Source organism: Prosopis cineraria, unplaced genomic scaffold, assembly GCF_029017545.1.
Source record: "Prosopis cineraria cultivar Desert tree isolate PC_DT_omini unplaced genomic scaffold, ASM2901754v1 PC2, whole genome shotgun sequence".
NCBI lineage: Eukaryota > Viridiplantae > Streptophyta > Magnoliopsida > Fabales > Fabaceae > Prosopis > Prosopis cineraria.
Genome location: NW_026555333.1, coordinates 11,823,739 through 11,890,109, shown reverse-complemented (window position 1 = coordinate 11,890,109; position 66,371 = coordinate 11,823,739). Strand labels below are relative to the sequence as shown.

General features: G+C 32.1%; 3 protein-coding genes and 1 long non-coding RNA gene across 22 annotated transcripts; all 4 read left to right on the top strand.

Annotated features, from left to right (window-relative positions):
* The first annotated feature begins 12,202 nt into the window (after positions 1–12,202).
* Positions 12,203–44,650, top strand: LOC129302946 (uncharacterized). 19 transcript variants are annotated; one of them, XR_008591361.1, is made up of 7 exons: positions 12,203–12,511; positions 14,055–24,866; positions 25,177–25,278; positions 26,291–27,751; positions 40,292–40,374; positions 41,631–41,696; positions 42,246–44,650. It is a non-coding gene; the product is annotated as an uncharacterized LOC129302946 (long non-coding RNA). The 19 variants fall into 19 exon arrangements; XR_008591359.1 differs by lacking the exons at positions 40,292–40,374; positions 41,631–41,696; positions 42,246–44,650 and adding exons at positions 24,959–25,026; positions 28,910–29,389 and having other exon boundaries at positions 14,055–21,694; positions 24,789–24,866; XR_008591349.1 differs by lacking the exons at positions 40,292–40,374; positions 41,631–41,696; positions 42,246–44,650 and adding an exon at positions 28,910–29,389 and having other exon boundaries at positions 14,055–14,613; positions 14,989–24,866.
* A 1,338-nt stretch (positions 44,651–45,988) lies between these two features.
* Positions 45,989–47,539, top strand: LOC129302926 (probable 6-phosphogluconolactonase 2). Its single transcript, XM_054941844.1, has 3 exons — positions 45,989–46,391; positions 46,492–46,666; positions 46,743–47,539. Exons 1-3 carry the CDS (start codon positions 46,033–46,035, stop codon positions 47,256–47,258), a joined length of 1,050 nt encoding a protein of 349 aa, XP_054797819.1. The 5' UTR covers positions 45,989–46,032; the 3' UTR covers positions 47,259–47,539.
* A 4,963-nt stretch (positions 47,540–52,502) lies between these two features.
* On the top strand, positions 52,503–53,901 carry LOC129302928 (probable 6-phosphogluconolactonase 2). The gene is made up of 3 exons (XM_054941846.1): positions 52,503–52,907; positions 53,028–53,190; positions 53,268–53,901. Exons 1-3 carry the CDS (start codon positions 52,540–52,542, stop codon positions 53,772–53,774), a joined length of 1,038 nt encoding a protein of 345 aa, XP_054797821.1. The 5' UTR covers positions 52,503–52,539; the 3' UTR covers positions 53,775–53,901.
* Positions 53,902–57,794: 3,893 nt separating this feature from the next.
* On the top strand, positions 57,795–59,293 carry LOC129302927 (probable 6-phosphogluconolactonase 1). The gene is made up of 3 exons (XM_054941845.1): positions 57,795–58,209; positions 58,329–58,491; positions 58,569–59,293. Exons 1-3 carry the CDS (start codon positions 57,842–57,844, stop codon positions 59,073–59,075), a joined length of 1,038 nt encoding a protein of 345 aa, XP_054797820.1. The 5' UTR covers positions 57,795–57,841; the 3' UTR covers positions 59,076–59,293.
* Positions 59,294–66,371: the final 7,078 nt, after the last annotated feature.

Here is a 66,371-nt window from a genome sequence, read left to right as displayed (position 1 = left end):
ATAAATAATTTTTATGAATTTTTTAACGAATGTTGAAATTTAAAAATAAGTAATTTTTAAATAATTTAAAAATTAATATCATTTTATAAAAAATTAAGAAAAATATTTGAACAAATAAAAAAATTTAGAAATTGAAAATTATAATAAAAAAACATGAAACACATCATAAAATAATAAAAGAAAAAGAACCAATAATAGAATCAAATAAGGAAGAAAAAATAAATCAAAAAGAAAACAATAGATTAGCAAAATTAATGTTAGAAGATTATAGTATAATAAATAAAATAAAACAAAATCAACAAAGAGTTAATATAAATATGGCAAATATAATAGATGATGATGTAAATGAAATATATTAACAAGAAATAAAAGAATTAATGGAAATAAAAGAAAAGAAAAAATAAAAAATTAAAGAAAGAATATGATCATTAATTAAATAAAAATTATGATGAAAAAATAATAAACATGCAAAATGTTCAGATAAAACATTTTAACCCTCCAAATATAAATAGCGAAGGATATGCAAATATGGATACAGAAAATAATAAAGTAATAATATAAAAAACAAAAGTGAAAGATGATGGAGAAGAAGAATTAGAAAGTACGTTTAGAATTCATAAAGAATTTTATTATAATATACTTTTTGAAGTGACCTTTAATATATTAAAAAATAATAAATTTATACCTATACCTTTAACACAATACAAAACTAGAAATATATCAAATATAAGAATATGATTAGACGTAAACTGTAATTTAGATAATAAAAAAAATATTAGAAGAATGGGGTAAATTAACATTAATTGCATTAATAGAAAAAAGTATAGATACACAAACAGCAAGTTTATTAGTAGAAGCAACATTTATACAAAATATACAAAATTGATAGAGAAGTAAATTTCAAGAATTTAGAAATAAAGCAAGACAACCAAACAAAAGTTATAGCAATAAAAAAGAATATTATGCAATATTAGTAAGAAATTATCAAATATTAATAAGAAATGAATTTATAGGAAAAAGTTCAGAACTAAATGAAAAAACTAAAAAAGGTATAGCATTAAAAAAATTATATAAAATAGAAATATGTTCATTAGAACTAAAATATTTAAATACCTATATTTGTAAATATAAATAATATTATTATGAGGCAAGATTAGAAGATTTGAAAAAATTTTATTTAGATTTGTTTTATATAAAATTACCTCTTTTAATATCAGATACAATAATAGAATATTATTATAAAACTTATAGAGCACTAAAAGAAGGAACTGAAAGAATAAAAACTAATTGAGGAGATATAAATATGATAGATGCTATAGACACTGTGGGAAGAGGAGTAGAATTTTTTAAGAGAATATTTATCTGAAAAATGTAAACAAACATTAAGAAATATAAAATATTATAAGACTAAAATAAAATAATTTTAAGATGTGAAAAATATCAAACACCTCACAATTGGGGATGCAAACCAAAAAAATATAAAAAACATATAGAAAGAAAAGGAGGTCTAAATATAAATTCAAAAAAATATCCAAAACATAAATTTTATAAAAAATACAAACCATGAAAATTCTTTAAAAAGAATGGAAAAAAATAAATTATAATAAAAAACTCAAAAATGTAAATGTTATAATTGTGGAGCAGTATGACTTAGATCAACTAATTGTCCAAAATATAAAGATAAAAGAACTATAAAAATATTATAGGAAGCATATGAATATGATTTAGAACCATTAAAATTTGATGAAAAATTATCAAAAATAAAAAGTGAAATAGAAAATTTAGATATAGGAATTTATAAATAAAAAATTAAAAGTAATATTGTAACATCCCAAAATTGTAACACACCAAAATTTTTTTTTAAAATAATTTAACTCAACTATAGTTAGGTTACAGCCACCCAACACATTTTTATATCAATAATTTCAATATAAAATATTTTATATTTGGCTTCAACTCACATACTATAACATTTCAGATAAATTTTTACCTTCCACATGCCATTAGGCTAAATCACATTTGTCCATCCTTATACTCCCAACAAGTAAAATAAGCAATTTAATAAATTTTCAACACAAGCCAGTTATTTGGCCTTATAATCATGCCATTTTAACCAATACAAAGTAAATCAAATATTAAAATTACAGTCATCCAAATTGTACCAAAAATAGAAATAGTTTGAAAGGCATGATTACATTTATATATTCATATAATTGACAATAAACAAAAAGCCCTAATATTGGCAATATAACACATTATAAATCATAAATTAAATATCCAAAAGAGACAGTGGATTTATACCACTAAGCCTCTGGGACTCCTCCACGTGTCACTCGTGGCTCTTCTCCTGAAAATTGTTAACCACATAATGAGACTCAAAAGTCCCAGTAACCAAAGCCAATTTATGATAGTGTATACAAACAGTTAAGTGTGTGCTTACTAAGTGAGAATTAAAAATAATATAATTCCAACAAATATAAGAAATATTACAATAAACACAAACAACCATCCTTATATCCCTCCATTAACCTCGAGCCGTAGCCCTCACTCGGTGCTAAATTATCCGGCCAAAGGTAGATTAGCCCGAGCCCTTACAAGCCACCTATTGAGCTCTAATAGGGGCGTACCACGTGGCACATAAATACAACAATAATAGCAAGTCTCCCAACACCTTCCACAATAATTAAACAAATTCATAATAATATTGCACAATTATACAATATTACAAAATTCATAATTTTCTCAATAATCACCCAATTAACATGAAGTAACACTAATCACAAATTAAAAGCATGGTTACCTCGTGGCTTTTTCAATAAATTATTCCTTAAAATTTCTCTCTCACCACAATCTTCACCAGTAATACAATCTACAAATAACATATTATTTATAAATATTAGTTTCAATTTTTGAAACTAATAAAATAATTCTAATAATAGAATTAAAAATATAACATAATTTCTAATCTCAATCTTAATACAAATCTAGAGTCAATACTATTAAGTAAAATTTTTAACTCCTCTTTTAATTATCAATAAACATTAATAATCTAAAAATCAACTTCTAAACTAATTTTTATTATCAAAATTTTCTTTTTATTTCATAAACTCGTACCTAAAATACCCAAAAATTAAAAATTAAGTCTCTAGCTTAGAATCATAATCCTATAGCCATAATAATTCATTTATCATCCTAAATAATCATCTAAACCTCAATAAATCAACATATATTTTCAGATCTAGTCTAGAATTTGATCCATAAGCCACAGATTCAAAGATCATCAATAAATTTATACTCTAGAACATTTATTATACTACTGACAACCTCAAAAACCATATTTATTCAACATAAATTCATCCCTCTTCCAGATCTTAAATTTTCTACCACTACAAACTCAGAAACTAAAGAAGAAGGATGACTAAGAAAAAATTTTAGAACACTTACTTAGTCTTGAAAAGCTTAAAATCACACCCTAAATATCCTATTAAAAATTCTTACCTTAAAACCAGCACCGGTGAACTTGGCTCACAGATGCTCTCTCTGCCTCAGCTCATGCACGAAAGAAGGAATGAAGAAATGAAGGAACAGGTGAGTTTTTATAAAAATTCAGTGGGTCCCACACATTTTTTTAATTCTTTTCTCTCTCTTCTTTCTTTTTTTTATTATTATTTTATTTTACTGTTGAGGCGGCCGAAAGCATTCACGTTTTCTTCCTTCTTCTTTCTCTTTTTTTTTTTGCATACCTTTTCCCTTTTTTTATTATAATAATAATTTAATAATATTTTTTATTATTTTTTAATTAATTTTTTTTAATAAATTTTTTTTAAAATTTTTTTTAGAATTATATCCTAAATTAGATTTAATAATCATTTTCTACTAATTTTCTTACCTCTAAATATTATTATTATTATTTTTTTAAAATTTCTATTAACCCAAATTAACTATTAAAATTTAAATTGGGATGTTACAAATATAGATGATAGTGAAGAAGATATAGAAGAAGAATACACTTATATGATAAACAAAATAGAATAAAAAGTTAAAAGTAGTAACCAAAATAATAATTAGGATGAAAGCAATGAATATGATGAATATGAATAAGTTATAAAAATAGAAGAAGGAATAGTACAAAAAAGAATAACATTTGATCAGAAACAATACGATAAAATAAAGATACTACGCTAAATCTTAAACCAAAAGAATTAAAAAATAAAAATTTTATGAGTAAAATAAATATGTTAGTAGAATTTAAAAAATAAAAAAAATATGCTTGTGTAGTATTAGAAAAAAACATCCCATAAAATCAACTTTAACAAAAGGAGTATTAAGGATACCCTTGATTACCAAACAATTAATAGATACAGAGATTAATAAATTATCTTTTAAATATGTAGTAACAAAAATATATATATCTAGAATACAATTATTACTAAAAGTCTATTTTCAAGAAGAAGAAAAATACATCAATAAAAATATTAATAAAAGATGGAAGAATTATAAGTAGTATAGAAGATAATATTTTAAGAATATTAACAAGAAATCCAATTTACCAAAAGTTAAAATTTACAATAAATACTAATTTTTGTATTTCTAAAGCAGACAAACATATAAACAAAACACTATCAGTATATCATAAATTAGGAGAAATAAAATTATTATCAAGATTAAGAACAATAAGTATAACAGCAATGATTGGATTAATATTTACAAATAAACATAAAATTTATAAAAGAAATAAAGAAAAATTAACAATAAATAAATATTTTATACCTGTATTACAAGAAATTTTTTTAGATCCTACAAATATTATAATACCAAAACAATTACAATTAGACTTAGATAATATTATACAATATTATGAAAAAATCAACAAAGTATGTTAACTAATGATAATTTAGGATAAAGATCTTTAAGAATAAATACCCCAACATTAAAAATAAATATTAATCATCCTAGAAGAAGTTTAACTTTAGAAGAAAGATCCAGAACTAGTAGGGGAATATCAAAAAAAGAAATATCTAGATCTCAAAGTATGAGAATACCACAAAACTATTTAGCAGAAATACCAATAACTTCAAATTTAGCATCATTAAGATCATAAACACCTAGAATAGATGTAACCAATAATAATAATAATAATTATATATTAATAGAAGTTAAAAAAAAAGAAGCAATATGGAGAGAAATTATAGCTTTAGTTGATCCATAAATAAAAAAGAACAATTTAATTAGAATTAATAGAAAATAATCTAGAAATAACTGATAAAAGAAATAAAACATCTACTATGATTAGAATAAATAAAAGAAATATAATAAATATAATATTATGGGTAGAAGAAAATAATAATAATAATCAATGTAAAATAATATTAGGAAAATATTTTTTAAACTAAGTAAAACCATATAGGATGCAACCTAAAAGAATTATGACCAACATAAATTATTAAACTATAATAATTCAAAAAATAAAATTGATATAAATGATAAAATTATATTATATTTTGATAAAATTTAATATATCATGCCTTAATAGATACAATAGCTAATATTTCAATAACAAAATCCAATGTATTACTAGATGAATTATGAAAGAAGAAGAATAAAATATTAAGAATACAAGAAGCAGGAAAAGAAATAAATATAATAGAATTAAAAGCTAAAGATATCCCAATACAAATAGGAGAATATGAATTAAAAATTAAAAAAATAAATCAATATAATGAAACTTCATGTGATGTAATTTTAGGAATAAATTTTGTAGAACAATATTACCCTCTACATATGTTCTAAAAAATATTAGTATTCACAACACCATGCAATCATGAAGCATGGAGAATTAGAATAACAAGACCTTATGGTAGAAAAGATGAGAATTTTTTTTTTAAAAGAAGAACATGAAATTCAATTCTTAACTAACAAAAAACCTTTATATTTAAACTAGGTAATAACTACAATAAATATGTTAGGTGCTGCTAAAATTATAGAAAACAAAACTATTGAATAAAGATTATTAAAAAATTATAGTGAAATTTTTTTAATTCATTGAAAAAAATCAAAACCTTTAGCAGAAATAGAATTAAAAGATTATAGTAAAAAAATAAATTGTAAATCTTATCCATGGACAAAAAATGATAAAAAAATAATTCATAATACATATACATAATAAAATAATATAATTTAATAAGATAAAGTATATCAGAATATTCATCAATAGTAGTGATAGTAGTAAAACATAGTAAAGAAAGGAAAGGAAAATCTATGATGGTAATAAATTATAAAAAATTAAATAATTTAGCAATAAGAAATAGATATTCAGTTCTAAAAATAGAATTATTGTTTAATCTAATAAGAGAAAAAATATATTTAGTAAATTTGATTGTAAATCAGGATTTTTTTCAAATAAAATTAGTATAAGAAATGAAAAATATACTACATTTAGCACTTTTGAAGGATTGTATGAATGAAATATACTATCCATGAGATTTCATAATAATTCAAGTATATTTTAAGAATATGTAACAAGATTGTTATTACCCATAAAATATTTTGCTCTAATTTATATAGACGATATTTTAAGATTCTCAAAAAAATGAAAAAGAGCATGAAGAACATTTAGAAAAATTTATAACATTAATAGAAGAAAAAAGATTAAATATATCACCTAAAAAAGTTGAATTAAGAAAATATAAGATAGGATTTTTAGGATAGTATATAGCAAGTAATGGTATTGAACTACGAGAACATATTAGTAAAAAAATTTTAAAATTTCTCAAAATAAATAATAAAAAAGAATTACAATCATTTTTATGATTAGTAAATCAAGCTAGCAAATTTATCAAAATTAACTGCTAAAATTAGTAAACTAGCAAGAGAAAAAACATTATGAAAATGGCATAAAGATCTAGAAAAAATAATAGATCAAATAAAATATTTATGCCAAAATTTACCTAAATTAACTATTCCAATTGATAATGATGTAATATGAATTATATATACTGATGTATCTAAAAAATATTGGGGTGCAGCATTATATCATGTAAATGAAAAAGGATACAAATTAATAACTAGATATGTGAGTGAAAAATTTAATAAATTCCAAATTAAATATCATTCTAATTGAAAAGAATTTCTAGCGATAGCGACAGCTGTAAAAAAATTGAATTATTTATAGTTAATATTAGATTTACTTTAAGAACTGATAATATCCAAGTAAAATATTGGCTTATTATAATTATGAAATTGAATATGTTAAAGGTAAAAATAATTTGATTGCTAATTATTTAAGCGGATGGAACTAAATTGTGGACAGTTTAGTATGAAGACAAGTAATAGTAAAAGTTCACCTAAAGAATTAACCCCACTAGATTGAGTAATTATGAAGGTAAATATTCTTAAAATAAATATAACCCTTCTGGCAAGCCAAGTAAATTACAGTATCCAGAATTTATCTGGTTCAATATCTCAGCTCTCAAGCCAAATAATTTAACAAGTAAGGTGGATTCAATAATGAAAGAACCACTAATACCGGTAAAAAGATCAGTAACTGATGTTTCCACCTAGACATTAGAAGTCCAAAAATATCAACCTCACAGTCCAATTTCTAGACAGTCTCCAATAAGTATCTTTCACAGAAATAGTAAAACAAGCTCAAAAAGCCCAAGTCCAAGAAAATCCAACACCCCCAAAATAGTCCTTATACTTCTACCTCTTATAAGAGAAGCTTACCATTATCATCATTTAAGACCCTTGATCAATATAATTTTCTTAAACCTCTTATATATAAAACCAACTATTTCCTACTTCCTAAATCCAATAATATCAAATATGTTTTCCATTATTCCTTCAATAAAGTTATCATATACCCGAGAACCTCTCTAGAACTTGTAAAAACCTTATTCAGTTATGGATTTGTGCATTTAATATACCCATCTAGTGATATGTTAGAAATATCTCAACTACCAAAATCAATCAAGAAGCTGCAAAACATTATTTTGGAATAGTGACCCAATACCGAGTTTATATTAGATGTTATTCAACAATAGCTGAAATAACTCTAGAAAAATTTTATCCTCCAATTAACCTTATCAAGTTTGGAACTACAAAGAAACATTTTGAATATGAAGAAGAAGAGAAAGAAGATATAGAAGATGATGAAGATTTTCAATGCAAAGTTTCTACAATCAAAGCTCAAGAATTTAATATTATATTCTAAGAAATGAATAGGACAATGACAACAGACGAAGCCTAATGGACAGACTTTATAGGCCCAACTACATATATATACTTAGTAGGAAAAAATAGCAGAATGGCTAGAAATTTTAATCAATGGTATGAAGAAATAAAAAGTAATTACATGGAGAATCAGAAAACACCAAGAAGAAGATCTGTTAAGTATTATCCGAATATGTAAATCATAAGTGTAAGTATTGTGATGAAAGAAGAATCTCAGAAAAAGACTGTGAAGACTCTACTATTAATCTAAACATTTTGGAATAATCTGCCGATAGAAGATAAGAGTAAATCTGCTGACAAAACAAAGCAAAAAAATAGATAGCTGAAGCATGAAGACAAAAGAAGAAAGTAGCACACAAGATAAAAAGGAGCCGAAAGTACCAGACAAGATAAAAAGAGCCTATAAGATAAAAAGAAATGAGGAAAACAAAGAGAAAAGTAGCCAAAAAGTATTTTGTGTTGGCGACACCGGCGGCAGACGTGTACAGCGAACTCCTGATTGGTTGCTTGAGTCGTGCCCAGAAGGACACTGTCCTTAAGAATTATTCCGGCACACCCTCCGACGTCCGGCAGTTCCTTAGGATTAAACAAGCACCTCCTCGCTGGAATGAGGGAACAGAACAATGGAGACCAAACGTAGGCACAGACGAACACGGACAGATTTACAGAGGGAGGAAGAGAGAACCCCGAAAACTCAAGAGGCTTGTGTTTCGCTCTGTCTGCACCCATGGCTATATATAGCCCGAAGGTGGACATGAACGTTGAGGGGGTTACCACCGGATTAAAAGCTCGGTTACACTCTCATAAAAATTGTTTAAAAACTTGTCTGGAAACGTTGGGGTTACACAAATGTATGTAAAACGCATTCAACCTCCTGTCTGGAAACGTTAGGAAGACAAACGTTTAGAAAAATTAATTTGTTTAATGATCAAAAAAACGTTCTTGGTTTGATTTCAAATTCCAGACAGCCAAAATTTGAGTTTCTCCAGCAAGCCAAAATAATTATTTATTTGTAAAAATAATTCGGTAAAAGGAACCCACTACCTCTTGAACTCGCGCGCAGGGGGGTGAATCGGCTGATTTCAACTGCGATTGCCCTGAGTTGGCCTGTCTCATGTGCGCGAAGCCACTTCTCTTCCAAGCCCATTTTACGAGCTCTCTTCATTCCTTAGTATATATACACTAGGAGAGTCTTTCTTTTAATCAATGTGAGACTTTGACACACACACACTTTTGACACACATACAACATTTTGTCTATTGTAATTATTTTTGAAGATCATAGTTAGGTTAATGTAACTAGGGTTAAAATGTCAACTCTATATAAAATTATGTAATCTTAGTTATAGAGCAAGCTTTCTTGTATTGAGTTCAAAGTTTTCTGAACACTGTTTTCTCACTATCAATAAAATATCTTCTTTCAATTACTTTCATATCCAACAATTCAACTATTTGAGCAAGTAATTCGGGCATGATTTATGAGTAATTTTTTATTTAGATATTAAGGAGGGATTATTGTCTGATCCTTAATACAATGATAGTTTTGTAATGATTCTTTAAGGGGATTATTAGTTGTATGCTACCATAGTTATGCCTCTTGTAGAAAATGAATGAAGGCTGTACTGAAATGATTTGAAGAGGGAAAGGTATGCGCCGGATTGAAGTTCTAGCCTAGTAATTCTCTATATGAAAGAAGACAGAGACCCTTTCATAACTCGAGTCATTATTGGTCAAACCCTATGGTAGGATATAGCTAGTCTGTTTATATTTTTAATAATTAATATAGCATATAAATTAATTTTATTTTTGATTCAGTCCTTAAATATATTAGTATTAAATTATTATACTATATTATTTTAATTTTAGTTTAAAATTTTAAATAAGGTGAATTTACGTGTCAAGTGAAAAGAGATAATCAAGTTCGGGTTCTAAATAGAGAATTATTTCCTATGAATTGTTTTAACAAAATGTTGAAATTTAAAAATAAATAATTTTTAAATAATTTAAAAGGCTGTATTATTTTATAAAGATTTTATAAAAAAATAGATATTATTTATTTTGTTGCAATATTTAAAAATAATTATTATTTAGTTGTTTTAAATTGGATTAAGGTGCATTTTTGTTTCTGCATTTTCTTTCCAAGAGTGCCAAGCATCTTTTACTAATAAGTAAGACATTTTCTTCCTAAATCATTTTTTAGAGGAATTGAAATCTTTTTCATTAGTGATCCATTAATAGAGGGAGATTTTATTTCTCTATAGAATGATTTAGAGAAAAATGCCCACTTATAGTATAAAGTGCCTAACTTTCTTCAAAGAAAGGTACATAGAGAAAAATGCACTTTAACCTTTTAAAATATACAAAAAAAATATTATGATTTTTCTCAAGTTCCTAAAAATTTTTCAAACATTAATGATTTTTTTATGAAATAACTAAAATACCTTCAATTTAAAATAAACATATTAGTGATTAACTTTAGTTTAAATAATGATTATTTTTCTTCCAGTAATGACCAGAATGAAACAATAAATTACAACTTTGCTTATGCAAATTTTTGATTCACTAAAATCTAAGTGTTATAAATATCCTTTACATTCCATTCTGGCTATTACTTAAAAAAAAAAAAGAGAGCAATTATTACTTAAACTAAATTAGTCTCTAATATTTACTTTTAGATTAAAGTGCATTTTTAACCATGTACTTTCCTTTCATAAGCACTGAACACTTTATATTAATAAGTAATGCATTTTTTTTAAATTAGTTTTTAGAAGAGCAAAACTCGCTTCCATCAGTGAAGGAAAATTTTTGCTCATCTAAAAAATGATATATGAAAAAAATGCCTTACATTTTAGTATAGGATGCCCAACATTTCTCAAAAGAAAGAATAGGGGCAAAAATGCATTTTAATCTTTTTAAATTTTATGATATCTTTTTTTATATTTATTTATGAAAAATAGTTTATTATTTAATTATTTTACAATTTTATTATATATTTATTATTTTTATGACATTTCCTCTTATTTACCATATTATGTTATCTCCAGAAATTTTTAAAATAATCAGAAATTTATTTATTTTTATATTTTGATAGAAACTTATTTTCTTTTAAATTTTGATCACTTTAAAATTTTAAAATTTTTTATAAAATATAATTCTTCTGAAATGTTTAAATAAATGAACCCTAAATATTGTATAAACAAGATTTAAGAATAAAAAAATATTGCATTAATAAACTTTTTTAAAAATACCTTTGCTAGAAAAATTTTATAAACAAAAAGATTTAAGAATAAAAAAGTTATGGGAGAGAAAAACATCTGTTTATAAAAAAAGGCATCTTTTTTTTTTGGCCATCGTTTATTAAAAAAAGGCATCACCTCTCGAATAATATTTAAGCAACGCTTTTTATTTTTTTTTAAAAAAAGCAACACTACCTTTATATGGTAATGTTTTAAAGAAATTTAATATTTCAGATATTGTTTTAAATTTTTTAAAAAGATGCAATTTTTTTCTTAGGGAAGAATGCTCCCTTTGATTTTTTTTTTTGACGAAACTTCCTCTTTTAAATGAGAATTTCTGTTTAGGCCAGATTTTGATTCCGAACAAAATTGAGTTGCAAAACATATTTTTGAGGCTTGTAAAGAGAAAAAAAAATAGCTGCCCAGGTCATTATAAAAAAAGAAAAATATAATTTTTATTCTTATAATTTTATTAAATTTTATTTTTAATTCCTGTAAATTTTTTAGTGTTTGCAGTCAGAATAAAAATATTAAAAATTAAAATTATCGATATTTAAAAAAATAAAAATTACCAAATCGTTCTGAATTTTTAAAAACTGAAAATATGAAAAAAAATTACAGAAACTAGCAAAATTTAATAAAAATGCTACCACCGACATTATGATATTCGCTTGCCACGCACGCTCCTTTGTACAATCCCTAATCCCTAATTAAACCCGCCCCCGTTGTACAAACCCTAACATCCAACGGTCAAGTGACTGGCGGTTCTTGCGCACAGCCATTGACAATAGGGCTCCTCGCACACTGCTCCCCAGGCGAGACACAAGATCTAGTACGGAGCGGGTCTACTGAGGATAAAGATGGGTTTTTACGCGAGCAAGAAGGATGCAGTGCCCAAGGAGGCTGCCACCTCATAAATAGCAGCGGCATCGGAAAGCTCAAAAGGCTGCCAATTATCTTGCGAATGGAGTCGGTGAAAACCTGATACTTGACCGTATGTGCACCGGTGTCCTCTGTTCACATGCTCTTTCGAGGGATGTTCGGGTGAGTTCTTTATTTGTTACCCTCGAGAATGATTTAATAGAAGATACTGCCCTTGTTGTGCCCTTCTGGATGATTTCTTTAGTTATAAAGAGAAGGTCTTTCGATGCTGGGTGGTTGGTTAGCATGTGTGTCGCCCTAAGTTCAAGGTTATGAACCTTTATTTATTCCTTGAGGAAAAGAGAAGTCCGTTTTTGTTTGCTAGTAACACGAGCGAGATTCTTCTGAAGTAATCAATTATGAGGATCATATACCTGTTGAAAGAGCAAAGCGTGGAGATTTGATCTTGTTGCGTTAATTAGCTGCAACCGTAGGGTTCTTGAGACTGAATGATAGCCACGGTGACCGTTATTGTGTGTGCATGACCATTTTAACCAATATGTTTCAAGTGAATTCTTCTGGTTATATATGATTGAAAAGGCCAAGAGGGCTGTTGCAATGAAATTATCATTTCTTGTAAATGATTATCCAATGTGAGCCCTTGGAGAGGTAGAGCATGACATTGGTTTGTGTTATTTTTGCTAAGGTGGCATGTCCTTTAGGACATTCGATGAAACATTTGATTTAACCTGTGCTTAAATTTATAACATTATTTAAGTGTAATTAATCATCTCGAATAGTTATTTAATGTGACAGCAGTGAAACAGAGATACGTTTTGCATATTCTATATATTTTGTAGTATCTAAAAATTGTATTGTATTTAACTCCAATAATGTGTGAGATTTGACAGGATTTCGTTTTCTTTGGCCTTGACTTACAAAGTAGTCGTAATGTTCATTAAATGCAGGACTTGAGTTCTATCAAAATGGGATATGTGTACCCTTGGAGAAACAACTGTACTTTAATTTGAAATTAATTGTTTTGCCTTGGGATACTTAATGCACCCGTACAGGGATCAATGACGTTTAAATGTTTTGATTCCTAATCTAGATGTGCATAAATATATATTTAGGGGATTACTTTTTCCTTTCAGTTTAGACTACTGTGCATATGTTGTTGCTTGTAGTCCCCTAAAATATGTGTACTTATATCATTCATTGCTTCATCTAAATGCTTGTATAGAAATGTGCGTAAATTGAGACAAATTATGGAGGCTTGAAATTGACATGCAGAGTTGCAATGATATTCCTTGCATTTTTGTCTTGTGCCTTATCTATGAAAATCTAAATGTCCAGAAATATTTTTTTACAGTGACTACTTTTTCCTTCCAGCTTAGACTATCTGTGCCTATGCTGCTTCTTGTAGGCCCCCAAAATGTATGCTGCATGTGTCATTCATGGCTTCTTTGCTTGTATTGAAATGCGGGTAAATTGTGGCCTATGTGGGAGGCTTGACATTACATTGACATGCAGAGGTGCAATAATATTCCTTGCATGCATGTCTTGTGCAATATTTTTCAAAATCAGATATGTGGCTCGTGAGACAATTGATGGTACATGATTTTATATATAGACAGCTTTGCTGGGCGTTTTATCATGCTTCTTAATGCACTGGGACATGGCTCAATGACAATTATGTGATCTGATGCCTAATCTAAATGTGCAGAAATACACTTATATGGGGGACTACTTTTTCCTTTCAGCTTAGACCATCCGTGCCTATGGTACTTCTTGTAGTCCCCAAAATATGCGCCACATGTACCATGCATGACTTCATCTAAAAGCTTGTATCGAAATGCGGGTAAATTGTGGCCTATGTGGGAGGCTTGACATTACATTGACATGCAGAGGTGCAATAATATTCCTTGCATGCATGTCTTGTGCAATATTTTTCAAAATCAGATATGTGGCTCGTGAGACAATTGATGGTACATGATTTTATATATGGACAGCTTTGCTTGGCGTTTTATCATGCTTCTTAATGCATTGGGACATGGCTCAATGACAATTATGTGATTTGATGCCTAATCTAAATGTGCAGAGATACACTTTTATGGGGGACTACTTTTTCCTTTCAGCTTAGACCATTCGTGCCTATGGTACTTCCTGTAGTCCCCAAAATATGCGCCACATGTACCATGCATGACTTCATCTAAAAGCTTGTATCGAAATGCGGGTAAATTGTGGCCTATGTGGGAGGCTTGACATTACATTGACATGCAGAGGTGGAATAATATTCCTTGCATGCATGTCTTGTGCAATATTTTTCAAAATCAGATATGTGGCTCGTGAGACAATTGACAGTACATGATTTTATATATAGACAGCTTTGCTGGGCGTTTTATCATGCTTCTTAATGCACTGGGACATGGCTCAATGACAATTATGTGATCTGATGCCTAATCTAAATGTGCAGAAATACACTTATATGGGGGACTACTTTTTCCTTTCAGCTTAGACCATCCGTGCCTATGGTACTTCTTGTAGTCCCCAAAATATGCGCCACATGTAGGATGCATGACTTCATCTAAAAGCTTGTATCGAAATGCGGGTAACTTGTGGCCTATGTGGGAGGCTTGACATTACATTGACATGCAGAGGTGCAATAATATTCCTTGCATGCATGTCTTGTGCAATATTTTTCAAAATCAGATATGTGGCTCGTGAGACAATTGAGGGTACATGATTTTATATATGGACAGCTTTGCTTGGCGTTTTATCATGCTTCTTAATGCACTGGGACATGGCTCAATGACAATTATGTGATTTGATGCCTAATCTAAATGTGCAGAGATACACTTTTATGGGGGACTACTTTTTCCTTTCAGCTGAGACCATCCGTGCCTATGGTACTTCCTGAAGTCCCCAAAATATGCGCCACATGTACCATGCATGACTTCATCTAAAAGCTTGTATCGAAATGCGGGTAAATTGTGGCCTATGTGGGAGGCTTGACATTACATTGACATGCAGAGGTGGAATAATATTCCTTGCATGCTTGTCTTGTGCAATATTTTTCAAAATCAGATATGTGGCTCGTAAGACAATTGACAGTACATGATTTTATATATAGACAGCTTTGCTGGGCGTTTTATCATGCTTTTTAATGCACTGGGACATGGCTCAATGACAATTATGTGATTTGGTGCCTAATCTAAATGTGCAGAAATACACTTATATGGGGGACTACGTTTTCCTTTCAGCTTAGACCAGCCGTGCCTATGGTACTTCTTGTAGTCCCCAAAATATGCGCCACATGTAGGATGCATGACTTCATCTAAAAGCTTGTATCGAAATGCGGGCAACTTGTGGCCTATGTGGGAGGCTTGACATTACATTGACATGCAGAGGTGCAATAATATTCCTTGCATGCATGTCTTGTGCAATATTTTTCAAAATCAGATATGTGGCTCGTGAGACAATTGATGGTACATGATTTTATATATGGACAGCTTTGCTTGGCATTTTATCATGCTTCTTAATGCACTGGGACATGGCTCAATGACAATTATGTGATCTGATGCCTAATCTAAATGTGCAGAAATACACTTATATGGGGGACTATTTTTTCCTTTCAGCTTAGACCATCCGTGCCTATGGTACTTCTTGTAGTCCCCAAAATATGCGCCACATGTAGGATGCATGACTTCATCTAAAAGCTTCTATTGAAATGCGGGTAACTTGTGGCCTATGTGGGAGGCTTTACATTACATTGACATGCAGAGGTGCAATAATATTCCTTGCATGCATGTCTTGTGCAATATTTTTCAAAATCAGATATGTGGCTCGTGAGACAATTGAGGGTACATGATTTTATATATGGACAACTTTGCTTGGCGTTTTATCATGCTTCTTAATGCACTGGGACATGGCTCAATGACAATTATGTGATTTGATGCCTAATCTAAATGTGCAGAGATACACTTTTATGGGGGACTACTTTTTCCTTTCAGCTGAGACCATCCGTGCCTATGGTACTTCCTGTAGTCCCCAAAATATGCGCCACATGTACCATGCATGACTTCATCTAAAAGCTTGTATCGAAATGCGGGTAAATTGTGGCCTATGTGGGAGGCTTGACATTACATTGACATGCAGAGGTGGAATAATATTCCTTGCATGCATGTCTTGTGCAATATTTTTCAAAATCAGATATGTGGCTCGTGAGACAATTGACAGTACATGATTTTATATATAGACAGCTTTGCTGGGCGTTTTATCATGCTTCTTAATGCACTGGGACATGGCTCAATGACAATTATGTGACCTGATGCCTAATCTAAATGTGCAGAAATACACTTATATGGGGGACTACTTTTTCCTTTCAGCTTAGACCATCCGTGCCTATGGTACTTCTTGTAGTTCCCAAAATATGCGCCACATGTAGGATGCATGACTTCATCTAAAAGCTTGTATCGAAATGCGGGTAACTTGTGGCCTATGTGGGAGGCTTGACATTACATTGACATGCAGAGGTGCAATAATATTCCTTGCATGCATGTCTTGTGCAATATTTTTCAAAATCAGATATGTGGCTCGTGAGACAATTGATGGTACATGATTTTATATATGGACAGCTTTGCTTGGCGTTTTATCATGCTTCTTAATGCACTGGGACATGGCTCAATGACAATTATGTGATTTGATGCCTAATCTAAATGTGCAGAGATACACTTTTATGGGGGACTACTTTTTCCTTTCAGCTGAGACCATCCGTGCCTATGGTACTTCCTGTAGTCCCCAAAATATGCGCCACATGTACCATGCATGACTTCATCTAAAAGCTTGTATCGAAATGCGGGTAAATTGTGGCCTATGTGGGAGGCTTGACATTACATTGACATGCAGAGGTGGAATAATATTCCTTGCATGCATGTCTTGTGCAATATTTTTCAAAATCAGATATGTGGCTCGTGAGACAATTGACAGTACATGATTTTATATATAGACAGCTTTGCTGGGCGTTTTATCATGCTTCTTAATGCACTGGGACATGGCTCAATGACAATTATGTGACCTGATGCCTAATCTAAATGTGCAGAAATACACTTATATGGGGGACTACTTTTTCCTTTCAGCTTAGACCATCCGTGCCTATGGTACTTCTTGTAGTCCCCAAAATATGCGCCACATGTAGGATGCATGACTTCATCTAAAAGCTTGTATCGAAATGCGGGTAACTTGTGGCCTATGTGGGAGGCTTGACATTACATTGACATGCAGAGGTGCAATAATATTCCTTGCATGCATGTCTTGTGCAATATTTTTCAAAATCAGATATGTGGCTCGTGAGACAATTGATGGTACATGATTTTATATATGGACAGCTTTGCTTGGCGTTTTATCATGCTTCTTAATGCACTGGGACATGGCTCAATGACAATTATGTGATTTGATGCCTAATCTAAATGTGCAGAGATACACTTTTATGGGGGACTACTTTTTCCTTTCAGCTGAGACCATCCGTGCCTATGGTACTTCCTGTAGTCCCCAAAATATGCGCCACATGTACCATGCATGACTTCATCTAAAAGCTTGTATCGAAATGCGGGTAAATTGTGGCCTATGTGGGAGGCTTGACATTACATTGACATGCAGAGGTGGAATAATATTCCTTGCATGCATGTCTTGTGCAATATTTTTCAAAATCAGATATGTGGCTCGTGAGACAATTGACAGTACATGATTTTATATATAGACAGCTTTGCTGGGCGTTTTATCATGCTTCTTAATGCACTGGGACATGGCTCAATGACAATTATGTGATCTGATGCCTAATCTAAATGTGCAGAAATACACTTATATGGGGGACTACTTTTTCCTTTCAGCTTAGACCATCCGTGCCTATGGTACTTCCTGTAGTCCCCAAAATATGCGCCACATGTAGGATGCATGACTTCATCTAAAAGCTTGTATCGAAATGCGGGTAACTTGTGGCCTATGTGGGAGGCTTGACATTACATTGACATGCAGAGGTGCAATAATATTCCTTGCATGCATGTCTTGTGCAATATTTTTCAAAATCAGATATGTGGCTCGTGAGACAATTGATGGTACATGATTTTATATATGGACAGCTTTGCTTGGCGTTTTATCATGCTTCTTAATGCACTGGGACATGGCTCAATGACAATTATGTGATTTGATGCCTAATCTAAATGTGCAGAGATACACTTTTATGGGGGACTACTTTTTCCTTTCAGCTGAGACCATCCGTGCCTATGGTACTTCCTGTAGTCCCCAAAATATGCGCCACATGTACCATGCATGACTTCATCTAAAAGCTTGTATCGAAATGCGGGTAAATTGTGGCCTATGTGGGAGGCTTGACATTACATTGACATGCAGAGGTGGAATAATATTCCTTGCATGCATGTCTTGTGCAATATTTTTCAAAATCAGATATGTGGCTCGTGAGACAATTGACAGTACATGATTTTATATATAGACAGCTTTGCTGGGCGTTTTATCATGCTTCTTAATGCACTGGGACATGGCTCAATGACAATTATGTGATCTGATGCCTAATCTAAATGTGCGGAAATACACTTATATGGGGGACTATTTTTTCCTTTCAGCTTAGACCATCCGTGTTGTAGTCCCCAAAATATGCGCCACATGTAGGATGCATGACTTCATCTAAAAGCTTGTATCGAAATGCGGGTAAATTGTGGCCTATGTGGGAGGCTTGACATTACATTGACATGCAGAGGTGCAATAATATTCCTTGCATGCATGTCTTGTGCAATATTTTTCAAAATCAGATATGTGGCTCGTGAGACAATTGATGGTACATGATTTTATATATGGACAGCTTTGCTTGGCATTTTATCATGCTTCTTATTGCACTGGGACATGGCTCAATGACAATTATGTGATCTGATGCCTAATCTAAATGTGCAGAAATACACTTATATGGGGGACTACTTTTTCCTTTCAGCTTAGACCATCCGTGCCTATGGTACTTCTTGTAGTCCCCAAAATATGCGCCACATGTAGGATGCATGACTTCATCTAAAAGCTTGTATCGAAATGCGGGTAACTTGTGGCCTATGTGGGAGGCTTGACATTACATTGACATGCAGAGGTGCAATAATATTCCTTGCATGCATGTCTTGTGCAATATTTTTCAAAATCAGATATGTGGCTCGTGAGACAATTGAGGGTACATGATTTTATATATGGACAGCTTTGCTTGGCGTTTTATCATGCTTCTTAATGCACTGGGACATGGCTCAATGACAATTATGTGATTTGATGCCTAATCTAAATGTGCAGAGATACACTTATATGGGGGACTACTTTTTCCTTTCAGCTTAGACCATCCGTGCCTATGGTACTTCCTGTAGTCCCCAAAATATGCGCCACATGTACCATGCATGACTTCATCTAAAAGCTTGTATCGAAATGCGGGTAAATTGTGGCCTATGTGGGAGGCTTGACATTACATTGACATGCAGAGGTGGAATAATATTCCTTGCATGCATGTCTTGTGCAATATTTTTCAAAATCAGATATGTGGCTCGTGAGACAATTGACAGTACATGATTTTATATATGGACAGCTTTGCTGGGCGTTTTATCATGCTTCGTAATGCACTGGGACATGGCTCAATGACAATTATGTTATTTGATGCCTAATCTAAATGTGCAGAAATACACTTATATGGGGGACTACTTTTTCCTTTCAGCTTAGACCATCCGTGCCTATGGTACTTCCTGTAGTCCCCAAAATATGCGCCACATGTACCATGCATGACTTCATCTAAAAGCTTGTATCGAAATGCGGGTAAATTGTGGCCTATGTGGGAGGCTTGACATTACATTGACATGCAGAGGTGCAATAATATTCCTTGCATGCATGTCTTGTGCAATATTTTTCAAAATCAGATATGTGGCTCGTGAGACAATTGATGGTACATGATTTTATATATGGACAGCTTTGCTTGGCGTTTTATCATGCTTCTTAATGCATTGAGACATGGCTCAATGACAATTATGTGATTTGATGCCTAATCTAAATGTGCAGAAATATACTTATATAGGGACTGCCTTTTCCTTTCAGCTTAGACCATCCGTGCCTATGGTACTTCTTGGAGGCCCCAAAATATGCGCTAGTTGTATCATTCATGACTTCATCTAAAGCTTATATCGAAATGTGGGTAAATTGTGGCTTATGTGGGAGGCTTGCCATTGACATGCAGAGGTGCAATAATATTCCTTGCATGCATGTCTTGTGCAATATTTTTCAAAATCAGATATGTGGCTCGTGAGACGATTGATGGTAGTCGATATTTTATAGATGGTGTTGCATTAGCATTTTTTATGCTTCTCAATGCATTGGCACGTGGATCAATGACAATTATTTGATTTGGTGCCTAATCTAAATTTGCAAAAATATATTTTATGGGGGCTGCTTTTTATTTTCAGCTTATACTATCCATGCCTAAGTTGCTTCTTGTAGCCCCCCAAAATATGTTTTCATTTATCGCTCATTGCTTCATTTGAAGGCTTGCATGGAAATGTTTGGTAAATTGAGATCGATCCTTGGAGGCTTTAAATTGACATGCAGAGGTGCAATAATATTCCTTGCATGCATGTCTTGTGCGGTATTTTTCAAAATCGGATATGTGGCTTGCTAGACAGTTGACGGTACTTGATTTTATGTAGACGGCTTTGCTTTGGCATTTTATCATGCTTCTCAATGTACCAAGACAAGGCTCAATGACACTTTTGTGATTTGGTGCCTAATCTAAATGTGTAGAAATATATACAAGGACTACTTTTTCCTCTGAGCTTAGACTATTCGTGCCTATGCTGTGCCCCCAAAAATATATGCTGCATGTGTCACTCATGGCTTCATCTGAATGCTCGTATCAAAATGTGGGTGAATTGTGGCTTATGTGGGCGGCTTGACATTGACATGCAGCGGTGCAATAATATTCCTTACAGGCTTGTCTCGTGCAGCATTTTTCAAAATTTGATATGTGGCTTCCTAGACAATTGACAGTACATGATTTTATACGTAGACGGCTTTCCTTTGGCGTTTTATCATGCTTCTTAGTGCATTGGGACATGGGTCAATGACAATTATGTGATTTGATGCCTAATCTAAATGTGCAGAGATACACTTATATGGGGGACTACTTTTTCCTTTCAGCTTAGACCATCCGTGCCTATGGTACTTCCTGTAGTCCCCAAAATATGCGCCACATGTACCATGCATGACTTCATCTAAAAGCTTGTATCGAAATGCGGGTAAATTGTGGCCTATGTGGGAGGCTTGACATTACATTGACATGCAGAGGTGCAATAATATTCCTTGCATGCATGTCTTGTGCAATATTTTTCAAAATCAGATATGTGGCTCGTGAGACAATTGACGGTACTCGATTTTTTATAGATGGTGTTGCTTTAGTATTTTTTCATGCTTCTCAATGCACTGGGACATGGCTCAATGACAATTATGTGATTTGGTGCCTAATCTAAATTTGCAAAAATATCTTTTTATAGGGACTACTTTTTATTTTCAGCTTATACTATCCATGCCTAAGTTGCTTCTTGTAGTCCCCCAAAATGTGTGCTACATGTGTCATTCATGACTTCATCTAAGTGCTTGTATCGAAATGTGGGAAAATTGTGGCTTGTGTGGGAGGCTTGATATTGACATGTAGAGGTGCAATAATATACCTTAAATGCATATCTTTTGCGGTATTTTTCAAAGTCAGATATGTGGCTTGCTAGATGATTGATGATACTTGATTTTATATGGATGGCTTTGCTATGGCATTTTATCAATCTTCTCAATGTACTCAGACAAGGCTCAATAGCAATTTTGTTATTTGATGCCTAATCTAAATGTGCATTAATATATATTTATGGGGACTGATTTTTCTTTTCATATTAGACTATTTGTGGCTATGCTGCTTCTTGTAGGCCCCCAAAATATGCACTACATGTATCATTCATTGCTTCATCAGAATGCTTGTATTGAGCTATGGATAAATTGAGGCTTATCATGGAAGCTTGAAATTGATTTGCATAGCTGCAATAATATTCCTTAAATGCTTGTCTTGTGCGGTATCTATCAAAATCTGATATGTGGCTTGTTTGTAAAACTACATTACTTTGATTTTATTTGGATGGCTTTGCTTTGGTATTTTATCATGCTTCTTAATGCACTTGGACAAGACTTGATGAATATTATGTGATTTGATGCCTAATCTAAATTTGCAGAAATATTCTTTTATGGTGATTACTTTTTCGTTCCAGTTTGGACTATTTGTGCCTATGCTGCTTCTTGTAGTCCCCAAAAATATATGCTGCATGTATCATTCATGGCTTCATCTGAATGATGGTATCAAAATGTGGGTTAATTGTGGCATATTTGGGAGGTTTGAAATTGACTTTCAGAGGTGCAATAATATTCCTTACATGCATGTCTTGTGCCTTGTTTTTCAAAATCGGATATTTGGCTTGCTAGACAATTGATGGTATTTGATTATATATAGATGGCTTTGCTTCAGCATTTTATTGTGTTCTTAATGCAAGGCTCAATGACAATTTTGTCATTTGATACTTGATCTAAATGTGCAGAAATGTATTTTTATGGTGACTGCTTTTTCCATCTAGCTTAGACTATCTATGCCTATCATGCTCTGCTTGTAGTCCCCCAAAATATGTGCTTCATTTATCGTTCATTGTTTTATTTGAAGGGTTGTATAGAAATGTGGTTAAATTGAGATTGATCCATGGAGGCTTTAAATTGACATGCAGAGGTGCAATAATATTCCTTACATGCATGTCTTTTGTGGTATCTTTCAAAGTCGCTTGCTAGACAGTTGATGGTACTTGATTTTATATAGATGGCTTTGCTTTGGCATTTTCTCAGGCTTCTTAATGCATTCGGACAAGGCGCAATGACAATTTTGTGATTTGATGCCTATTCTAAATTTGCAGAAGTATATATTTATAGGGACTACTTTTTCCTTTCAGCTTAGAAAATTTGTGCCTATGCTGCTTCTTGTAGTCCTCTCAAAAATATGCTACATGTATAATTCATTGCTTCATCAGAATGCTTGTATTGAAATGTGGCTTGCTAGAGAAATGACGGTACTTCGTTTTTATTTTGATGGCTTTTCTTTGGGATTTGATTCCTTATCTAAAGATGCAGGAATATATTTTTTGGCGGATTACTTTGCTTTTACTCTTAGATTATACATGGATATTCTCTTGGTGGCCCCCAACATATAATCTATATTTATCTTTTGATGTTTGGTTTAAATGCTGATATGCTAATGTGGTATGTTGAGAATGATTTAGATGTTTGGGCTTGACTTATAGAGCTGTTTTAATGTTTTGACATTCATACCTTGAGTTCTATCAAAACGGGATGTGGTTCCTTAGAATAGTGACCAAGCTTTTGTTTGAACTTGAGGTTTTGGCTATGGAATACTCAATGCACTCTTGCTCAATTACAATTATATCATTTGATGGATAATCTGAATGCATAAATATATTTTTATCTGTTCGTGTGGTGCTTGTAACCCCCCAAACTATGTGCTATATGTATGCTTCTATGGAAATTTGTGTATATTGAGGCTGGTTTTGGAGGCTGGAAAATTGGCATGTTGAGCTGCAACAATATTCGTTACATGCACTTTAACCCTATCAAATATGGATGTACTTTTATTTGAGTTAGATGCTTTTTCTTTGATATCTAATCATGCTTCTTAATTCATTCCGACAAGTTTTAGTGACAATTATGTCATTTAATGTCCAATCCAAATGTGTAGAAATATATTTACAGTGGGTTAGTTTGCTTTTCAACTTAGACTATCCTTGTCTATCCTACTTATTGTCCCCTAGCATGTATGCTAAATATGTAACATTTGATGCTTGGTTTGAATACTCATGTAAATGTGGGTAAATTGAGGTTGATATGGAGACCTTTACTTGACAAAGCTGCCATTATTTTCCTTATATGCATGCCTTAAAGATATATTAGCATGGGTTTTGTATCATTTGTTAAAAATGATATTTCTTAAGCTCTACAGAATTCTTTCAAGGTGAAAATGAAATGCTATGCATCATTTCAACCATTTATAACTTATATTTCCTCCATGCTTTTGACTTCTGGGATAGTTTGGTTTGACAATCATGATTTTACTTGGATTCTTGTAATATGAATAAGTTGTAAAGAGGTGGATGATACACTGAGGATGACAGAAAAGCAATTCTTGTACAAATTCTAGATTTAGTTGCCTTTTGTCATCTCCAAGGAGTCATTCACTGTGATCTAAAACCTTTTTTTTTTTTTTTTTGCTTTTTTTTTGGTGAAGGTATATAATTACCTCTCCAATGTATTATTTGTCACCCTACACATTTTGCTTGTTCCACAGAATTTTCTTTTTGCCTCAAAAGGAGATGATTCTCTGATGAAGGTTGTGGATTTGGTCTATCGGGTTTTGTTAGACCAGGTAATAATTGATTTATCTATGGTAGCATCAATTACTATAACTTAGTACCTGTACCATATTTAAGTTGCTAATTGATTTTATGTTCACTTTAGCTTCATTTTTGGTATAAGAGGATGGTTTAACAAAAATGTTCAAACTGGTAGAGAAATGAGAATAACTAGTAAGTCATATATCCCACTGTACATTATTAAATATAATCAATGCCTTTTGATTTCTTAAGCTATTGGCAGGGATTGCTGGTATTGTGGTAGTTCTACCTTATGTTTTGTAATTCACGATTGTATTCTATGCAATGCTATTTTCCTCACAGGGCAGCCAATCTTCTGAGGAAATTATAATGGAAAATATGATGGAAAGTGCATATTTAAGATGACTGGATCCCAATCTTTTCATCGCCTCGAATATTGATGGTGTGAGTGTTCTAGCCCCTTTCTTTATTGGATATGACTGCTGATTTCCACTTCTTTGTTTCTCTTTTTCTGTTTACCAATTATTTCTATTTTGATTGTTAGGATGATCTTTCAAATGCTTTTTTAAGTTTGAGCCAACTGGATGGAGTCTTGTGATGTCAAAATTTGTATATTAGTTGTAAACCATACTTGCAAATGTCTATTTCTTCCCGAATGAGAATTCAATCCTAGGATTACTGGATTTTTGAATTAGTCATTTCTTACTACATCTTAGGATAATCAAATTCATGATGCTTGTTAATGGATGTCAAGATAGCATATACATCTTCAAGTTTTATTACTGTATTTGGTGTAGATTTTTTAAAAGTTGGCATATCTCTCTGCCATACTCTCGGTTGCCTTTGTTGGATGAACCAAAAGAGACCTTGGCTATTTTTACTTACTTTTAACCAAAAGAAATTTTTTATGGGAATTAACTAAAATTTTTTTACTTGCTACCATATTCATATGGTGTGTTTGGTATTAAACTGCCCCCGGGGTGGAGTTCTTTGATGCGAGTAATAGTGAGAAGTTGGAAATGGAGGAATGAAAATGGCAGTTGTATGTGAACTCATTTTGTCACACTTAACATACTTGGGCTGTTTTTCGTTCAAAAAAAAAAAAAACATACTTGGGCTGTTAATTGATTCAAAATCTGTTGTTTAAATTAGTTTGTGTTTTCTTTATTTTCATATTCTGTCTGATTGAGTTCAGTTTAGTTTGGCAACGTTCCTAAGGAATACCAAGTGGAAATTTTTGTTTATATTCACATGACTTAGGAAGTCATGTCATTCTGCACTTTGGGCATTGGAGGTATGGGTCAGTTATTAGATTCTCCATTATACAGGTTTACCTGTAGAGCATTTCTCACTGTTTTTTGACAGGTTCATCTCCAAGCATAGTTCTTAATTATTCTTTGTTTTGTATTGTCTCCTGATTTTAAAAACTTACTATTTACTTCTCATATTCATGCAGATAAACGCCTCAATGATATTGTTGGCTGTGCCTACTATGTTGCACCTGAAGTGCTCCATAGATCTTACAGTGTTGAAGCAGACTTATGGAGTATCGGAGTTATTACATACATATTGTTAAGTGGAAGTAGACTAAGAATCTTCTGGCTTGTGCTAAGAGCTAATCCTAACTTTGATGATTCACCTTGGCCATCAATATCACCAGAAGCTAAAGACTTTGTCAAGAGGCTTTTGAACAATGACCATAGAAAAAGGATGTCTGCTGCCCAAGCTCTAGGTATCTGTTAGAATGTTCTGCTCAGACCCTGGTTGACTTAATAATTGAATCTTTGCAATCAAAATGCTCTCTCTCACTCTCTCTCTCCCCCTCTCTCTCACACACCCACGCACACCCACACACATCCTGATTTGAGAAATGAAAAAGATGCCATTCCTTTAGACATTTCAATCTTCAAGTCTGTCAAGTCACTCATGTGTGGGCCTCACCTTTCAAACGACCAGCGCTGAAGGTAACGGCTATTAAACAAAAACACCTTATCGTGTTTTTTATGCATTAACGATGTAGGCTTTCTCAAAAGCATTGCCAGAAGATGAACTCATCTTTCTAAGAGTGCGATTTTTAATTTCTAATATTTAAAACATTTTAAAACCCAAAACTATATGTGTGTGTGTGTGTTCCTTTCATTCTCCCCACACTTTAGTTTCTACTTCCCCACTAACATCAATCGCTTCTGCTCTCTTCAACCTCATATGATGAATCATGCATTTTTCAACCCCATATACTCAGTGGTAGGTGAGAAATCTTTTAAATTTTTAGAATTACTCTGAGTTTTCCTGTGTTTTGTTTTTTCAATTCTTTTATCCGAGGATTGACCTTTTTGCTTTTGTTATCCATGAATGATACATGGCGATCTTTAATGTAAGTAGCCTACAATTAAGTCAATGCAGGATTTGGATGTGTCTTTTGTTGGGCTTTTGAGGTATATCCTTCCAAAAATTGGTTCCTAACAATGGGAAATTTCATCTTTGGCAGGGTGTCGTTTTCCACTAGGTTGGTTTTTGTCAACAATGGTTTTGCTTTCTGTTCCAAGGTTTATTTGTTTGGAAAAAAGGTGTACGAGGGAGGGAGAATTGCAAACAACTTTATCCAATTCCTGTTGGGTTTGGTGTTTTATATTGATGTTTATATTATTTCAATATGTCATCATCATTTGTAAGACTTACAACTTGAAGGCAGACAAATTTATCTGATGATAAATCTTTGTTGTTCTACCAAGGGTGGTTGATTTTTTTTTTTTTAAATCTCATATTACATTCTAATAAAAGCACGTAGTTTCATAAGTTTTCCTTTAATGTCTTCATTCTTTAACAGAAAATCACAATTTTTCTTTGCAGTGACCATTTCGTTCAAATTAACTTTTCTAATTGGAGATTTCGATGCCAAGAACTCATGTCTCTTGAGGTAAGGTTTTTGATTGCTTCTACTTTATTCTACAATCTATGGGCATGAATATGATTACCTTTCTCTTTTTCCAATTAAGGAATTAATTCAATAATTTTACCGCCCATATGTTTTTTTTATTAAAAAGGGCTGGAATTTGTTGAAGAATTACATAATGGAAGGCTTGTAAATGGTGTATAGAATTTGTTTGGAATTATATAAATGGATACCAAAGGAGTGAAAGATTTGGTTCTTCTGAAGGAAATTCTCACTACAGAGTATTACTCCAAATTCACCTTTATATCACCTTTTGTCTTCTAATACTAAAATTGTCTTTTGTTCCATGTTTTCCTGTGTTAAAATATTTGGGGGAAACTAGTTCTCTATTTGCCCTTATGTGTGGTTGTCACTCATGCTCAGTGCTGTGGATTGGTAGTTGGTAAATCCGGAAGATTTTATTCACTTACACCTGGTCATCATTGAGTGATTTTTCTTTTATGAATTTTGTGCATTCCAATCTTAAAGTTGATCATCTTATATTATATATTTTGCACTTCCTCACTAGCAACGTATCCCTTTCAAAATGAGGATAGGCCATTACAATTAGAGATCTTTCCTTGTAACTTTAATATCCAGCACTTTAGTAATTTTACTTGAATGGTTTATTATTTCTTGAGAACATTTGTGCTACCAATTTTTAATACAAATCCCTTCCTGTGCACAGTAGTTACTATTTTTCCTTGTAACTTTAATCGGGTGCTTTTCAAAACATTTTTTCATTAATTTTTTTTCCAACAATTTTGATTTTGATTGTTAAAATTATGATTTTTAATTTTGTTTAATATCCAGCACATTTTACACAAACTATTAAATTTTCTAGGATGTTACTCATTTTATGCTCTTTGTACTATAATTTTTTTTTTTGCTTATAAAGATGCACAATGATATTTCAATGCTCTCTCCCTGACAATATTAGCTATATGTAATATAGAATGTGACATTATATAGTATTATTTGTTGATGGATTGATCCTACAGTGGGGCTGTTAAATGGATGACATTATCAATTATCAACATGGAGATAACGAATTTAATTTTTATATTCCTTAAACGAAGCTATCAAAATTTAGTTGTTTATTGCTAATCACAAACATAATGGATATTTCGGTATTGATTGTAGGGTGGTATGTGATCTCACTGATTTGCCCTTATATAAAGATTGTAGGGAGATGCCCTTGTGCCAAAGTAGTCTCAATTTGTTAGCCCAGGTCGGGAGAAGCTCAATATCAGTTATGGAACTCCTATCATTTGGATAGGGGGAGATAATGGTCTAGGTAGGAGCTCTGGGCCTTTGGTCGGCCATAAACGAAGTTAAATGGTCTATTGAGCAATGCACATGTTGAACTTAGCTATAGATGAGAATTTTGTCATTAGGTATCTTGTATGCATACATTACTGCCTTGTATGTTCTTGTTTGAGAGTAACTAATTGGACCAGGTGATTGACCGGCTATAGATGCATTGTAACCTCAAATGTGATTATTGAGACTTTTTGTCTCATCTTTTTATCTTTTGCTTTTCAAGAGACACGCGTGAAGTTGTGGGAAGGGAATTAACGTAATGGAATTGAGCTTTATGAGAAGTACGATTCCTTCAAAATACGACTATGCTTGCTGCCATCCCTAAGAGCATATCCATTTATTTATTTTGGGATTATTTTAGCTTCTAGGTCTGTTGATAAGGAGATTTATTTGCCAGAGTGCTAGTTGTGTAGCTTGATTTTTCTTTTTATTCATTTTATTTATTTATTCTTATTTTTGTGTATGATGATTGTTAAAAGAGCGGAGTTCTATCTAGGTGCTTGCAAGAATGTTAAGAGTAGATGGAGCCTACATAGATTGTGTGATATATTTGTTCTGGGATTCACCTGTTATTTTGCAATAGGGATTGATTGTGTGTGTGTGTGTGTGTGTGGTTTGTTGGTTAAATCATTCCTTAATATGGTAGGTGTGCATAAGGGGAAGCTATTTTGATTAATTTATTGAGTTTTTGCCTTTTCTACTATGATAGCTTCTTATGATTGCTTGAAACTTTGCTACCATAATAGGGCTTTTATTAGAGGAATTATATCGATTCTTATATCATGGTGGCCATATGATTGTGCCCTTTTTATACCATGATAGCCTTAAGTGAATTCTTCTTTAATGGTAGTTTCTTTCTTTTCTGCTATGGCAAGGGATGGCCTAAGTGTAAGGTTGAGTTCATTTCATTTATGGTATCAAAGCCTCTCAATTCTAGAGGTTCTAATTGTTGTACTTGTATAAATAATGGTGGTAGTATGTTACAGCCCTTAAGCTCCTATTTTGTTTTTTTCCTCCCCTCTAACTAAGGGTAGTTGCATCATTAGGAAGAGGATAATGATGAATACACGACATCATCAGTATCACCATCGCTATTGTAGGACGATGCACTCCTTTAAGAAGTATGGGATGTGATTCTGGATATAAACCAGAGAGTTTGAAGGCATAATGAGATTCTTAGATCTCAAGATCATAAAACAATAGCAAGAGGACACAAGGATATCCTGATGGCTTAATTTGGGCAAGGGTCACATGGAGATCGGTTTAGGTGAGAGCAATGCTTGACCTCATGAGCTACTTGCCCTGGATATCTTAATGATTTAGAGGAGTTTTAGTTAGTTTAACCTTCTAACTTTTGATGAGAATCTTAAACCATTTGTCTAAGGTGTGGATCGATCACTTCGAGTCTTGATCATTATTTTCACCTTGGGAAAAAGGGTGTATTTAGCAGCAATGTTGCTGGAAATAAATGTGAAATGATAGTGGGGGAGCATGAGGCCAGCTGATGGCACTCTAATGTTTTTAGAAGAGTTCAAGTGTCGCTTCTTCTTTCATTACTTCTTAGAGGCACTGCAGGCTGAGGAAGAAGTAGAGTTTCATGCTTTTTAGTAAGAAAACCTGGATAAGAAGGCGTTTATAGCTAAGTTCTTGGAGTTGGCTAAGTATTCTACATACCCCTATAAGTATGATGATGATAAGTGGTAGGCAAAACAATTTTACGAGAGAGCCACGTAAGAGTTGAGATAGTAATTGACTTTTCTATTAGCCACCTCATTCTAGGAGATGTGCATGAGCATTCAAATTGCATCAAGATGGGCGAAAGATTTGCTTGGAGGCACCTTAGCACTTACGAGTGGAGGTGGAAAGTGAGATGACTTCAACTTCGCCTTAGGTTGAGTCAAGGATCATAAAGAGGTTTGACTGTACCTGTTCCCTTCAACCAGGCCAATATGGCTTTCATAGCCATGTGCAACACTTAAGGGAGGAGACACTAGGGTAGTCGTCATTCTTCCACAAGTATGGGAAGATAAAACACATCACTCAATTCTACATTGAGGTCTATTCTACTACACTGGTACTAAAGACAATTATATCTACCCGAGTATTTTGTCATTGCAAGGTTGCCCTTGCTAATAACCATTAATGCCAAAATCAAGTAATCATTGGGCTAATAGGATTAGTAAGTGTATAATATTTACAAAAATTCGAAATTCTAAGTTCTTATGAATTGAAATTACTTAAATATCATTCAGTAAACCAAAATTAGAGTACATTATAGATATGAAAGCATTTGATTTCTATATCAATTGAAAATTCATTTTGGCCCTAAATGAGAGATCTGTCATGGCGTGATGCTCCTGCTAATAGATTTGACAACCTTCGTTCATTGATTTCTCTACCTGTAGGGATGATAGGAACTTGGGAGTCTCTAAAATAATAATCGACAAGGACTTATTAGATTTAAGGGCAATAGTCATTGTTGTGTAAAGTGGTAGTGAGACTATTTTTTTATTACAATTAAGTTCGCTCTATTGATAGACAATTAGTCCATTCTCAGTATTACATCAACACCGCTCAAATGTAAACAAATCAAATCAATAGTTTTGGCTCTATCACCAAATTCTAACTCTAATTTCAGACAAGCCCGATTGGTTTTAATAGAGGCACCAACTGGTGTAGACATATTCATGAAAAACAATATTTCAAGGACATACAGATTTAACTTTTTTGCACACTTGCTAGAAATAGAAGAATGGGTGGTACTAGAATAAAACAAAGCATCTATTGGGTTATCACTTGGTGAAATTTTACCTTTAATCAACTTCAATGAAACTTTGGCCTCTTTCCTAGTCATGGTGAAGACTCGCTTGGGGATAGAAGGTCTATGATTTGGAGTAGGAACATTCTTTGAGCAATACTTGGATATGTGCCCAATCTTAGCACTTGAAGTAGGTCCAGGATTGCCCTTGATGTCTTCCACATTTATTACACTGTAGGGCTCTCGCTTGTCCAGTAGTAGATGGAGCCATAGATCTTTGCTGGGATGGTTGATTTCAGGCTTTACCCATACTTCTTCGGCCATTACTCCTTTGATTAGACCCTTTAGACTAAGGTCCCCTTCGGAAAGCTCTTCTTCCTACTTTCCCTAGCATTTGTGGTAAAACTTGACTTCTTGCTTACTCTACTTATAAGGCTTGTATATGATGAGAATTTGCCTTGACCATCCCTTTTCTTTTCCTCTATAGCTTTGCCCTTTCTGGCAATAGCTCTAAACTTGGTACACATAACTTCAAAGGAGGTAATATCGAAGGCAGCTAACTGTTGGCTGTATCTTGGCCTCATCTGACTGAGGAATAGCTTGGCCTTTTAGTGCTCATTATCATGAAGGCTTAGATACGGAGTATTTGGATAACTTATTAAATTTGACTATGAACTACTTTTCATTCATATTTGTTGGATATAGGCCTCTGCCTATATTGGGCTTAAACCCACTAATACACAAATTTAATTTTCCCTCTTGAGCTTGCAATGTTAACTTTCTTTTTAGGTTATGTAATTAGTTATTATTATTATTAGTTTTATTTCATAAGAGAGAGTTTAGGGATCTGATTAGATTTATTCTCTCTCCCCTTCATCTATATATGTAAATCGTGATTTATTAATAAAAACACAGAGGAAAACAGATTCAATTACAATATTTTCCTGTTGGAGCCTATGGAATTCAAACTCCTTCTCAACTTTAAAGGAGGTGGGGAAATAGTAGGCGAAGAACTGCCTTTGAATTCCTTCCATGTCAAAAGTGAGTCATTTGTCGACTTCACACTTTTTTATCACTATGTGGCTATGTCCTCGAGCATAAAAGTGGTGGCGAGAAGTACCATCTATTCAGTGGTATATGATATGATTGAGAAGATGGTTTCAAGTTTGTTGATCCACTTTTCTCCAACTTGATCTTCCATTATACCTTTAAAGATAGAGGGTTCAATCTCGTGAGCCTCCTTAGCACAAGATCAATAGAGTTCTCAGACTCTCTCTTCTTAGGTTGCACTAGTCGTATCGATCTCTTAGGTATACTTTCCTTGAAATACTCTTCATCATCATGACCGTGCACATTAGCGTGCATATCTTCACGAACTTCCTTGGGATTACTACTGGCTATCTCTGTTGTCTTACTATTCTCCTTAGGTTTCTTTTTAAGGATCTCATCATATCCATCTATCCTTCTTTGGATGTTTCTTATCATTTGCCTTGGTTCTTTCAAGACATCATTATTATTTCTCGGTTAAGGATCTTGTTGTTCCCGTTGTTGTTCTTGGTTTACTGCTCCTTGTTCTTGCACTACCGTTATTACTTGTTGACCTACTAGACCCCTTGCTCTAGTCTTTACGCATTTTTTGGAACATTATTGATGTTTTACCATGCTCTCCCTTCCTAAGAATGAAAGTAATCTCAAAAAGGAAAAAATAGTTAGCATTAGCTTGGTAAGGGAAAACAACATGTGGTAATAAGATATTGTCAATTCTATATGCAATGCACCAGTATAAGCCAAACACACATGACAAACATAAGCCACAGGCTGGTTCTCAAAACTCGATAAATCGATACCAAGTTGTAAGTTTGCCCTTACTAGTCACAATTAATACCAAAATTAAGTTAATTATTGGGTAACCCTATTGGATTGCCCAGTGTATAATATTTACAAAAACCGAAAATCTCAAGTTTTTGTGAATTGAAATTACTTAATATTATCATTTAGTAAACCAAAATTAGAGTGCATTATAGATATAAAAGCATGGAATTTTTATAAAAACTTTAAAATTATAGGGGACAGTTGAAAATTCATTTTGGCCCTAAATGATAGATGTGGCACGGTGTGCCTTCTTTGTGCCACGCGTTATGGTGCGTTGCATTCTTTTTAACAGCAATTTGGCAACTTCTGACTTGCTTAAGATCTCCGTTCGACGTCCGATTGAGACGATCTAAGTGTTTACCGCTCCTAGACTGATAGGTAGATTGAGCGCACCACATAAACACTAGAGGATATTGTAACGTCCCAGTCTTTTAAAACCTAATTAATTTTGCAATGAGGGATCTTATAGCGCTTTCTGGCGAAGCAGGACAAAAATATGCAGGAAGGAGGCCTACGGTTGTAGTGTCTTTTTTACATTACTAAGACACTTAACATACAATCACCATATCATGATAATTAGGGATTGACTAATAACCATTATAGTTTACCATGATAGAAATAAATCAAATGATATTTAATTAAATAAAATATTGTAAGGTTGGGATTTCAATTTAAAGTGATTTTTTCCAAAGGTATTTGAGCTCAAACATTTCAAAAGCAAAATATTAAAACAATTGAAAGCATGAAAGAACATTAAAAAGGGAAAACATAACATAACAAGGGCAAGAAGGCCATTTTTCAATCAACTGACATATCCACCACAGCATAGAACACATTTATCGCAGTCGACAATACAAAAGATATTCATCACGGTGAAGTGCTCTATACATAGTAGCCATTAGTTGCTTTGTCATGCATCATGGCGTTTGCAACATGCATCACGGAGCATCATGTTTCATGACTACAAGTTTTGCTGCCATGATAGTACTCGAAGCAAACTTCCAACATGTATCATAATTCCATCCAATGTCACTGTCGTGATAGCACTTAAAGCAAACTTTCAACATGCCATAACTCTAAAATCTGATAGGGTACTTAAGTACCTACGCAAAACTAATTAATTTATTTAGTTAATGGCATAGGTCTTACAATAAAACAATATCTCATTTAAAAGTTAGATGTCTAGATACAAAACAACCTCTTTTTCAAACTTTTACATATCCAAGGTATTCAAAACCTAAATCATGTGCCATTACCCTCAACCCAGGCTTAAATCACTCCTAATGAACTAGCATACACCTAAATGAACAATCATGTACAATTAATATAGTCTAGAACATAAATTGACCATTTAAAACCCCATAATCATAAAAAAAGGGCATCATATTTAATTACATCTCAAACAAGCCTAATGGCCTCATGGTGAATCAAAACAAGTTCATAAATGCACAAATAGCATTTACACTAGTATTATAGCTATAAACAATAATCTTGTCACAATACTCACATTCTAGGCCACAATACAACAAAATATAACTTAAATTGATATTCAAGCAAGTATGCCAAAATAATGATAACCTAGTTGACAAGTGATATATTCAAATATGCAAAAAATTAAACGAGCATTACAAAAGTAGCACTTTACTTTTTACCCTCTAAAGCTTCCCTTTTGCCTTAAGTGAAATCTTAATTTGTAAAATGATAACTGTAGCAATAAGAACAATGCCTTAGCAACTAAATAATTTAATTTATTCACAAGCAAGCCAAAAATGTAAATGAGCATGTAAAGTGTGCCATAAACCATGTTCATACAACATATATAATCATGCATGATCATACACGCCCTTATATCCTCATGTTATTTTTGTAAGATCTCCCTTACTACTCTATAATTAACTCCATAATTGAAGTAATCATGAGACTAATTCAAGTAAATTACCAAGATTGTAAAATTTACATAAATGGGATCTCAAGTTTTTAAAATTTAAAATGCTATAAAATTATTTAAAATCATTTTTAAAAAAATAAAATCAGAGCAAAACATGTATACGAAAGCATGAACATCTTACAAGGTAAGAGAACATCAAATTGGGTTCAACATAGCAAAAAAAAAAATGGATTCTAGGACAATTATGTTGCAACATAAAATTTTATGCTGCAGTATAAACTGCAGAATCCATGCAAATTTTTTGCCCGAACTTTCGACACTCACTAAATCTCCATCCAACGTCTAATTGAGGTGATCTAAGTGTCTATAGAAAGCTTTTTTCAAGCTCTAGCTAATGGCACTAGTTTTACATTTAAATTATTTCTCAATCAAAAATTGGACACTAAATTGCAAACTTACCCATTTATGTTTTCAAAACATAACAAAGGTGTCCAAAATCACAATCAAGTGCCATAAGCTTATAACCACCTTTAAATCACACTCAATAGACTCTATAAAACTTATACAATACACTATACTCAACCAAAAACACATGTATCACAAATTTACCACTCAACCCCATAACACATAAGACACAAGGAGGAGGAATTTCTTGTACAAAGCAATCATTTTCACTCCAAACCATTCAAAATACACATATTCCTACTTGCACAAATATTTTGGCCCTATACTAGGGTTTGCAATGAAAACTCACTAACCTAGGACATAAAATACACAAGTGTGATACAGTAATAATGCAAGTAGTATCAAAAATATTCATGTGATTCCTAGTTGGCAAGTTAACAATCTCAATACACATAAAACAACATAAAGAGGCATCCAAAGGATTACTTTACAATCCTATGCCTCAGCTCGTTTTCCCTGGTCTTGACCTGATGAGCTAGGCCTTGAAAATATTGAGAATTAAGGGGTGAGTATAACCACTCAATAATCAAGTTTTACTTAATCTATACAGTTACATATCAATTAAAAATGGATGTAATTGGCAATAAATACACACATAAACATGAAAGATAACGTATAGCCTCGACCACCAATAACAATCATGTGATCAGGCTTCAAACATATAATCATATATTTATATCAATAATGCACAACTTAGGGTCGCAATAATACAAACCATGCACCCCTAAATCACACTAGACCATAATTTTAATAACTATGTGGTCGGGACTAAATGCATGATCATATGCCAACCTTATATCCTCCTAATTACCTCCGACATAAAATCGATGGCTATTTGATAGCTACATTCTTCACGGACTAACCCAGCCTTTTCACTTGTGAGGATCTATCAGGTCATGGTCAACTCACTCACTTGTGTAATCCAATTTATTTCATTACTAACAACTATGGAGTGTCGTACCCCTAATCTAGTTTCTTCATGAATTGGTGGAGATTAGTTAGGTTCGAGTCCCTCATAAAATAAGTCGGATAGTCCTGAATCAACCATGGGACAAGGGCTACCTCTCGATTCCAACAGTCGGTGCCAAGGCAACTCCCGATTCCAACAATTGCTGCTAAAACTAGGTGGGTTTAGTCAACTACTCCTCTCCCTAGGTAAACTCCCGCCAATAATCATGCTATGCACGTATATCATATATGTATATGCATGCTAAACAATCATTTGTATCATGAATCTACATATCTATACTCACACTTAACTCACTCCACACACCAACTAGTACATAATCACAATTTCTCATTCATCATCACTATTAGCATGTATATAAATATACATATAATTTGCAACAATAATACATCATCAACCATGCCTAATTTGCATTATGAATTTAAAAATATTAAACATGTTCCAAATCAATCATTTCAACAAATAATCAATTAATATTCAACTGTAAAAAACTAGGTTTTTTTCAGTTGCCTCAAACTTTTAAGAGGTCAAAGGTTTACCCCTCAATAAAAGTTCTTCTCAAGCTATACCAAAGCTTGAATAGTGCACAAGATGATTGATCTACAATTAATTATACTGGTCATCATTAAAATTGTCATAAACATTCTTCTAACTTTCATCAATCAATACTCTAATAACCTAAAATTTCAATCTCTTGCACTTAAGCATAACCATTAGGTTTATTAATTTTCATTAACTCCATTTAGCTTCTATTAACTTAAATAATCACTAACATAACACCCACCATTTAAAATCACACTTTAGAGGTTTAGGGTTCATCCAAAATGGATGACCCAAACTTACAACCTTGTAAAAACTTTTAAATTATATGTAAAATACTTAAACAACTCTCATTAGTCCCATTTAAACTAATGAGTTTGGACCTACAGCCTTAAATCCAAAAATCATCATCTTCCAACCTTGAAGCTCACTTTCAAAACATGTAGGGGGGAAGAAGAAGAGATAAATAAGATATACTTAGGTGAGACTAAGCTTCAAACATCTTCAAATGCTCAAGAGTTGATGTCCTAGCAGAGAAACACTCTCTTGGTCGCCCCCTCTTTGTTTCAGATCTGATACTCTGTTTTTCAAAGTGATTTTTGCATTTTAAAAACTGGTTCAAAAAATGATGTTACGGCATAATTTTTTATGCTGTAGCATAATGCACTGTTAGCTAAAAATCCAACTTCTCTCTACAATTTAAGCTTGGGTGACTCAATTCACTTCCGAACCCAATAAACGTCTCTAATTATCCTTAAGCCCAATTATACTTAAATTTCTACAATTACCTTTCATTAGATTAATAAATCATGAAAAAAAATTTTAGGATGTTACAATTTTTGACTAAATTCGTGGACTAATAATGCAAACAAGACCACGTAAACGTGACCATACTGGCCTAATATTACCAATTGTGTGGGCTGACCTAGCCAAAAACTCTACACTCATTCTTGGACCACAGATTTCTCCTTCTCGAATATTGGGGTGTCATATGTCCTAGCCATACCTTAAAAGGTGATGATGGGGCTGCCATAATAATAAAATAAACACCAAGACCTCTCTTGGTGTCAGTGAGTGTTATATAGATTTGAACTAACTCTCCTAAGCTGAATTCTCATCCTTTCACAATGATGATGCCAAATAAATGTAATTCCTAATGTATCTCACAACATAGACAATATCAACATGCTCCTTTTTAAATCAAATTATTTCTCATATTGAACGTGCTTAGCACATTTTGTCTTTTAAATTCATTTTTACAATCATGTAACTACATTTACATTTCCAAAACCATACCCACTTTACATTTATTTTTCTAAAACAGTAATAACACTTTACATATATCAAAATATTATTTAATTTCTTAAGACTCCAATAATTTCAAACAAGCAGGTAAAAGTATCGGATTATTCAATTACCTCAACACTTTTATTACAAAAAACAAAAAAGATACCCATGAACTTACCAACTCCTTGAGCTTCCTTTGCTTAAAGAGGTCCAAACGATGTCAATCTACATCTCCAAACACTGCCATATCAATTTTCAACTCTAATATAAGTACTTTTAGCTATAATTAGCCAACCCAAGCTCACGACTCTCACCTACATAACTCAACCATTTATAACCTTCCATTAACTTCGACTAACCTCTATTAAGTTAAATAATCATTACTCCCAATCATTAATCTCAAGCCTAAGATTGACATAAAATCAAAAACCTATTCATAAAACCCTATAAAAACACCAACCTTAGGTTTATAAACTTTAAGCAACTCGTAATGGCTCCATTATAGTTAATGGGTTTGGGTAGAACTCCTCAAGAAATGAACTTATCATCCTCTATCATCCAAAACCACTTAAAATCACATAAAAGAGAGTTAGAGAGGGAACGAGAGGCTTTCCTTGTTGATTCTTGGTTTATAAACACCTCCAAATGGTACCTAAAGCAAACTGTAACATACCAATATTCCAACTCCTTCATTCTCTTTGTTTTCCTTTTTAATTTAAAATCAAAACGCAACCATCTGTTGTAGTGCACGTCATCTATGGATAACGCAAAAAGCTAATGCCTTAGTTTGCATCATCCAATTGGGCCCTTAATGGCCTAAGCTACCCTTTCCAAGCCTATCCAATAAACCATATGATTCAATTAGCATACCAAATCATGCTTAATTATTATGTTGAATCATTAATTCACCCTCATTAATTCATAAATCACATATTAAAAATTTGATATGTTACTCATGTGATATCCGGCTCTAAATAAGAATAATGAAGAGGGTGTCTGGTAGTGAACATTTTTTAGGTATTGACTGGTCAAATGTGGAGTTTATCTAGTGCTAAACACAATTATTGAAGGTATAACCGGCTAGACAAATATGAATTAGTATATTTAAGACATGATTTCAAGCCAAAAGCTTAGGGTTTGAAGGGTGAAGACGAAGGGCAATAATTTTAGGTGTTCCTCTAAGGGGTTTTGGACAATTTTACAAGGGTTTTGAGCTTCCCTAAACTAAACTACAAGTATTAAAAGGGAAAGGGTGGAGTTGTGAGATAACTAAACAAGAATTCTGTTCTAAAAGATGATTGGACTTATTACTGACATAATGGAATAATTGACATTATAATTCACTAATGGTTAAGGTGATATATAAGAAATTTTATTTTTGATTACTGAGATTTTTTTTTTCACCATTTGTTTAACATTTTTCAGGTGATAGCTCCAATGATACCAAGAAGGCACCCATGTGGTGACCTCCTTATTATTGATTAGACGACATCTGTACCTTATACTAGGTATATGTACTACAATTGAAAATTATTTGTACAAATGCCAAATGTAACATCCTGATTTTTTATATAATAAAGAAATTGTGGAATTTAGGTTTTGAGAAAAAAAATGATAATAATAGGAATTTATATTATTTGAGGTTATTTAGAAATAATATTATGGTTAGGTATTTAATTATGAATTTAAAAATTTAAATTTAAAACCACATAAGCAATATTTAGTTAAGATATAATACATAAATAATTTTTTTTATGTATGTGTTGAAAAAAAAAAAGAGAGAAGGTAGAAGGAACAAAAAAAAGGGGGTGAAAGGTTGTTGTTTCTAAGTCCCACATTGGTTAGATGAGGGAAGAGAAGAGGTGCCTTCATGTATAAAAAGGAGGGGGTGTGTGCATTAGGAAGCATGAGAGGCTAAGATGCAATTTAGAGAAAATTGCAACTTTTGGCCCAAAGGTTTGAATAATTAAATTCAAACCTATAGTTTTTTTTAATATAATTTTGGGACTCACAATCCCATTTTTATATTATTTTTCTCTCTTCCTCTCACGTTGCTCGGCGTTTTCTCACAAGAGGGGATTATTTTCTTTTTCTTCATGTATGTTCTAACTTTCCTATTTAGATTAGCATTTAAAAATTTATTTAATTACAAAATTAATTTTATAGTTATTTTCTAAATAATATTAGCTTTCTAGTGATATGATTATTTTGTAGGATAGAGTAAATATTTTGATTAGGATTTTTCTATAGGATAGTTAATCTGATGATATGATGGATTAAAAATATAGGTTAAAATTCTTAGGGATATAATAAATATTATAGAATATTTTTTTGAGGTTGAAACTCATGTTTAAGAATTTTTGAGTTAAAATCTAGATCTATATGGTTGAATTTATGTGGAATCTGAGACGTAGGGATAAACCTATGATTATTAAATATTTATTTAAGTATGAATAGGTATTTTTGAGGTTATAGAAAGGTGATTTGAGGCTTCAGGATAATTCTAAAATTTTTAATTTATTTTTGGATGAATTTTTAGAATGTAGAAGGATGAAATTGTGATACTAGAAGTGAATTGAGGATAAAAAAAAAATAGTTCATTAGGGTACGAGAATTTTAGAAAAGAATTTGGGAAGTTAAATGAGGCATAAATCTTAAATTAGTGTTAATATGGACTATAGATTTAAGACTTTCTAACTCTTTAAATTAGATTTATTTATTTTAATGTAAAATTAATATATAGTATTGTGAAATAATTATGTAGATTATGTTGACAAAGAGAGTGGTGAAAAAGGAGTTGTGAAGGGGAACTTGTTATTCAAGACATAAGGTAACCATTATTAATGTGTTGTGATGAGTGTGTTTGTGAATGGTTATGTGTTGTTTTGTTGTTTGGAAAAATTATGAATTATTGAAAATAAATACTGTATATACTTGTTTGAAATTATTGCCAAGTGGGTTAAAAATTTATTTTTGTTTATCATGATGAGATATTATTGTTCGGATATATTCCTGTTTGGATATTTGAATGATGCATGACTTGTCAGGGTATTTTAATGTATGGTGTTAATGGGAATTTCTGTTCGGTTAATTATTACCACGTGGTAAGCCCTCATTGGACCCAATGAGTGGCGTGTCGCTTGGTCCAACTCACCTTTGGTCGGGTGATTTGGCGTCCGAGCATGGCGAAAGGAGGATATAAGGTGCAGTCATGCAAATTAAATACTTGTTCGGTTTGTTTGAAAGTATTGTTCGGTTAAATGTTTTGTGTGCCCACTTAGCAATCGCATGATTAGTTACATCCGCATGCATCATTACATGTTAATTTTTGGTTACTGGGACTTTTAAGTCTCATTCCCCGTGGTTAATATTTTTACAGGAGCGAGTCCGGCCGAGAAAGCACCAGAGGTGTAACTGTGGTGTATGAGACACCATCTTTTACGTTGCCTCTTATTTTAGATTATACAATGTATCTTGTGCCAACTTAGGACATATCTTCTTTGTGAAGCATGTAAACTCTAATCCTTTTTATTAAAAGTATTTATATGACCAAGAGGATTATGTCTGTCCCTCTTGATTTATGATCTGATTTGAATAACATGCTATGAGGATCATGTCTGTCCCTCATGGTTCTAATTGTTTTTTTTAGATATTTTAAGACCTGTGGTATATTGTCTTGGATGTATCGTGGTAGAAATTTTTCTACCATGATAAGGGTTCAATGAAAAAAAAAATAAAAAAAAAGGATTTGTTGAATTAATAACTTGTGAAAAATCGGTCTGTTAATTTGAGAGTGTTACACCAAATGTTAGGATTTATGCTAGACTTTTGATTTTGAAAGTTGTAATACCCATTATTTTATTATATTTATGAACTGGTATCCCTGTTGGCTATTGTTAGGTCATTGATTTGACTATTGTGAATTGTAATATATAATTTTTTATTAGTAGACCACATCTCCATCCACGATGGTGTGGGCCTTATTTTCATGTCAGTGTTGGGTTCCTTAAGGTAAATTCTGGTATAGTTTCATATTTTGTACAAATATTTGGATCAATTGCTATCCTTGAGTTAGGGTGTTACTTTTTAGTATTAGAGTGTTACATTATAACACCCCTTGCATTCTAAAAGGGGGAGGTTGTGGTCTGGTCAGGAGCTTTAGGGTTTTTGGCCATGTACGATATCTCTTAGTTGGAGAGCAAGTCACCTAGTCACATGGGTAAGTTTTTTACAGTGATAAAGCTCACGATCTTAGCTAGAAGAATAAGGATGAGATAAGGGAGTATAAATGGATTTAAGTGGCTTATTGAATACTGTACATGTTGAGCTTGAATGGATCATTTTGCTTTACTGTGCATGTGAATTCTATCTTTGGGTATTCTTATTACTAGCATATGGGAAGGTATAGAAAACAATGTCTGTTTCTTGTACTAGCCAGTAGCTCGGGTGGATAAATTAGCAAAGGACTTGGCTTTATTCTCCTAACAAGTATGGCTTTTTTGTTTTTGTTATTATTATAAAACAAGGGGTAGTAAGCTCCAAAGAGTCATGGAAGGTTGATCCTTTGTTTGGTTTGGGGGTTGGGGAGGGGAGCCGAGGGCAGGAATTTTGCTTCAAAGGGAATTAAATCAAGGGGGGTTCTAAGCATGTGAAAACCAAGAATTAGGCTCAAGGCATGATTGGCTAGGTGATCTGCACATCGATTGGCCTCTTTGTATACATGTTAGAGTTGAATATTCCAATGGCATTGAAAGAGGTTTTTGATGTCTTGTAGTAAGACGTGGTGAGACTTTATCAGAGAGTGGTCGCCAATTATAAGCTAGATAGCACAAACAGTGTCACTTGGAAGCAAGATGTGCCGGTAGCCTTCATCCCATGCAATGGCCTACAGTTCTGCTTGGGTGTTATTGCCGGGGCCTATATATGTTGCTGTATACTCCATTGATCCAGTTCCTGCTCGAGGCTATTGCCCATGTGGAGTTCACTTTAAAGTTTGCATCATAATTTATCTTAACCCAGCCTAAAGGCGGAGCATACTCCAAGTCCTGGATGCAACTGGGTTGGCTGCGGAGTGAAGCTGAGACCCATTTGCCTTCCTAGTGTGACGTGTCTACGTTCAGTTAATGGAAAAAAGGTGATCTTGATTGCCACTGGGGAGAAGAGATCTCTAAAGGAGTACCAGAGCAATACATGGTTCATGTCCTCTTTCTCGTAGCTGTGGCAGAAATGGCAAGCATTTGAAAAAGGTGCTCCATGACGGCGTACGTGTTCACAGTTACATTCTTCCTTTTAATGGCATCCTTTAGGAGGATCGAATGCGTTGGTTTCCATTTTGGGTCAGCATCATTGAATCAAACGCACAGGCCACATGTATGACTTTATTGTTTGTTAACATATCATCAATATATCTAACATAAAAAATATTTGAAAAAATTAATCTTTTAGTCTTTCAACTTTTATATTACTTGTAACTCAGTCCCTCAATTATGACTCGCTGTGACTCAGTCCCTCAACTATAACTCACCTATAACTCAGTCCTTCAACTTTTGAATCACTTACAAATTCATCTCTTAATCTTTGTTAATTTTTTTTCATGCTAGCTTATATCTTACGTTAATGAATAAGAAGAGAGTATTTTAAAATAATATATGAGCATTTTTTATCCCTCTTATTTGATAATTTTTTTTAAAATTAAAAAATAAGGATCGAGTTATAGGTAAATCAAAAGTTGAGGAATTAAGTTGCAATGAGTTATAATTAAGGGACTGAATCGCAGCGAGTCATAGTTGAGGGATTGAGTTATAAGTGAATTAAAAGTTGAAGGAGTAAAAGATTAATTTTTTTAAAATATAAATAAAACTTGCTAAAAGTCTACTATTCACAACTACAACTTGTGTTAGGTAGCTCGTTTCGAGCTCCATGTCAATTTATGGTGCCATTTTTAATTATAATTCAGTAATAAAATATAAATTTTAAAATTTATAATAAATATGCTGTTAACAAATTATAAAAAACGTTACTGTTTTTTTTTGAAAGTTATCAATAACATTATAAATAATATTTACTCTCATTGCTTGTTAATTGTACTCTATATATCTACCGGCGTGTATAGATTAATGAAGAACTGTAATAAAAAAAAGTAAGAGGTTAATTACTCCCTTCTATGTCCAATTGTATGCTAAGGATAATAATAGTTTTAAATAATTATATTTCAAATGTCTCGTAACATAATTAAATACCACAAAATTTATTGAGAAAATTATCGTTCTGCTATACTGAGTTGTCGATAAATATTTAATGTGATATTTAATTGTACTCTATATCTAGCGATGTGTATAGATTAATGTAGAACGGTAATAAAAAAAAGGTAAGAGGTTAATTACTCCCTCCTATGTCCAATTGTATGCTAAGGATCGGATAATAATAATTCTAAATAATTATGTTTCAAGTCTCTCATAACATAATTAAATATCATACTTCCTCCCCACCAAAATATAACTGGCTTTTTAAAGGCATACTTTGATTCAAAATATAGAGTATTGGGCAAATTTTATGTTTCTTTTTCATTTATACCCTTGTTTTTCTTTTTGTTCCTTATCTTTAAATGCTCCATATTTAAAGATCATGCATGCTTTATTAAGAATTTTAAAAGGGCATAAATGAAAAGATGTAAATATTTTTTAAAAGAATCAAGATTTCAAATAAGATTTTTCATAAATCATGAATTAGTTAATAATGACATATATTATGGTCTGGAAAAAAAGTAAAATTTATTGAGAAAATTATCATTTTGCTACATTGAGTTGTTGATAAATATTAATGTGATATTTAAGTGTATTGTGAGAAATCTAAACATAATTCTCTCCAATAATACGCTGTAAATGGCATGGAAACAAGCTAAATTTGGGCCGAACTATCGTCTGCACTGCAGTACCTAAGCCTTTAGTAATGGTGGGGTAAGTGTTGGATTTTGTCTCACTAAAGCGCATCAACGAATGCGTATACCAAGTTGCTTGTGGTAGTAGTAATGGAATCCAATTCAAATTTGAATGTGCTTTGCCTTTGCTCCTTGGACCGAGAAAAGGATATCAATATCGATATATAAATGCGGGTGACATTGTGAGAAGCACTCGAACTCGGAAGTGTTTCATTCAACACTCACAGAAATGGCCCTGTCCTCTACTGTTTTCCTCACTTCTTCATGCATCCCACAAATACGGAGTAGGCCTTTGAGTGTCCCAAAGCCAAACTCTGTGTCCCAAACGACGTCGTTGATGCTGCCGCCACCCCAAGCAACACACAGATTATTCCATTACCAACCCCTGAAACACAATAGGACATTGTTTGGCACAGTGAAGGCATTAAAGAAGGACGAGAAGAGCTTTAAGAACGTGGAAATATTCTCTGAGGAGCATCTTCATGGGTCCCTGGTTCATGATATCGTTGAACTCTCCCAAAAATACATCAGAGACAAAGGATCCTTCTCGGTTGCTCTGTCCGATACCCCTTCCGTCAAATTCCTCAGGTCTCTGATTCTTCTTCTTCCTAGTGTTGCATAGTCAATTGCATGACCTTCAATGACTATAGTTTGATGATATTTTTCCATATATGGTCCGGATTTTCAGGAAGTTGTCGGAACCTCCATACATCGATACAATTGAGTGGTCAAAATGGCGGTTTTTTTGGGTGGAAGAGGAAGTCTTCGTGCCAGGTGATCAGTTAAAAAAGCGACTTGTGCCAAACGATCAACTAGTCGCAAAGATTAACCACAAGCTCGCTTACGATGAATTTCTCACCACGGTACATATGTATACATATATATTAACTTCCATTCATTCCTTTTGCTGGACCTAGCGTACTCATTATTCTTCTTCAGGTGTCACGAGCAGCTGGATCTTTAAATGTTTATACCATTGACTACGACCTATCAGATGAGAACGAAGCAGCCGAACGTTACGAGAAGAAACTGGAGATCTGGGTTTCCAAGAACGAGATAGCAAAGTCCAAACAAAGCCAGCTTCCTAAATTCGACCTGATGTTTCTGGGCATGGAGGCAGATGGACGTGTGGGTTCTCTAATGCCGGATCATCCAGTTCTTGATGAGAACGAGAAATGGGTGGCTTCCGTGAAGGACAAGGACGTGATGCGAGTGACTCTAACTCTGCCAGTGATCAATTCGAGTTCCAACATCGCAATGGTGGTGGCTGGCTCTGCCAATGCTGACGCAGTTTATTCTGCTTTCAAGGACGACAATTATCCACAAGCTCCTAGTCGCAAGCTTCCTGCTAAACTGATCTCGCCTGATGAAGGCGACCTCGTGTGGTACCTGGATAGAGCTGCTGCTTCTAAGCTCTTCAAGGAAGAAGTCCGTATCGACGACAAACGCTCTTAATTAATAATTGAATACATATATCTGCGTTCTCATCGGGTTATTGTTGGCCAGTTTTGAGAAATTAAAGAATCGTCGTCTGTGTCCTTGCTGATCGATGAAATGTTCTGTTTTTGTATTCGTTATGAATGTGGTGGTTGGTCTCTGTCCCTTGGCAGCGGCACACACAGTAGCTTCTCAATAAGAGAAACTTGTTATTTTGGTGTGTCATTACCGTTATACTGTGTATTACGAGCAATTGTGAGCGATTCGTGTTTTGTATGCCGAAATGATAATGTGTAGTTTCACATTCTCCATGGAATATTATATTGATGGCAACAATTGTTGGAATATATGCAAGAATCATTTCGACGGAATCATTTCACATCCTGATTGTTGTTTGGTTTGGATAGAGGGTTTTTTTTTTTTAATTTTCTCCTTTTTTTATTTTTTTTATACAAAACGCACCCAAGGCAAGCTAGCCTATACCCTGAGACCCATAATCAGAATCTCTAGCAAGCACCTCGCAAAGACCATCAGGAACATGCATTAGAAAATTTATCCCTAACATCGAGTTGAGCTCAAGTTTAGCAAGATAATCAGTACCCATGTTAGTGCTACGACGAATCTACCTAAGTTAAACCCCCCACTCCCTTTGAAGCAGCGACTGCATTTCTAGCACGACCCCATACTCACTATTGCATCCCTTCATAATTAGATCTATGATTTCTGTTGAATTTGTCTCAAGATCAACTTTACAAAAACCCGCATCCCAGGCCATTCTCAAACCATGAATACAGGCCCATAGTTCAGGGTGTGTTTGGATTTCAATTAGAAAAAATTAATTATTAAAACGTAATGATGTTTGAATAAATTTTTAAAAATTAATTTTGATAAATTGAATATGTTTGAATGATTTTTTGAGAATCAATTTTGAATGTGCAAATAAATGATATAAAGAAAAGGAGTCAAATGGAGTTTTGCAAATGGAAGAAATTTTAGCTTCTCTAAAATGAAATTTTTCAAATCAAATGAAATTTTATGAAATGAGGGTGTTTGGATAAATTTTTACAAAATCATGATTTTAATCCCTGAATTGATTCACAATAGGTATCCAAACAGGCCCTTAGTTGTCAGAGAATCACCTCTATCCATGCGACACATGAAACCTTGCAAGAAGTTGCCATGACAGTTCCGGCAGAAGACCCCTGCAAGCTACGAGAGAATTGTGATGAGAGTACGCACCATCGACATTACATTTTACCCAATTAGGATCAGGTGGAGCCCATCTACCCCTGTCAGATTGGTTCGAATTCTTCCCATGCCCTTTAGAAATTTTAGACTGAGCAGACTTCATATTATAAATCATCGCAGCAGCACTCGCAATTACTGTCTCATTGCTGTCTCCTTTTTTATTTTTCACCACATCCAAATAAAAGATTTGAGTCTTCACCGTAAATACACGAATCAGCGAGACCGCTAAGTAAATGATTGTGGAGAAATACCATGTCCATGCCCACAAAATCACACAGCTGACAACTCATAATGATCCGCTATGGTAGTTTTTTTGGATATGCCTTGTTTGGGGGAATTTTTAAACATGGAAAAATTAAGGAATTGGGAATGGGATGTCTTTTCGACTTTCAAGGCTAATTAAGGTCTTAACTTGACAGTTGGGATGGTCACCTAAAATTGTAACATCTCACATCAATATTATAAATATTGCCATAAGACTGTTATTTTTTTATAATTAACTTACCAACTTAGTACAAGGCATAGTCCCTCCAATCTCTGTCACCTCAAATCTACCTTATCAGAATTAAAGAAAGGTGTTAAGTCATTAATCTTGTTTAAAAGAAATAAATTTTTAATAGTACAAATATTTAAATTAAAACTTTTCAATTGGATTTGCATTGCATTATTTTTCATAGTTAATAAATTAAAATATGAATAATATTAAAAAAATATAATTAATATCACATCAAGTATCTTATATTAAGAGGCATATCTTATAATATAATAAGATATTATCGGTTGCTACAACAATGATAGAAAGAGCCATTTTTATTATAAAATTTGTAAAAAATTGGTTGCATGATCATATGAGAGATCTATTAATGAATAATTGTCTAATGACTTGTATTAAAAAAGATATTTTTCTTAGCATCAACAATGAAATGCTTGATTAACGATTCATAACATGCAGCCATGCAGGATACAATACTTTAAATTATTAATTTTAAAAATGTTGCATCCAATGACCTAAGGTCCTAGCACCGCCACTAATTTCATTAGTGGTCACAATTATAATTTGTTCCATTCCATTCTAAACTCCCAATTAAACGTAGCCCAAGGCATTTTCTCTTGGATAAATATTTCGCTAAATATGGTAAACATGTCACTACAAATCTAAACTCCATGGTTTTTGACGGCTAAGTATTGCGATTTTTTCCCGATGCATGATGAAAGTGACATACATTTATTTATTATAATATTAAAAATATAAAAGATAATTCAAAAACATTTTGATAATAATTAACTTTGAAAGTCATTTAAAAAAGGAAAAAAACACACACACAAGGCTATTTTTTTAGAAAAAATTATATCTAGATCTCACATAAAAAAATTTATTATCAAGAAGTTTCATAAAATTAATAAAATACTCTTAAATTTCAAATTTTACACATTTGTAACTTAACTAAGGACATTAAAAATTGAGTAACTGCTATTTATAACTTGTATGGCCGTTATTTAGTTGTCAATATCCTTAATCAAGTTGTAAATACACAAGATTTGAAATTGAAAGTATTTTGTAAATTGTATTAGACTTTTTAGTAATAAATTCTCTTTTATGAGATTTAAATACTTCCTCTATTTAAAAATGTAAAGCATTTTTAATCGAATCTCACCTCTCAATAAAATAGTTACCTACTTTCTAACTAATCCTATCTTTTATATTTATCCTTATTAAATACCCTACAATAAATATAAAGTCATTATCAATATGGATAACTTTTAGAAAAAAAAAGACAATAATTACATCTCGAAAGATTAAAAATGTCTTATATTTTTAAATATTTAACTCTTCAAAAAATACTTTATATTTTTAAACGGAAGGAATATAATTTTTTCTATTTTTTATATCAAGTTTGCCTAAATACACTAAACAGATCCAAAAGAAAAGGGGGAGAAGGGTTCTTCCCTTTCTTTTCTCTCATTATTCCTCCCTTTCTTAATTTTCACAATTCATCAAATTTGTAATTAAAATAAATTTAATTAATAAAATAAAATCAATGATAGGTATTGAAGAAGGGAGGGAAAAGGGGAAAAAAGAAAGGCAGTAACCCTCTTCCAAAAAAGCAAAGTCGTTCCCTGTCAGTGAACCTCTGGCATTTTTTAATATTTCATATTATTATATTGATACTTCGATTCCGCAAACAAGACAACCACCAGAATAGGCCCATGAACAAGACAAACACAACAATATTCCCAGTCTACGGACCCAGAAAAATGATATAAAATATTAATATTTTTATAAAAAAATCATTTAAAATATCTATTAAATTATATTAATGGCAGAAGTTAATAAAATTAAATATTAAAAAAATGCATAACACTTAACATTATAATAAAATAAAAGATTTTCTTTATATTGACATTTTTTGTGATAAAATTTTTCAAAAACAATTTATTTTAAAATTATTACTTTTTCTTTTTAAGACTATTGCTATTTAAATATATATATATATATATATATTCCTTCTATTAAAAAATATAATACATTTTCTTAAGTTAGATATTTAAAATGATAAGCATTTTTATTTTTTTAATGTGTGGTTAATGACTCTTTTTTAAAAAAATTCTTAATAAATAAACAACTCAATTTTTTTTAAATGAGATATCTTGTTAAATAAAAATAAATATAAAAAATAATATTAATTATTTTGATTAAAAATGTTTTATAGTTTTAAATGTAAGCAGTGTAATTTTAGATAATAAATTTTTTAGTGGGATGGGTAAAATTTCATGAAGGGTTAGGTAATGAAATTTTTTGAGTAATTAAAGTTTTTTTAAGAGGGGCATCTAAATTATTTAGGGTGTTTCTCGGTAATTTATTTTTGGGCTGTGGGGGCAATTGCCCCCACTACTATCATAAACGTCGGACCGTCCCTGCCCAGTCTAATAATTATCATAGTACCATTATACCATTATGCTGTTTGATGTGAATTGGATTTTCTTCTGTGATTAATATACAATGCTCAAGTACATTCATGAAGTAAAAAGATTCATGTTGCTTTTATTTTCTATTTTCACTTATAACAGATTTCTTCCTTCCAATGTGCTGCGGCATATTTTTATATTTAAAAAATTGCGACGCTACAAGAAATCACACTTTACTGTTACAATATATATATATATATATATATCAATTACTCGTTTAGCTTAACTAGCAAGGAGCTGCATATTCTTAAATGGAACTCTTAAATTCAAGTCCAGATAATATATTTGTAGTTTTATCATTTTTTGTAATCACGATTGACCTGCTCTGAATTAGTCTAACGTAAAAAATTAAGTTTTTTAATTGTAACTGGGCAAGCCCAAATTTAGTTTTGTATTATGATTGTTTAATAAATTATCAATGTCACATAATCATTACATGAAAAATTCATATTACTTATAAATTAAAAGTAAATAAACATACCCTTCTAAGGTGAGATGATCACTTCTTAAAATAAAATTAATAATTAAACATATTGTATTACTTTTTATCCATCTTCTTTGATTTAATTTGATTAGAAGCAATCGGGCTTGGGATATAAAATATTTTTCAACTCTCCGCTATTTTTTCGTTTTGTTATTACACAATTTTACGTTATTTCTATTATAATTTTTAAATGATGAACGAATTAAAAAAGGATTTCATATTAAACTAAGCATGCAAAACCTATATAATTATATTTCGAAAAGTTACCAGAGTCATGTAAGACTGTATCAATAAATCAATTAAAACAAAGTAGACTGTTGAAGAGTCAATTAGGAGGCTAAATATACGTAACTTCAACTTGAAAAAAGTCGAGAGATAAGCTCTTTTCTTAATTTATGTCTGAAGGACGGAACTAAAGTATGCATAAACTCTTTCCACAAATCAAGTTGCTTGTGGCAAAAGATCCAAAATTTGAATGTGCTTTGCTTGAAGTCCTTTGATTCCGAAGAGATATAAATACGGACGACATTGTGATAACAAACCACTCGAAATCAAAACGCGAGTGTTCATATTTCATTCAACGCATACGCTCTGAGAAACATGGCCTTGTCTACTGTTTTCCTCGCTTCTTCTCTATGCGTCCCACAAACTCAAAACAGGCCATTGAGTGTCCCAAAGTCACACTCAGTGCTGTGCCCAATGACGTCGTCGCTGATTCTGCCGCCCCAAGCAACAAAGAAATTCCATTTCCAGAACCAACCCCTGAAATCCAACAGGTCGGTTGGCACAGTGAAGGCATTGCAGAGTGATGAGAATGGCAGAATTTATAAGAATGTGGAAGTGTTCTCGTGGGAGCATCTTCATGAATCTCTGGCTCATGATGTCGTTAAACTCTCCAGACGGGCCATCGACGATAAAGGAACCTTCACGGTTGCTCTGGCCGATACCTCTTCCATCAGATTCCTCAGGTCACTGCGTTTTGTTTTGTTGCAATAATTAAATTGATAAAACGACGTGCGTACACCTCCAATAATGAATGTATATATATAGTTTGATGACACTGTTTTATATTTGGTTGGGATTTTCAGCAATCTGGTGAAATCTGAATACAGCAACAGAATAGATTGGTCCAAATGGCAGTTTTTTTGGGTGGAAGAGGAAGTGTTCTTGCCGAGTTATACGTTAAGGAAAACGCGATTTTTCCCCAACGAGATGCTCCACAGGGTCGCCTACGCAGAATTTCTCTCCATGGTACGTATCGAGCTTAATTCCATCGGTTCCATTACGTGAAATACATCGAAACATGTTGCGTGAATGTTATTGCGCAGGTGCAAAAGGCTGGGACTTTAAATGTTGTTACCATTGACTACGACATATCAGCTAAGGAAGAAGCAGCCGAACGTTACTCGAGGAACCTCCGAGAGAGGACTGAAAGAGGATATTTAAGATCCGCGGCATCGGGCCATCCTAAGTTCGACCTGATGTTGCTGGGCATGGAGGCAGACGGACGCGTGGGTTCTCTGATCCCCAACAATCCTGTTCTTGATGAGAGGGACAGGTGGGTGACTCACGTGGTGCACGAGACCGAGACGCCGCGACTGACTCTGACTCTTCCGGTGATCAATTCTAGTTCCTACATAGCAATGGTGGTGACTGGTGAAGATAATGCTAATGCAGTTTATTCCGCTCTCAATGAAGAAATTGATCCACGAGCTCCTCGCAAGATTCCTGCTAAATTCATCTCACCTCTGGACGGACAGCTCGTGTGGTACCTGGACAGAGCTGCTGCTTCGAGGCTCTTCAAGCAAGAGCTCCACATCGACAAACGCTATTAAGATTGCTCACTTCATATCCATATCTTTGGTTCAATCGTCGAGTTATGATCTCGATGTCTTTTGGGAAATAAATCCTGGCTTGTTGTATGCATCTTGCAGATCGATGAAATGTTCTTCTTTTGCGTTCGTTATGCATGGTGCTTCATGTTTTGCTTAGTTTAATCAAGTGTCTTATATTAAAAGCCATCAATTACTTTTAAAAAATATCTTATAATATAAAAAGTACTAGAAGGAGCATAGTTGTGTTAAAAACATCTCATTCTACTTTGATGACTGGAGGTTTGAAAATTCATGCACATTGCTTTGTTTTCTCTAAGTTGATGATAAATATTAAAAAGAATTACCATTAAATCCAACAACTTTCATTTAATGACAGTGAGGTCTTTTAAAAAATTCGTTCAAAAATAAATTAGTTGCAAATGCAAAAGTCACTGTTGCTAATGACAGCTAAGCTGACTCATAATTTACAACGAAGATTCTCATATATATAATTGTTTAACAGAAAAAAATAAATATTCTAGTTGAAATGATAAATTATGTCAAAAAATTAAATTCTTTTTGAGAATACATATATTACTTATAAACTATTACTAACCATATCCATAATGGTAATGGTTATTGCTAGTAACCAAAAAAAAAAAAAAAGTTTTCCAAAATTTATTTGCTTCAGCCCAATTTGAAATCAATTATGTCATAAGATAAATCGATTAGCTTTTTAGCCATACTGTCTCTTGAGAGTAGAATGTTAATGGTATTTGATTTTTGATTTTGCAACCTATAAAGCTGATATACACACTCAATTTACAACATGCTAGCTAGATTCTCCCCCAATAATTTAGCCTCACCCATATAGTAAGGTTCTTTCCATGATGTTTATCCTTAATCATTCAAAACCTACTTTCTTTTAATCCCAAAATGGAATGATTTGAGATGAATTATACTAGCTATTATAAGATTTGCCTTCATCCTTCTTATTTCATTCCACTCTAATTTCATTTCATCAGTGGTCGCTATATCAGAATTTGTTCCATTCCGTTCCAAACTCCTAATTAAACATAACCCAAGGCATTTTCTCTTGGATAAATATTTCGTTAAATTTGGTAAACATGTCACTGCAAGTCTAAACTCCATGGTTTTTTAGAGCTAAATATTGCAATTTTTTCCCGATGCATGATGAAAGTGACACATATTTATTTATTATAATATTAAAAAATATAAAAAGATAATTCAAAATTTTTTTGATAATAATTAACTTTGAAAATCATTTTAAAAAAAGGGGAAAAACACACACACAAGGCTATTTTTTTAGGTAAAATTACATCTAGGGCCCATATAAAAAAATTTATTTGTGAAAGGTCTCAGAAAATTTACAAAATGCTTTCAAGTTTTAAATTTTTTGCATTTACAATTTGACTAAAGATTTGACAATTGGGCAACGAAAATTTTCAACTTGTAAGTTATTATTTTCTTAAGTTGTAAATGATTGTTGATCAATTATCAATACCCTTAATTAGGTTTTAAATGTGCAGAAATTAAAATTTGAGAATATTTTATAAATTTTATTAGTCGATCAAGACGTAAGTTTTTCTATTTTTTATTTTTAATTCGCTTGAATACACCAAATAGGTCCAAAAAAAAGTCGTTCCCCATCAGTGAACTCCTGGTATTTTTTATATTTCATATTATTGTATTGAAACTTCGATTTCACAAACAAGACAACCAGGACAATAGGCCCATGAACATGGCAAACACAACAATATTCCCAGTCTCACGGACATGGAAAAATGATATAAAATAGTAATATTTTTGTAAAAAAAATCATTTAAAATATCTATTAAATTATATTAATGGTAGAAGTTAATAAAATTAAGTATTAAAAACAATGCATAAAACTTAACATTAAATAACATAAAAGACTTTCTTTATATAGACATTTTTTGTGATAAATTTTTGCATAAAAAATTTCTTTTTAAATTTTACTATTTTATTTTAAAAATATTACTATTTAAAGTTATTATATATATATATATATATATACTCCATCTATTAAAAAATATAATACAATTTTTTAGGTTAGATATTCAAAATTATAAGCAGTTTTATTTTTTTATGTGTGGTTAATGACATTTTAAAAAAAAAATCCTTAATATCAAACCACTCAATCTTTTTTTTTAAAAGTGAGACATCTTGTTAAATAAGAGTAAATATAAAAAAATTAACTAACTTATTAAATCGTGATTCAGGTACAAATATATTATATTTTTAATTGAAATCAGTATAATTTTGGAAGTACATTAAATGCTCATCAAAGGTGATGAGCACCACGTGCTCATGTGCTTATCACCCCTAAATCAATCTAGAACATCCATATTTAATTTGGACATTTTAAATTTAACTACTTTTTGTATTTTTTTATTTTTTAAATCAAAATTTTTAAAATTTCAAACAAATATTTTATTATTAATATGTACCATTCATATTTAATCAAGTCAGTCTAAATTTAATTATTTTTTTAAATTAACAACAGAGTTACTATAATTGTTTTGAATCTAATAAGTATAGTTAATTAATCAATAAAGTTATGTCAATAAATTATAAATAATTTAGATCAGATTAATATAATGATATATTGATAATAAAATTTAAAAATATAATTAAAAAATTAAAAATTTTAAAATTGAATGGTCCAGATTCACTTAGGGTGAGTGATGAGCCACCAATTATGCTTCATATAATTTTAGATAATAAATTTTTTAGTGGGATGAGTAAAATTTTATGAAGGGATAAGTGATGAAATTTTTTGAGGAGGCAATTAAAAGTTTTTAAGAGGGGCATCTAATTTATTTAGGGTGTTTCTCGGTGATTTATTTTTGGGCTGTGGGGGCTATTGCCCCCACTACTATCATAAACGTCGGACCGTCCCTGCCCAGTCTAATAATTATCATAGTACCATTATACCATTATGCTGTTTGATGTGAATTAGATTTTCTTCTGTGATTAATATACAATGCTCAAGTACATTCATGAAGTAAAAAGATTCATGTTGCTTTTATTTTCTATTTCACTTAGAACATATTTCTTCCTTCCAATGTGTTGGGCATATTTTTATATTTAACAAATTGCGACGCTACAAGAAATCTCACTTTACTATATATATATATATATATATATATATCTATTACTCGTTTTGTTTAACTAACATGGAGCTGCTTATTCTTAAATGGAACTCTTAAATTCAAGTCCAGATAATATATTTGTAGTTTTGTCATTTTTTTATAATCACGATTGACTTGATCTGAATTAGTCTGACCTAAAAAATTAAGTTTTTTAATTATAACTGGGCAAGCCCAAATTTAGTTTTGTATTATGATTGTTTAATAAATTATCAATGTCACATAATCATAACATGAAAAATTCATATTACTTATAAATTAAAATTAAATAAATATACCCTTCTAAGGTGAGATTATCACTTCTTAAAATAAAATTAATAATTAAACATATTGTATTACTTTTTATCGATCTTCTTTGATTTAATTTGATTAGAAGCAATCGGGCTTGGGATATAAAGTATTTTCCAACTCTCCGCAATTTTTTGTTTTGTTATTACACAATTTTACGTTATTTTTATTACAACTTTTAAATGATGAACAAATTAAAAAAGGATTTCATATTATTAAGCATCATGCAAAACTTATATAATTATATTTCGAAATTTTACCAGAGTGATTTAAGCCTATATCAATAAATCAATTAAAACAAAGCGAGACTGTTGAAGAGTCAATTAGGAGGCTAAATATACGTAACTTCAACCTGAAAAAAGTCGAGGGATAAGCTTTTTCTTAATTTATGTCTGAAGAACGGAACTAAAGCATGCATACACTCTTTTTCCACAAATCAAGTTGCTTGTGATTGTGGCAAAAGATCCAAAATTTGAATGTGCTTTGCTTGAAGTCCTTTGATTCCGAAGAGATATAAATACGGACGACATTGTGACAACAAACCACTCGAGCTCAAAACGCGCGAATTTTCATATAATTTCATTCAGCACCTACACGCTGAGAAACATGGCCTTGTCTACTGTTTTCCTCGCTTCTTCTCTATGCGTCCCACAAACCCAAAACAGGCCCTTGAGTGTCCCAAAGTCACACTCAGTGCTGTCCCCAACAACGTCGTCGCTGATTCTGCCGCCCCAAGCAACAAAGAAATTCCATTTCCAGAACCAACCCCTGAAATCCAACAGGTCGGTTGGCACAGTGAAGGCATTGCAGAGTGATGAGAATGGCAGAATTTATAAGAATGTGGAAGTGTTCTCGTGGGAGCATCTTCATGAATCTCTGGCTCATGATGTCGTTGAACTCTCCCGACAGGCCATCGACGATAAAGGAACCTTCACGGTTGCTCTGGCCGATACCTCTTCCATCAGATTCCTCAGGTCACTGCGTTTTGTTTTGTTGCAAAATTAAATCAATAAAACGACGTGCGTACACCTCCAATAATGAATGTATATATATAGTTTGATGACACTGTTTTATATTTGGTTGGGATTTTCAGCAATCTGGTGAAATCTGAATACAGCAACAGAATAGATTGGTCCAAATGGCAGTTTTTTTGGGTGGAAGAGGAAGTGTTCTTGCCGAGTTATACGTTAAGGAAAACGCGATTTTTCCCCAACGAGATCCTCCACAGGGTCGCCTACGCAGAATTTCTCTCCATGGTACGTATCGAGCTTAATTCCATCGGTTCCATTACGTGAAATACATCGAAACATGTTGCGTGAATGTTATTGCGCAGGTGCAAAAGGCTGGGACTTTAAATGTTGTTACCATTGACTACGACATATCAGCTAAGGAAGAAGCAGCCGAACGTTACTCGAGGAACCTCAGAGAGTGGACTGAAAGAGGATATTTAAGATCCGCGGCATCGGGCCATCCTAAGTTCGACCTGATGTTGCTGGGCATGGAGGCAGACGGACGCGTGGGTTCTCTGATCCCCAACAATCCTGTTCTTGATGAGAGGGACAGGTGGGTGACTCACGTGGTGCACGAGACCGAGACGCCGCGACTGACTCTGACTCTTCCGGTGATCAATTCTAGTTCCTACATAGCAATGGTGGTGACTGGTGAAGATAATGCTAATGCAGTTTATTCTGCTCTCAATGAAGAAATTGATCCACGAGCTCCTCGCAAGATTCCAGCTAAATTCATCTCACCTCTGGATGGACAACTCATGTGGTACCTAGATAGAGCTGCTGCTTCGAGGCTCTTCAAGCAAGAGCTCCACATCGACAAACGCTATTAGGATCGATCACTTCATATGTATATCTTTCGTTAAACTTTGATCTCCACGTCTTTTGAGAAACAAATCGGGTTTGTTGTATACGTCTCACGGATCGACGAAATGTCTTGCTTTTGCGTTCGTTATGCATGGTGCTTCATGTGTTGCTGGTTTAATTTGTCACTTGGCACACGATAACTTCTCAACAACAACATTATATTAGATTTTTTTTTTTGCCAAAAGAGAACATTAGATTATTTGAGATTCATGAATTTATACTCTCTATATAAAAGTTTTCTACATTTATTTTATTATTTTTTATAAAACATAATTTTTTCCCTCATTTTTTCTAAATTAAAAGGGCAAATTTCGAGATACATGGTAACATGGACTATCAATTTTAAATGATTTAAATCCTTCTTCCTGCCAGCCTTTAGCTTTTATGGAAAAACACAAATATGGAAAAGGCCAAAAAAAAAAAAAAAGTCAACCAACCGGGGCACTCGTGGTAGGAATTTTTTTTAAGAAGATTCCTCATAATTTTTAAAATTTTTGATTTCATTCCATTGATTTCATTCCAATAGTTTATTTTATTTAAATTGAGTCTTTATAATTTAAACTATAAGACTTTATAATTTCTAAAAAATAAAATTCTTGAATTTTTAAAAAATTAAATTAAGAATTTTTATATTTTTATTAAAATATTATGTAATTTAGAATTAATTCCGTAATTCTAAACTTATATAACTATGTTATGTCTTGTAAATAATTTTTATACATATATAATTTTCATTAAAAATTAATAAAAATATAAATATTGTCTGAAATTAATTTTTTGAGCTAAGAAAATTAAATTAAATTTACTATAAATTTTGAGATTATTTTTTCCCAAAAAATTTATCATTCATTAATAATTTAATTTTAAAAATTAACATATATAACATATCAAATATAATCTCAATTTAAATAAAAAAAAGAGTTAAATAATAATTTAAACTCTAAGCTATCGATTGCAATGTAAACCCTAAATAATTAAATCTGAGATAATATCACCTAGTGTTAATTTGTAATTGCCCTCGGTTAAGTGGGGCCCATCATTCTCTGCTTTTAGCTATAAAAACATCTGTTACTCTCCTCGCATATCTCTCTCTCTTTGCTGTGGCTTCTTTCAAAGGAAGGTCCCTTGTCCCACGCCACGACGATCTCCAGCAACATCTCTGCGACCTCGACAACACTTCCTCTTGGTGCGGTGGATGGTTTCAGGTTTTCTGATTTTGATGATGGAGGGAAGCTCTGACGGCAGTGGAGAAAAGAGTTGTAATATCCCAATTTTTACTCATAAAATTTTAGTGTTGTGATATAATTTATCGAGTAAATTGAGGTTTATGATAACTTAAAATTATGTTGTACAAGGTCTATAGGCACTTAGGATTATGATTTAAAGAAGTGGAATATGAAAATTGGGGAAACTTATAATCAAGATAAATAAATTCTAAATACATTCTTATGAAGAAGTACAAAATTAAAAGTAGTAAATTTTTTCTAGCATTGAAATTACGTGTGATAGTCAAAATTTATTATTTAGTAATTATTTAAATAAGGATAATTTATTAAAAGGGTTTAGATTTGAAAGATTTAAGTCATTATAAAAACAATGAAAGAAGATTTTGAAAGGTAAAAATACTAGATTATAAAAGTGGAGAAAGTTAAAAAAACATAATCATAAACCAAAATTAGAAGAAATTCTTAGATAAATTGAGTTCGCCACGTCATTTGTGATCTATCTAATAAAAATATGATATTTATATGATGTTAAATATAAATTAATTCTAATATTAAATATATATTTTATTATAAAAATAAAATTAATTAAAATAATAACACGTAAAATTTTATTTAGATAATTTAAAATAATTTAATTAAACATATTATAAATAATGTGACGAATCCAATCCACTTGAGAATTTCTCATTAGGTCAGATAAAAAGCAGTCCCCGTGCCACATGGGCCTTGGCCCACCAACTAATTAGTATACCCCTTTCTTCATCATCTTCAGACTTTCAAATTCAACAGTTGCCTCCACTCCCAGCAGCGTTTCGGAGAACAGGGGGAGAGGGGTGAGAGCAATTTTTGAATCTTGACGTTATAATGGGACACTTTAAGAGTTATTTTAAGCATTTTAAATTTAGGTAAGTATCCTAATCATTTTTTTAACTATATTCTTTTATCTATTTTCTGAATTATTGACAGATAGAATTTTGGGGTCTAATAGATTTTGAATTTTATTTGAATATTTTAATTGATTATTTAATTTTTAATGAAATTAATGATGTTAGAATAATAATTTGTATGATTTAGGTTTAGCCAAATAGTTGACTTGATAAATTAAAGTTAGGTTTTAGTTGAGAAAATTACAACTTATGAATATTGTGGTTGTTTATTTTGAATTTAATGGTTTATTTCAGTTTAATGAAGGTTATATGAATGATTAAATGGATTGATTTTGAGGCTTATGATTGAATGTCAATACTAGTGATTTTTGTAGGTATTGTAAATATTGCAATTTTAAGATTAAAGATGACTTGAAGAAATTATTATTATTATTTAATAGCTCTAATAAGTGAAATGGGTTATTGCATGATAAGAATATAATGAGGATGGAGGAATTTATTTGTGGTAGTAAATTAAAATTTTTAAAGAAAATAAAGTTTAGAGAAAATTGGGGTTTCTTTGTGATGATTAGAAATTTATTTAGATTTAAAAATATAATTGTAAGGTTCTAGAATGATGAATTGTGGCATGAGACTAAATTTCTAATTTATGGGATATTTTTGTGTGAATTTAGGGAATGTAAAAGAGTAAAATGATGATACTAAAAATGAATTAGAGGCTAATTATAGTTTGTTGATATTTATAATTTGTTAGAAGATGGTTAAAGTTTTGATTAGTCATACTTATCTTAGAAATGGTATAACTAATAAAATTAAAAGTGTAAGATATATCCTCTAACTCTATGCTATAGTTGTTTTATTAATTTCAATAATTAAAATTAATTTATTATAATGCATTGCTATATGTAGATTGTACTGACAGTTAACATTGTTGTAGAAGATTCAGACTAGTCTACCTTTGATTGGGTAATCTTGCACCGAGTGAGAGCTATGACTCGCCGTTTGTAATGTTGCCCTTACTGAACCACACTTAAACTTTAAAATCTTGGTAATTATAGAATTAACCCAAAAGATTTACCAAATCATTTAAAAAATAGTCTAAGTTTTAAAATTAAACAAATGGGATCCAAAGTTTTTAAACTTTTAAAATAGTATAATATACTTTTCATAAATTAAAATTAGAGTAAAATACATTTATGAAGCATAGGATATCAAATTGTATCAAAGCATTTTCATTTTAGTTGAAAACAATATTTTAGTGCAGAAAATAAGGGATGTGTCACGGCATAGCACTTACATATCATGGCACGTCCCACGTTGTGCCATATGCTATGGTGTATTGCACGAGTATGACGATACATATGTTGTCAAATAACAACATCTAGCCCTGTTTCTTTGTCTGAGTTTGATTGAGGTGAACTAGATTTCTATGAAAAAAAAACTCTCTTCAAGCTCTAGCTCATGACACTGGTTTCACTATCAAATCATTTCTCATTCAAAAGTTGAACACCAATTGCAAACTTACTCTCTTTTACTTTCAAAACTCCATTAGGGTGTTCAAATTTTTTACCAAGTGCCATAGGCTCACAAATACCTCTAGATCACATTTAATAAGCTATAAATGACCAATGCAACACATGACCACATTCCAATAATACTAATATCACAAATTCAACTCTCAATCCTAAATCACTAAAAATAGAAAGGGGAGACAAATTCTCATAATTCAGCATATAAATTATCACATCCATGTATTTACACATTTTCTTTTTTACAATGGTATTTTGACCTTATTTAGACTTTGCAAACATGACCTATACAATTTAGGGCTTAAAATACACCTTTAAATCAAATCAACTAATAGTGTAAGTAAGTCAAAGTAATATGATATTCTAGTTGGAAAATTATCAAACCAAAATACACACAATCAAATTTACGAGAGGTCTACAGTTAGGATTTAATTAATAGATCCTAAGCCTCTGGTACTTTCCTTTGGTCTTGACTTGAGCTAACTCCTATAAATATTGAAGAGAGAAGAGTGAGTACAATCATTCAATAATTAAGGTTAATTTAGCATACACAAATGTATGACAATCAATTATAATGACGTAAGTGGTAAGACCTTATATTCACAAGTTATTTTCAACCACAAAACTAGCAACCTTGCAATTGAGCAAAATCACAATTTAATATTCACATTTACATGATTTCATTTTCCACAAGGAAGCACAATATTGACAAACATGTTCTCTTATCAATATTATGTAGGGCCACAATAATAACAATCATGTGATCATATAATAATATACATAATTAATGACATCCTTTTACCTCCTAATACTTCTAACATAAAACTGTTGGTTATTTAGTAAAATTTATCTATATTATCAGACTACCCAAGCCTTTCACTTGTGAGGAGATGCCTAATCAAAGCTACTACACTCACTTGTGGATCATGATTTCTACCAATATTGACAATCATGAGATGTCATAACCCTAAACTAGCCTCTTTATTAACAGGTGGAGACTAATTAGGTTTGAGTCCCTCATTGAACAAGTTCGACAGTCTCTCATTGAATAAGTGAGATAATAAATAATTAAAGGCAAGCTATCAAGCTTTAAATGGCAGCTATACCACATGAATTTCAAATTTATACTCTTTTTCCTAGATAAACTCCCTCCTCATATGATCATGTAATGAAACTCATGCTCAATACATAGCATGCCTATTTTTCAAACATGTCATTTGCATGTGAAATTCAAGCACATAGCCATAGCATGCAATCTCAATCATCATGCTCATTAATTTACAAATCATCTCACATCCCTACACACCCTCTCGTATAATTCAATAGCCATTAAATTACAATCGAGATTTATAATCACATTCCTTTTTACGTAACTATACTCAACAATACATTCAATCATATCCATATAAATCTTCACAACACTCAAATTGTTTACATTTTCATTTTCACACATATTACATAGAATTTTCTTAAGTTACCATACTTGCATAAAAAACAAGATTACAAATATCATTATTTTCAAAACAAGTTCATAAACACATATAATCAATTAAATAAACAAATGTATGAACTAAATTTCTCCCAACCTTTAAGAAGTCAAAGATTTATCCCTTAATACAATCACTTTCAAAGCTCTTTTTAAATTTGAATGGTGTTGATATATGATTAATTTACTATTAAGTACACCCAAGATCATTAATAGCTCCATTAATGAATTTACAGCTTTTTTTCTCAACACTTTAAAACTCTTAAAATCTCAATCTCCCATAAATAAGCCTACCCAGAGGGTTTAGTAACTTCCTCTAGCTCTCATTAACTTCCTTGAATCATCAAACCATTGTTGTTGGCTATTTAACTCCTTCAACCACCTCATTTATGGCTATTTTTTGCCATTAATGGCCTTCCAACCATAAAAAATACAAAACTATAAATGCTAGGTTTAAATTACTTAAACAACTCTCATTAATTCTATTTAGGTTAATAAATTTGGACCCATGACCTTTATGGATCAAAAATCATCTTACTCAAGCAAACCTTAACTTAAAACCCAGAGAAAATAAAAGAGGATAGAAGTAGATGATTTAGGAGACTTATTTTAGGGTTTACAAGCTTAAAATACTTTTAACCTTCAAAAACTTCATGCCCTAGTAGAGCTCTTAAGTTCCTCTTCATTTTCTCCTTCTCTTTCTTTTATTTTCAAATTGATGCATGTTCTTATCTTTGTCAGAAATTGACCATGCATCATGACACCTATCATACACACCGTGGCATATGGCACAGAAAGCTGGACTTTATGTGTTAATGGCATGTCATTCATAGCATATGACATATATGCCATGACACAGAGCCACATTGCCTTGTTTTCTCTCTTTTTAAGGTCTAGGTGACTTAATTCAACTTTAGATCCAACTCTACAACCACAATCCAATAAGCCTATTAGTGCTCTTTGGCCACAAACCAAAATAATTTACTTAATTAACCTTATTTAACTTAGCTAATTAAGGGTTAATTTTTTAGGATGTTACAAGGTTAAGAGTAAGAAATAAAGGTGGTTTTTTGTCTTGTAATATAATATCACTAGTATATGTTAAATGTATTATTGTTATTCATTTTCCCACTTAAAAAGCACATATATAATTGTTTATATACATTATCATACATTAGCATTACTTACTTAAACATTTAAGTCTTATTACATGGTTGACAATTTTTAGAAGAAGAGCCAAGTGTGGCGTGGGGAGGAAGCCTTGAGGTTTAGTGGTATAAAACCACTTCCTTTCTATGGGTTTGGATTTATAAATTTTAATAATATATTATTGCCAATATTAGGGCTTATGTTATCTAGTGAGCATATGGACTCATGGTTGTATTTATGCCTCTTTAAATAGTTTATACTAGTTGTATGTTTGGGATAACTGTAAACCATGTATTGTTAAAAAATATCTTTGCATTTATTGAGGCATTAATGATATTTGATAAGGTTGGATGTTCTGAAAAGGGCATGATTTGGGCAATGCGTTTTGATTTATTTGTTGAATTTGACCAATTGGTCTATTTATAGATTTTGGCTTTGGTTTGTATTTGTAAGGAGCATAAGTGTGAGAAAGTGATATTTTGGCTTATATGGCATGTGGGAGGACAATCTTATAAAGATATTGTATTGTGTAAACTAAAGCCAAATGTTAGATGAATTTATATTAATTTTCTCTATATAAATTATGTTGGGTAGTTGTAATTTAACTATAGTTTTTATTGTGCATAAGTAGCAAAGATAATTGCTATGTATTATCTGATTGGCTATAAAGTGGACAGAAGTTTCTATAATGTATAATAGCTTCTAAATTCCTATTTTATTTTTTGTATGGTTTTAGATTATATACGGGATTAGTTCACATGGACCTTTCACACTTATTCTTATTTATAAATACTTGGGATCCTAACTCTTAAAAGTGTATGTTTAACAAGCTAAATTCTAGTTACCATAGTAGTCATTTTTAAAAATTAGTTTATATTCTATGATTTATGTTTCACTCTTTTCTATCATGGTAGTACTTTCAAATTTACAAATTATTTTAAAAGGAATTAGTTATCTTTTATTTATCATGGTAAACTCTATTCTA

Bases quoted from the DNA above. Each gene is read 5' to 3' on its own strand.
- LOC129302926 (XM_054941844.1), top strand. From the start codon at position 46,033: ATGGCCCTGTCCTCTACTGTTTTCCTCACTTCTTCATGCATCCCACAA. The intron at 46,392-46,491 runs GTCTCTGATTCT...CCGGATTTTCAG, and splicing joins CCTTCCGTCAAATTCCTCAG to GAAGTTGTCGGAACCTCCAT. The intron at 46,667-46,742 runs GTACATATGTAT...ATTCTTCTTCAG, and splicing joins ACGATGAATTTCTCACCACG to GTGTCACGAGCAGCTGGATC.
- LOC129302928 (XM_054941846.1), top strand. From the start codon at position 52,540: ATGGCCTTGTCTACTGTTTTCCTCGCTTCTTCTCTATGCGTCCCACAA. The intron at 52,908-53,027 runs GTCACTGCGTTT...TGGGATTTTCAG, and splicing joins TCTTCCATCAGATTCCTCAG to CAATCTGGTGAAATCTGAAT. The intron at 53,191-53,267 runs GTACGTATCGAG...GTTATTGCGCAG, and splicing joins ACGCAGAATTTCTCTCCATG to GTGCAAAAGGCTGGGACTTT.
- LOC129302927 (XM_054941845.1), top strand. From the start codon at position 57,842: ATGGCCTTGTCTACTGTTTTCCTCGCTTCTTCTCTATGCGTCCCACAA. The intron at 58,210-58,328 runs GTCACTGCGTTT...TGGGATTTTCAG, and splicing joins TCTTCCATCAGATTCCTCAG to CAATCTGGTGAAATCTGAAT. The intron at 58,492-58,568 runs GTACGTATCGAG...GTTATTGCGCAG, and splicing joins ACGCAGAATTTCTCTCCATG to GTGCAAAAGGCTGGGACTTT.